Source organism: Nicotiana tabacum, chromosome 16 (assembly GCF_000715075.1).
Source record: "Nicotiana tabacum cultivar K326 chromosome 16, ASM71507v2, whole genome shotgun sequence".
Lineage (NCBI taxonomy): Eukaryota > Viridiplantae > Streptophyta > Magnoliopsida > Solanales > Solanaceae > Nicotiana > Nicotiana tabacum.
Window position 1 is genome coordinate 50,552,558 of NC_134095.1, and position 72,089 is coordinate 50,624,646.

The following is a 72,089-nucleotide window of genomic DNA, read 5'->3' on the forward strand; positions in this document are numbered from 1 at the left end:
TCCAATAGGCCCCATGTTTTCATCCTATGCCCTCCTTAACCCCCTCTTTCTGAATCTCCAAGCTAAATTCCTTAAAAACCCCTCAAAACCCACGAATTTTAGATCTAGGAAACCCTAGCCGCCACCTTTTTGACCAAATTCGTGAAACTCCGGCCACCACTACCCTACAATACCAATATCAACGGATAGGGTTCTTTAAGACCTACCTATTGATGTCAATTTCACCTCGAAAATCCGGCGATGAAGATCCGGCGACCTCCCCACTACCGATCCACCGCCGTCGCTGCCACCCCTCAACCACCACTGCCTCTTGCCTCTCGTTTCTCCTTTCAAACCGGCCTCGAGCAAGGTTGTGTTGTTGATATCATTGAAATAGGACTCAGATTCGCCGGAGTTCTTGGTTTCGATGAATATCAACAATCGAAGCTTGCTCGAACCGAGCAACTGCCAATTCTGTCGTGCTACCGCTACTGCCCGAATGTTTGAAGTTGGGTAATATCGATTCCCTTTCTCACTTTTTTTTCTATATTTTGTGATTGATTTTAGTATTTTAGTATAGGTTTAAGTTCTGTTAATCATTTCTTCTTTGTTAGCTAGTTTGATAATCACTTTCATAGATAATACAGGTTGAAATCCTAATCCTTTTTCATTTTTCTCTCCTCTTTGCTTTATGTTAAATTTATCTTTAGTTTAATTTAGGTTCTATTTTATTTTCTAAATTGCGTTGGTCATATGTTCAGTTTCTTTCATAACTACAGTTTGGTTGTGCTTGTTAACGATTCTCTTAATACTTGTATTAGCTCTATTCGATTTTGATTCATGTGATGAATTTGATTGAAGTTCGAATTAGCTAGTTAGTTTGGTTCTTTGTCGGAGAGATTCAATTGTTTACAATTATACTAGTCTTCTGTTGGCTTTTATCAATTTCAATGTGATGAAATATAGTCCTTTACTCCTTTAGTTGCTAATGTTAAAGTTGAGGGTGTAGAAAGGAATGATTGAGTAGAGTACATAGTTGGTTACTTTTACTATTTGAAGCATGCTAAGAGTATAACTAGTCTTATTGTGTCTAAATTTAGTGAAAAGGATTGTCCTTTCTCTTATTTGGACAGGCCTTGGACAAGTTTTTGGTGAGAAAAAGCAAGTCTTTTAGACAGATTTTTGGTGAACCAAAATCTGTCCAAAGGTGCTTGCTTTTCCTACTTAAAGGGGTCTCCTCTCACTCATTGGAAGGGGGACTCCATCACACATTTGTTGGACAGTTTTTACACCCTAAAAATACAATTTTGGGAGTAAAAAATCATCAACTAAAGCACCCTTTAGTAAGCTGAAATGGTGAGCTTTGTGAGTATATTTTAGAGTGCAAACTTTTAGAAAAGTATGAGTCTTCTTTAGAGTTGGTTCTGGGTTTATTCTCTAAGGTTTTCGGGCTATTTTAAACACGAAACTGCTGTTGTTTTCTGCTGTTTTTTTCGTTGCGGAGCTCCATTTTTTACTGCTGTATTTATTTTCTGCAATCCAGGTATTTCTCAAATTTTGCAATGCAGATTTTTATATCCAATATATGAGAATATGGGTTTCTTTCAGCTCATAGGATATACTCGATGTGGTTTACTAGAATGAATGAATATTTGGCGTATTACTTATGTTTAAAGCATGTACATCTGTAATATTTGGTTAATCTTCCATTTTTTCTTCACATATGTAGCTCAAACATCATTATGTGAAGTTTATCTAGTTAAGGAAAAGAAACATTTTGTTTTTCAGAAATATTTATACATAGATGTTTAGTTTCTTTTGCCATGATTTCATATATCTAATGTTAATCATTTTAACTCCCCTCTTAGTATTGAAAAGGTAACAGATAGTATTATGTCTCTTAGTAATATTTATGTTCATGGCAAGTTGATGAAATTGGGGAAAATATAAGGTTAAGTGTGCTGGTAGGTTTGAAAGAACTAGTGAAAAAATACCTTTGTGTTGTTAATATGTTGTATATCCATTATTTAAGAATGAAACATGTGTTTTCCTAGGTACATGTTTAGGAACTCAAATTTTAATGCATTATTTTATCCTTAGTCTCATGTATTAGCTTTGGCTTCATTTTTAAAAAAAAAAAAAATAGTTTAGGTTGTTGTCACTCTTGTATTAGTTACGTTTATTTCATGTTTTTGTCAACGACAGGACGATGAAAGTTTTTGAAATCGGTGTGTACATAATATTTTTTAATTTTTATTAATAATAATAAGTCGATAGTTTGCTACTTTTTGTCTTTTTCATTACTTTTATCTTTGCATCCGATCATGTTTTTTAATACAACCTCAAAACCTTTTTCGGAACCGCCGAATGACTGTTTTCATAAATTTAGCTAATATTTTACCATTTTCCCCAATGTCGAACCATTTTTGTCGAAATAGCCTTAAAACCTTTTTTGAAAGTGCCAAAGGGCTATTTCCGTACAAAATGATTACTTTGCTCTTTTTTAACATCTTTTACCATTTTGTCTTTTTTTTGTCCGTTTTCCGGGACAGCCTTTCAACGTCCCTCAGAAGTGTCGAAGGGCTATAGTAAATATAATCATTTTGTTTTTGTCATGCCGTCCTTTGTTATTGGCCATTTTCGCCAAGTCAACCTTACAGTTTTTTTTTAAAAAAAATGAGTGTTTTTGTAAAAAAAAGCCTTTACTTATTTTAACTCGCTTATCCATGTGTCCGGATGTTTTACCGGGATAGACTTAGTACTTCTCTTGGAGATACTGAAGAGCCATTTTCATAAAAATAACCATCTTGTCCTCTTCGTTACCTTTTATTATTTCGTCTAGCCGCTTTTGTCATGTATTGTTTCCCCGGGGAGATACCTGAGTAATCCTTCTAGAGTCTAGCCTTCCTCCCCTAAGAAGTTTGTCTGTTGTCTTATCCAATGGTTTGCTTGGTGTCATTTCTTTGAGTTTAGATTAGGAATTGACCTTACATTTTTATTTATCTAGGTAAGATATGAATTCAGTAAGTGGAAGACCCAATAAAAATCCAAAAGATGATGAGCCCTTGCAGATTTGGCTCATACATAAAACACCCCGGTTGCAAAGGCAATGGTGGAAAAATATGGGCATTTGTGAGTAGAAAAAGATAAAGGATCATCTGGGTCACTTTGTGAATATTATGGAGATAAATCCAAAGAGGGACTTAATCGAGGCATTGGTGCATTTCTGGGATCCTATTAACAACGTATTCCATTTTAATGGTTTCAAAATGACTCCCACTTTGGAGGAGTAAGATGGATACACAAGGTTAGGTGATGAGCTTTGGAAGAAGAGACCCTTGGCCCCAAGGGATGTAACTGGCAGTAAGTTCCTTGAGCAGACGACAATCAGCCAAAATAAAATAGCACTGTGGAACGAGGGCACGTTTGATTGGATTTCTTGTACGACAGGTATGGATGTCCAGGTGGATTTCAAAGCATGGAAAGAGCTTGATACTAAAGTTGGATATAAAGCTTGGCAAAACCATGGCGGAAAGCATTCCTAGTGGCATTTCTAGGGACAATGGTTTTCCCGAGGCATGATAAAAATGTTGATATTCGATTATTTGGCATAGTCACCACTTTATTACATGGAAAGGACGTCACTATCATTCCAATGATATTGTGCGATATTTACCGTGCCTTGACCAAGTGTCGGGAAGGAAATGATTTCTTTGAGGGCTGTAACATCATACTCCAAATATGTTTTTAGAGCACCTTCTCAGTCATCCCGCACGGGTAAATTTTAGAGTTCATAGGAGCAACAATGAGCTTGGAGATGGGTTTGAAGATTTGACTGAAAATAGTAGTTTCCCCAGGGGAGTCAAAGCATGGAGAGGGCATCTTCAAAAGTTGACCGCTACTAAAATCACATGGAACTACCACTGGTTCTCACCAAAAGAAGTCATATACAAGTCTTACCACCATTCATTTCTGATTTTGCTGGGTCTTCGGGGTTTTCAACCATATGTGCCTATGAGAGCCCTACGCCAGTTAGGTCGAAAACAGGTAGTGCCCATAGTGAAGCACATGCAAAGATTCACGTGGGAGGTAACATCAGAAGATCATGTTCGTGAGGCATATGCTCAGCAGGTTTGGGATGAAATTAAGGTGCTTGAATTTCACATTATGGTAGAAGATCAGGATCGAGGAGAGTTAGACCCGGCATATTTCGAGTGGTTCTGTGACCAAGATGATTTTGGATCTAGGAAGGAGACAGTTCTGAAGAGCATGACGGAATGGGAGACTGAAATCAGAACAAGAGTAGGGCAGGTTAAGGAAGAAATAACAAGAGACTGTGAATCCATCATCCGGGCTCTACGTAGGGATATAAGTATCACCAATGTGAATAGGGATTTGCAGTGCTTTGAGTTTAAAGAGGAGAAAATCAGATTGACATATGAAGTTCAAATGCTCAAGCACAACTTCAGCAAGCGATAATAAGGGCTGCTGCTCAGCAGCATACAACCATTCCAAAGCACGAAGAAATGCATTACAGCCTTATCATCCATGATCTAAGGGCTCGGGCCAGGGCAGCAGAATCAGGTAAGAACCAGATAGAGAATGAGCTAGAAAAGGTCCAGAACCAGTTGAATCTAGCGTTACAACGTGAGGCGGATATATCTGACATAGCCAATAACCATGAGCGACAGATCCAATTTTTAAGTCATAGCCAGGAGCATGTTACTTGTCAAGGTTTGACTCAAGAGCAATTTGCTATGCATGCGCCCAACTTCGCACGCCACATTGCCACAGACCTGAAGCGCATATACCGTGATATGGGAGGTCAACCGCAGGAATAAGCACCTTGACTACAATGATGCTGCTGGAGTCTCCTACAAAGATCAGAGTCTTCTTTTAGCTGGCAGTCCACTTTGATTGTTCATTTGTAGTCATCGAGTCTGTAAGAGTCTTTTGGTATTTTGAGTTTTTTTGTTTTGCCTTTTATTTTTATTTTATTTAAAAAAGAGGTCTATTTAAGTCGACTTCGGACTTATTTAAATCTTGTCCTTTTAGGTTGTATCTTTATGTAATTTTCCCTTTTTCAAGTCTTATATCAAAAAGAAAAAAAAAGAGAAAAGAAAATCAATGAAAAACATTTTGTTTTAGAAAAATTTGAAAATGAACCAAAAAATGTTTTTTGTACATTAAAAAAACAATTGGTTGTGTCTTTGAACTACGTAATGATCTGATTCATGCGGCGACATGATACGTAGGCAACCACTAAAAAGTTCGATCGAAATATTTTTTAGGGGCTCTAAAATAAGGTTGGCGTGTAAACAAAAAGAGAGGAATAAATAAGAGCGTCAATAAGTAGCAACCTTATAAGCCGGAATGAAACATGAAGCCTTCCAAAAGCATGTTAGAGACGGTGATAATGTTAGGCGCATAGAATATTTACGTGTGATTTGTATTTGTAAAATGCTTAAGCCTAACACGTTTGTTGCCTTTTAATTAGCAAGCTTAAGGTGGTTGGTTTGTGGTGAAACTGGCAACACATCATTACTTTACAAGATCTAAGGGGAAGGTAGCGACGGCTAACAATGATGAAATTGAGTTGGTCAGTGATGACCTTCTGGGTCAATCGGTTGAGCAAGAGTCAGAGGAAGTAAGAAGATTGAAACATCAACTGAGTGATGTGTATCAGGCTTGGGTCTCTGGTCAGCCTCCGCCTCAGTGTCCCTCCGTGGGAACTTCCACCATACCCCAGGCTACTCAACCACCGCTCCCTGCAACGAGCGAACACATTCTACCACCAGGGTATGTGCCAAACTATAGCTTCCATATCATCCTTGGTATCTATAATGTGCAGCCTCCTACCGCACCCGTTAGGAACACACCTCTCGTCATGTCTGGCGCACCAGCGCATACAATCCCCCCACCAAATCCTGTGACGAGGCCAAACATCGAGACACTATTTCATGTTTATGATGGCCAATACTACTCTCTATTTATGGCTTTTAAGGGTTCGAATCCACACAATCAAACCCCACAGTATGAGTTACCTACAGAAAATGAAAAGGCTGTAAAGACAGGAGAGCCAGATGAGATGGTCAGAAAAATGAAAAGTCTTGAGCAAAACATACAAGGACTAGGTGGTCACAAAAGTGTCTCATTCAGTGATCTGTGCATGTTTCCTCACATCCATTTACCCCTAGGGTTCAAGACACCAAAATTCAGAAATATGATGGACACGGTGACCCTATCGCCCACTCGAAAAGGTACTGCAACTAGCTGAGGGGTACAGGAGGAAAAGAAGAGTTGTTGATGGCTTATTTTGGGGAGAGTCTGGTAGGGGTAGCTTCTGAATGGTTAATTGACCAAGATATCTCTCACTGGCATGTTTGGGACGACATGGCCCAGACTTTCGTCAAACAATTTCAGTACAACATTGATATTGCGCCAGATCGCAATTCCCTGTCCAATATGAAGAAAACGCCGACTGAAAGCTTTAGGGAGTATGCCGTTAGGTGGAGAGAGAAAGCATCCAGAGTTAAACCACCCATGGATGACCATGAGTTAATTATTGTCTTCCTTCAGGCTCAGGATCGTAATTATTTTCAAAATATGATGTCCGCAATGGGTAGAACTTTTGCTGATGCAATCAAGATAAGAGAAATGGTCGAGAATGGCCTCAATACTGGCCGAATTATAAGTCTAGCGGCTCTCAAATCATCCACTCAAGAAATACATAATAGGCCAAACAACCTTGTTAACCAAAATAAGAAAGATGAAGAGGTCATGATGACATCACGGGCAAAAAGAGGCCAAAGGGGAGCATCTCACCCCCAGATCCACGATACGCAGTTACTCCACAGTATGTAACATTCAATGCTCAGTCTTATACCAAACCATCCAATCACCAGCGGATGTGGGCCCCATCTTTGACATACCTTCATCCGTGACAACAGAACTCTCAATCACCCTACAAACCTCATCCAAAACAAGAGTACGAAAAGGAACATAAGCAGAGGGACAATTTCACGCCAATCGTAGAATCCTACATAAGTTTGTTTGAAAGGCTAAAATATTGTGGCAAGATTGAGCCGCTTCAAAGGTATGTTACAGATCCATATGCAAAAGGTTTTGACCCTGCTTTATAGTGCATGTACCATTCTAATGTCCAGGGACATAGCATTGAGGATTGTCGGGCTTTGAAAAAGGAAATAGAAATGATGATTCAAGAAGGAATGATCGTGGTCCAAGATAATGGCACCCTAAATGTCATGACTAAGCACGCATTGTTTGGATGATTTACAATGATAAAGAATATGGGGAATGTTTGGTGAAAAATGTCAAGAACCTGTCCACTGAATGCAAGGCAATAAAAATTGTTGAAGATCCTGCTTGATACTGATGTGCAAATTCATAGCTAAGATGTTGAGCTTGATAATTAGAAAGTCACCCCCTTCCTTGCCGGGAAGGAGTCTTGGTAACTTATTTTGTCATAATTTCTATCATCCGGATTATTTTGAGGTTGTGATCCAGATGTTGTTTGTTTGTCCTGTCATCAAATCTCTCTATCCTTTAATCAATAAAATACAACTATTTTCTTTGTGTCATTTTAATCCATTGTGTTTAGTTCTTCTTGTATATATAGTTCTTTTCACGCCAATTTTAGTGACATGACATGCATGCAGAGTTTTCGGCTAGCTTTTAGAAAGCTTGTCCAATCTTGAATTGAATCGAGGAAAAACACTTGGAGGATAAATAAGAGGTTGAAGAACTTTGATGATAAGCCTGTCACATGGAACCAAAATAGTCATATCTGTAGAGGTTAAAGATGTTTATCTCAAACCTATCATGAATACCAGCTTAAGGATAATTGAAAGTTTTGTTGGGCTAATCGATGAAAGGCTTTTTGCCATGGCCTGCATAATCTAATCATATCAGGGAAGATGACCCAAATTCCCAAAGAAGGTGCTTTCCAGGGAATCTAAGATGATTAGCTGGTACTGAATTGCACCCTTCTACATCAGGACAAGGACCAAGAAAAGGTGGCTCTAAATTGTCAAAGGTCATTTGTTGCGAACAAAATATTGACTACGGAACTATACAACTGATAAAACCAAGAAGAGAGTCATGTCCATCAATGCCAAACCTGAGAAGAGATAGAATGTTGGCATTCTTGAGGCTGGAAGGCTCTTTTTCTGCTACCCAAACACTTTATACCCTTCGTTACCCCTTTTGAGCCTGTTTTATTTTTCTTTGACCCCCTCTTTTGGAATCAAGTATAGAATAAAAAAAATCGAAGATCCATGCTACTAGAAAATAGGAGTTGGGGCAATTTGTTATAAAAAGAAGAGAAGAAAAAGAAAGAAAGAAAAATGAAAAGAAAAACAACAAAGGAATCTTTTGTGTTAGTTTGAACTACATTTGACTTGATTCCTTTAAAGGATACGTAGGCAGCTTTACACTAGGGTTCAGTCTAACCAAATTAAAAATAAAAATTCCCCAGTATATGAAACTGGGGCAGATTTTTTTATTTTTTTATGTTTTTATGAAGAGTCGATTCCAAGAGTTGTAAATATACAACCCTATCATCATGAGTCTATTTTGAGCCTTAATGTGACCCTTTCTTTCTAACTCTATCCAAAAGTTCCAAATAAAGACCTTCCAAATAGTCTTAAGAATGCCAAGGGAAACACGTAGTAAGCAACAGTTGTCATACAACGTAGAACAATGTCAAGTTGCTCGCACCAAAAGGCAAAAACAAAGAAGAGATAATGAATGGAAATGAGAGAGTCTTATTGGTGAAAACCCTCATGGGCATTATAAAGGCGATGATAAGTAGAGATAAATAAATGAGAGAGGCCAGTTGGTAAAAAACTTTTGGGGCACTACTGGTCGAAGGTGAACTGCTATTTGATGCAAATAATTGGCATAAAGAGGCCAACTCAAAGACGAAAAGGAACAACAAGAAGAAAGGGTAGATCAGTTGGATAGATTCAGCTGCTTAGTCCAAAATTCATGTCATGATCATTAAAGTTGACTACCACATTCAAAAGACTCCCTTCTTTATTTCTTTTCTCCTAAAGTAACATTTTGAGTTAAATAATATTCCTCCTCACTTTTATATCGCGTTATTGTATCCATTTGTATTATTATTTTTAGTTAGTCTTTGTTAAAATAAACAAGAAATGATTTCAAAATTTGTTACCGGCTTTCTAATTGTCTATCCTAGAACATCAAAGAGGACATACCCAGGGAGCAACATGCACAATAAGTTGTTGAAGCTAAACAATATCCAAGGGTTCATGCAAGCAGAAGTTCCAAAGAGAAAACTTTGCTGGTCTGTTTGCTTAGAAATCCCACAAAGAAAGAGCCACAAAATTGTTCACCATTTCCCAGAAGTGCAAAACAAATTATGTGGGGCATACACGGTATTGACAAAGGCACAAATCCAACTGTGATTTCCTCTGATAAGCCGAACAATGTGTTTCGAAGAAATCGAAAAGATTGCTAAGCAAGACTTGCTTCATGGGCAAAGTTGATAGCTGATCGTTGCCTACTCCGCACTACTAAAAAGTAGGAAGAGAGGGTCACAATATCTTTTACCCAATTTGTGGGTCGGGATCGATTTTCACAGGGAGCTAGGAAGGGAGTCGAGTATCTTTTTAGAGTGGAATTGTGTATTTGTTCCAAATATCACTTCCAATCATTTTTGGGGTTTTCTTTAATAATCTACTATTATCAACTACTAACTATGATTGCAACTAGATTATGCTAAGCGCGAATTGCTACAAGTTGTATCTAATGGATAAAAAAGTCACTAGGGTAGTGACTTTCACCTAGGTGACAAATTGACGGGTAATTGCTTCTAAGGCACGATTGACATGATTGGGGAAATATACTATAACCGTTGCACGATTTTACCCACTCTCATACCTCTCGGTAGAGAGAGTAGTTTTTGCCCGATTGACTTTCTCAAGACCAAATGGGTAGGCAAATTTGCCCAAGCAACTAGGGTTCAAGTCGGGTAATTACTCTCTTAAGGTTTAACTCTTTAATTGGGACTATCAATTCTCTTGAGTCCATCCCAATTCCTTTTTGGATTAATTTCGGGGACTTAGGCTCTCTTTCTCAAGAAGAGCCCAAGTCAACTTAGCACAAACTAGTGTTTTCAACCACTAATTCAGTAATTAAACCATGAAATTGACCCAAATAGCAAACCACCATAGTCAATCTAGCCCTAAATTGCAACACCCATCAATTACCCACACTAAGGTTGAGCCACAACCCTAGCTAATGGGTCTATCTACTCATAATTGAAGAAAAAATCAGATAAATAGATGAAGAGAAAGACATAATATTTAATTACTAAAGTAAATATAATGATTCAATGACTAAAACTACGTTAAAGTGCCCAAAAATAGCTATAAAAGGCCTTCTCACGAGCGCAGCTGAAGTCTGATAACAGTTGATGCCCTAAAAATGGAAAAAGGCTCTATTTATACTAAGTTGAAAAAACTGGACAAAAATGCCCCTGTGGGGTCAGTGCGGACCGCACAAAATGGTGTGCGGCCGCACTAGGCTCTTGACTATGCAATTTCAACTCTCTAAACTCAGGCTTCGCGGACCGCACAGAATGGACCGCGGCCGCGAGACTTCTAGTGTGGTCCGCACAATTACGACCGCGGACCGCACAGGCTTGAACACTGGCACTTAACATCTCTCTAAACATTGCTTCTGCGGACATCACAGAATGGTAGTGCGGCCGTGGTGGCTTCAGTGCGGACCGCGCAATATCTTCTGCGTCCGCACTGCCTTAATACTTAAATTGCCAGTTCTCTGAATCTCCCTAGTGCGAACCGCACAAAGTGTAGTACGGCCGTACTAGGCCTGTTTGTCCTGAGTTTGTCTTGTCTTTGGTACTTGTGCAGGTTTCACTCCTTTTGAGCCGATCTTTGACATCTCGTTACTTTGTTGATCAAACCTGCAATCAAGCACAACTTATGAGCCTTTTGAGACTATTTTGTATGAATTTATAATCAAAGCATAAGTAAGAAGGAGTGTAAAATGCATCAAAATCTCTAGTTATCAACTCCCCCAAAACAAACTAATATCGGGTGCAAAATAATCAAGTTTGATTTTTAAAGGAAAAAACTGCCAAAGTGAAGGCTTGCTTTATAGACAAGGTTCAGCAACACCTTAGACATCCGATTATGAAACAGCCAGAGGCGATAATAAAAAGCCGAAGTTTCTAGAACACAGTACAGAGCCTCCTAGCCTTTTGGTACCATTACTTGCAAATCAGTTCTCTAACAACATGGTGGCCACAGATTCAAACTGCTCAGGGCATTCAAGGCCACAAACCGAACACCATTGTTAAACTCAGAAATCTTTCTTTGTTTGAAACATGAAACAAAGCAGTGTAGAATTGAAGTTCTCAAAGGACGAATGTCACCAAAGGTAAGTTCTTCAAACTCTCTGCTTTTTCTTTCTAGATATGCTTATAATCACATCATCAGCCACTGTATTTTCTAGCATAAGGTATATCAGTCCTTAGTTGAGGTCCCACTTTGATATAGGGCACACCACTCCCTAGTCGCATGTTTAGTATAGGTTACACTAATCCCTAGATGTATTTTCCAACATAAGGCACAACAATCTTTAGTGAGGTTCTATTTTCATACAAGGTATCCTATCCCCTGGTTACTTTCTCTCTAAGTGATACAAGGCGCCATCCCTTGGTTACATTCTCTCAGCGATACATGGTGCCAATCCCTGGTCATATTCTATCTAAGTAATACAGGGTGCCAACCCCAGGTTACATTCCTTCTCAGTGATATTGGGTGCCACCCCTTGATTATATTCCCTCTTAGTGATACAGGGCGCCAACCCCTGGTTATATTCCTTCTTAGTGATACAGGTCACCAAACCCTGATTACATTCTTTCTCAGTAATACAAGGTGCCAACCCCTGGTTATTCCTTTTTAGTGATACAAGGCGCCAACCCCTGGTTACATTCTTTCTCAGTGATACTGGGCGCCAACCCCTGGTTACATTCTTTCTCAGTAATACAAGGCGCCAACTCCTGGTTACCTTCTTTCTCAGTGATACAGGGCGCCAACCTCTGGTTACATTCCCTCCAAGAGTTTCAACCTCACTCGCAGGAGACGCGCTTCCTAGTTTGAGTCATTCCAATAGGAGACAGACTTCCTAATCTATACCATAAATCCTAGGAGACGCACTTTCTAGTCCAAAACTTTCAACCTCACTCGTATGAGACGCACTTACTAGTTCGAGTCATTCCAATAGGAGATGCACTTCCTAATCAGAACCATTGATCCTAGGAGACGCACTTCCTAGTCTAAGAATTCCAACCTCACTCGTAGGAGACGCACTTCCTAGTTTGAACTATTCCATTAGGAGACGCACTTCCTAATCTGAACCATCAATCCTAGGAAACACACTTCCTAGTCCAAGTCCTTCAACCTCACTCGTAGGAGATGCACTTCCTAGTTTGAAACATTCTATTAGGAGACGCACTTCCTAATCTGAAGCACCAGTCCCATGAGATGCACTTCCTAGTCCAAACCTTTCAACCTCAATCGTAGGAGATGCACTTCATAGTTTGAGCTATTCCAATAGGAGACGCACTTCCTAATATAAACCATTAATCCTAGGAGACGCACTTCCTAGTTGGAGTCCTTTAATCTCCCAGTCATTCCAATGCCACCCATGGGAAATGCACCTCTTAGTCTAAGCATTATTAGTTCTACTCCTAAGACAAGCACATTAGATTCGGAGTCTTCTATATCATTTTTGCATCTTTCAAATAAAATAAGGTGATTTGCAGCTTTACCCAATAACTCACAAACTTTTCTCAGCGCCAAACTGGGGCAGAAAATTTTGTTCGTTTTGTTCATCTTTGATGGCTTTGCAGGCCCCGCCCTAGAGCACATGTTGTGACGACCACAGCTTGAAGTTTCAGTTATCATAAGAAGGAAGAAGTCTTTCGATCACAGGATAGTTGGAGTTAACTTTGACAATGTGTCAGTAACCCAGCTTCTCAAGATTCATCTTCTCAATTTTGAATCAGAAAGCAAACAACTGAAATTGAGTCATAATCTTTTCTTCAAAGATCATCAAGATCCAATCTGAGGTCAACACAAGAGACCAGCTCAAGAATCAAGATTTGACTCCATAAGGCATATAGATAGGAATTTTGCAACTCTTAGTTTGCAGACATATGTAATTCTCTTTCTTTTACTTTTGATGTAAGCAGTAAGTAATAGTAACAACAACAACAACAACAACAACAGTCTTAACTCCAGTTCCTGGTAGTCCCAGCTACCAAATTTTCCAGAACTACACTGACCTGATTTCTTTATAGCCAAGGATATATAGGCAACCTCGAAAGCAAGGTTCTGTCACCTTTTTTCAAAAATTGCTTCCATTGGAGTGATATGTGAGCAAATATTAGCTATGGAATTTACTTTTCTTTGCACGAAAACTCTTCAAGTTCTCGAGCAAAGAGGGGCAGCCGTGAATACCTAATTTTTGCACTATTTTAGCACCTCCTAAAGTCATTAGTGTTTTGTTATTTTAATTGTTTTTCTCAATTTTTGTATTTTTAATTGCATAATTCCTATCATAAAATACCAAAAAATAGTTCCTTTTTTGTGTGTGCATTTTAGGAATTAACTAACCGTTCAATTGGTGAATTAATCTAGTTAATCGCCCCTTTCTCTCTTCTCTCTCTCACCCTCTCTCAAAGCCGCCACCGCTCCACCACTGCCACCACCATGCGCCGCCGCCGGTGGTGGTCCAATAGGCCCCATGTTTTCATCCTATGCACTCCTTAACCCCCTCTTTCCGAATCTCCAAGCTAAATTTCTTAAAAACCCCTCAAACCCCACGAATTTTAGATCTAGGAAACCCTAGCCGCCGCCTTTTTGCCCAAATTCATTAAGCTCCGGCCACCACCACCCTGCAATACCAACATCAATGGATAGGGTTCTTTAAGACCTACCTATTGATGTCAATTCCACCCCGAAAATCTGGCGATGAAAATCCGGCGACCTCCCCACTACCGATCCACCGCCGTTGCTGCCACCCCTCAACCACCACTGCCTCTTGCCTCTTGTTTCTCCTTTCAAACCGGCCTTGAGCAAGGTTGTATTGTTGATATCATTGAAATCGAACTCGGATTCGCCGGAGTTCTTGGTTTCGATGAATATCAACAATAGAAGCTTGCTCGAACCGAGCAACCGCCAATTCTGGCGTACTACCGCTACTGCCCGAAAGTTTGAAGTTTGGTAATATCGATTCCCTTTCTCCCCCTTTTTTCTATATTTTGTGGTTGATTTTAGTATTTTAGTATAGGTTTAAGTTCTGTTAATCATTTCTTCTTTGTTAGTTAGTTTGATAATCACTTTCACAGATAATATAGGTTGAAATCCTAATCCTTTTTCATTTTTCTCTCCTCTTTGCTTTATGTTAAATTTAGCTTTAGTTTAATTTAGGTATAATTTTTTTTCTAAATTGTGTTGGTCATATGTTCAGTTTCTTTCATAACTACAGTTTGGTTGTGCTTGTTAACGATTTTCTTAATACTTGTATTAGCTCTATTCGATTTTGATTCATGTGATAAATTTGATTGAAGTTCGAATTAGCTAGTTAGTTTGGTTCTTTGTCGGAGAGATTCAATTGTTTACAATTATACTAGTCTTCTGTTGGCTTTTGTCAATTTTAATGTGATGAAATATAGTCCTTTAGTTGCTAATGTTAAAGTTGAGGGTGTAGAAAGGAATAATTGAGTAGAGTACATAGTTGGTAATTTTTACTATTTGAAGCATGCTAAGAGTATAACTACTCTTCTTATGTCTGAATTTAGTGAAAAGGATTGTCCTTTCTCCTATTTGGACAGTCCTTGGACATGTTTTTGGTGAGAAAAAGTAAGTCTTTTGGACATGTGCTTGATTTTCCTATTTATGGGGTCTCCTCTCACTCACTGGAAGGGGGACTCCATCACACATTTGTTGGACAGTTTTTACACCCTAAAAATACAATTTGAGAGTGAAAAATCAGCAACTAAAGCACCCTTTAGTAAGCTGAAATGGTGAGCTTTGTGAGTAAATTTTAGAGTGCAAACTTTTAGAAAAGTATAAGTCTTCTTTAGAGTTGGTTCTGGGTTTCTTCTCTAAGGTTTTCGGGCTGTTTTAAACACGAAACTGCTGTCATTTTCTGTTGTGTTTGCTGCTATTTTTTTCGTTACGGAGCTCCATTTTTCACTGCTGTATTTATTTTCTGCAATCCAGGTATTTCTCAAATTTTGCAATGCAGCTTTTTATATCCAATGAATGAGTATATGGGTCTCTTTCAGCTCATAGGATATACTCGATGTGCTTTACTGGAATGAATGAATATTTAGCGTGTTACTTATGTTTAAAGCATGTACATCTGTAATATTTGGTTAATATTCCATTTTTTCTTCACATATGTAGCTCAAACAACATTATGTGAAGTTTATCTAGTTAAAGAAAAGAAATATTTTGTTTTCCAGAAATATTTATATGTAGATGTTTAGTTTCTTTTGCCTTGGTTTCATATATTAAATGTTAGTCATTTTAATTCCCCTCTTAGTGTTGAAAAGGTAACATATAGTATTATGTCTCTTAGTAATATTTATGTTCATGGCAAGTTGATGAAATTGGAAAAAATATGTGGTTAAGTGTGCTGGTAGGTTGGAAAGAACTAGTGGAAAAATACCTTTGTGTTGTTAATATGTTGAATATCCATTATTTAAGAGTGAAACATGTGTTTTCCTAGGGACATGTTTAGGAACTCATATTTTTAATTCATTATTTTATCCTTAGTCTCATGTATTAGCTTTGGCTTCATTCTTTTCTTTTTTAAAAACGAAAGAAAATACTTTAGGTTGTTGTCACTCTTGTATTAGTTGCGTTTATTTCATGTTTTTGTTAACGGCTGGACGACAAAAGTTTGAACTAATCAAACCGGAGTAATAGACAAGAGTTTTGCCCAACCTTTAAAATAATACATATGTTATATATTCCATATTTTTAATTAAGATTTTTCTTTGTAAATTGGAATTATTTAATCACCCTTTAATAATTAATTTAAACGCTAGGCAATCAGTAGGCGCTCTTCAACTCACGGAGTCACTTACGTAGCGAGATCCTTAACATTCAATAAATTAATTCAATAATCTCATATCGTATCCATTAGTTTAATAAATTTCTAATTTAATTATAAAATTTGCTAAAATTGCGGATTAGCTTGCGTAGCGCGATACTTAATATTTTAGTAATTTCTTTAAGTGTAGTAAATTTCATTTCAAAAGTAATAATGTACTAATAATCTTTGTCATAACTGCGGATTCGCTTGCGTAGCGCTGTTATGATAAAATTAATAAATTTCGTCTCGATGCATTCGCTTACGTAGTGTGGATATGACATCTTATTATTCAAAATTTTCTCTAATTTTCCTAATAATCTTGATATAAAAGCGGCAGGTAAAAATATAAAAAGCATATAAATATCAATTTGTCCAAAATTAATTCAAGCCAAGTTCAAGTCAATAAAGCGTCCGTGCTAGAACCACGGGACTCGGGGAATGCCTTACACTTTCTCCCCGGTCAACAGAATTCCTTATTCGGACTTTGTTTTCGCAGACCAATAATAAAAGAGTCAAACCTTCCTTTGACTAGGGATTCAAATAAAAGGTGACTTGGAACACCAAAAAATCAATTCCAAGTGGCGACTCTGAATAACAAAAATAATCCCTATTTCAAAATTTGTCACTTTAATTGGAAAAACTCTTTAACCCACAAAATTCATAACACACATATCTTTTTGTGGGGGTAGAAAAGGGGTGTGACACCATGAACTAATGGTCCCGAGCTAAGTGGTCCGATCTCGGGCTAAGTGGGTCTATGTGGGCCCAACAGTTCAATTTTTTTTTAAAGAAATTTTGTTATCTAAGGCAATTCCTTGTAAAAACTATATTATAGAATTTTGAATTCAAATTTAAACACAAAAATATTGTAAAGAGATATTCAAAGCAATGCATTATAATTTTATTATAGCATTAGCAAAACATGGCAATATCTTTCTTAGTCTTCCCCCCCCCCCCCCCCAAGGAATGAGCACAATAAGGTGCTAATACACCATAAAGAAGAAAAAAACTAATCAAGATGTGCCAAAATACAAGTTACATATTAAATTTACATGGTATCTCTTACAAATTTCATAAATCCTTCAAGGTTCGGAGGAATTTCCATTGGTGGTGGCGGAAAAAAAGCTTGTTCATCACTGCTTTCGGGCGAAGATGCATCCTCCGCAAGTTCAGCTAGCATTTCTTCGTAAGATTCATCTACCTCTGGTTGTGATTCAGCAAGTCCGAAATTTCTTCGATCCGAACGGATCCAATCTCTGAAAATGACTGATTTTTCTAAGCTCTCCATCATAGACGCTCTATAATCACTGAGTCGAAGTATTGTTTGACTGAAAGTGCTATCCGATGTCACTATTGAAGCTTGAATGGTTAAAACTATCGAGATTGAGATGCCTGCCTCAAAACCAGTCATCCGAGTGGGGCCTTGCGACATAATGTCTCGTGCCATCCTTGAAGGAATCGGAAAGTATTTTTCTTTGTCCTTCCACCATTCTAAAATATTAAAGGAGCCATCGGGATTCACTTCCTCAATTCCTTGTGACAAATAAACTTCAAGCTCATTTAGTTGTGAACAATCACTAGTACTAGAACCTTGAGAACCCCTGAACCCGGCCCAAGCAGTAAGTGCTCTTACTCCCACAGTTTTTTTAGATGATTGAGAACTAGAAGAAGAAGGAGTTGGAACATTTGGTCTAGCATTATCTATTGCAATTTGATAAGCAATATAACTAGTTTGAGCATTTATTTTAATTGAGGCTTGTGCATCCGAAAGTGTAGACAACTCCTCATCTTCAAGTTCTAAACCATTATAAACAGATTGATATCAATATTGAGTACCTCCTAATTTCATAGCAGGATTTAACAAGGCAGCAACACCATAAATAGGGGGAATAGGGGAAAAAATATTTTTTAAATTTCTTTCTCATATAATCAATAGCTTGTTCATAAATTTCCCCACCCTCTGAAAAATAAGCAAACAGATTTGCAAGTTCTGCAAGATAAACTAAACAGTTAGAAATAGTAGGATAATATTGCCTAGAAAATTCATTTGTAGCAATATGAAATTTTTCTAAAAAATCTACAAGTATTTTAACATTATCCCAATCTGCATTTGTAAGGTGCCCATCATCATCACTTACATGAGCATTAAATATTGAGTTTATGGGGTTTCTATATTCATATGCAACAACTAAACTTTCATACATGTAATTCCATCTAGTTGGACAAAGTTTAGGAACCTTTCTTTCTCGTAGGCCAAATTGATCGCATCTTTTAAAATATTCTCTAAGTCTACTTCTACGATTTGAATAAAAATCTAGTGAAGAGCCATTTTAACCTTTTCAATTTCAATATTTAAAAGTCTCATATCCTCACCCATAATTAAATGGTAAATATGACAAATATATCTAACATGAAAAATATTCCTAAATGCAGGATTTAGTGTAGTGGTAAGCAAGGCTACCGCATTAGTGTTACTAGAAGCATTATCCATTGAAATTGATATTATTTATCGCTAATGCAAAAATATCTACAAATATTTGTAACCGTGCTAGAAATAAATTGCCCTGTGTGAAGTGAATTAATTATTCCATAAACGATAATGCACTTTTGCATTATCCAATCCTCATCAATCCAATTACTGGTAACAGTAAGATAATCACAATCATTACCACTTCTACCAATATCAGTAGTAATAGCAACACGACAATTAATATGAGTAAATAAATAGCGCAATATTGTTCATATTCATGTTTATATTTATAAATATCGCTCTTTATGGTTGTGCGAGGTCATCCTTTATAAGTAGAATTAAAAACTCATCTAATATAATGCACAAAGTGAGGGATAGAAGGAAAACTGTAGGCTAAGCATATAACAGTAACCATTTTTGCCAATTCTTCCCTATCTTTTCTTGGATCATAATATAAAATACCACCGGTAACAGTGTTAATTCGCGGTTGAAATTGATTTGACTAGGTACTAGGGTCAGGCTGACTAGGTACACTTGTCCCCCGACCGAAGCTTTTATATGAAGATATTTAACTTTATCTTGAGGGTGTAACATTATGTGTCTCCTCAAACTTCCCGTCCCCCCGATCAATATATTAAAAGCTAACTCTTTGCCGCAAGTTTTACACTTAGCTTTATTTTTTTCTCTTATTTGAATAAAAAATGGCCAAACAAGAGATGTTTCGGCTTGTTTAGAAGGTTGTCTAGAAAAGGTAGGGGTAGTAAAAGGGGGGGGTTAGACGGGACATCATTTGGATTAGTTGGGTTAACTTCAGCAACAGGACTAGTGGGTGTATCGTTATCTGGTTGCGTTTCATCCAAATCTATTTCCTGCTCATTATCTTCATCAATAGTTGGATTACCATAAGGAGCATTCATATATTCATGGTCTAATTGTTCACCACCTCCATCATTATGCAAATATTGAATCTCAGTAAATTATAATAAAGTATTATCACTATCAAGAATAGGAGCAGGTTTGTGATGCTTTATTCATGTTTGGAGAGCGAGTCTTGCTCCGAGTTTCACCTATGAAGGGTGTGATGAGGTTCGAGAAGAAGGGAAAGTTTATCCCTAGGTATATCAGACCTTTTGAGATCCTTGAGAAGATTGTAGAGGTGGCCTACAAGCTTGCCTTGCCACCTAGTTTATCTGTGGTTCATCCGATGTTTCCATGTCTCTATGTTACAGATGTATTATGGTGATCCATCTCATGTTCTAGACTTTAGCATAGTCTAGTTGGATGAGGATTTGACTTACATTAGCATAGTCTAGTTGGATGAGGATTTGACTTACATTGAGGAGTCCGTGGCTATCTTGGACCGGCAAGTCCGGAAGTTGAGATCAAAGAATATTGCTTCAGTGAAGGTTCAATGGAGTGGTTATCCGGTCGAGGAGGCGAGCTGGAAAACCGAGCACAACATGCGAATTCGTTATCCTCATCTATTCACCACTTCAGGTACGTCCTTATACACGTTCGAGGACGAACATTTATTTTAAGAGGAGGAGAATGTAACGACCCGATCATTTATTTTGTGTAATTTCACCCTATTATCCTTTTTATTTTTTCACATATCTGTGTTTATATCTATATGACTTGCGAGGTTGATTAATTTTGTTCCGAAAAGCTTTCGGGTTGATTTGTCCCTTGATTATAGACTTAGAAGTTTAAATTTGAAAAGTTGACCAAACTTTGACTTTTGTGAAAACAACCCCAAAACTGTGTTTTTCATATCGTGATTTCGGACTTGGGCGTATGTCCAGAATTGATTTTGGAAGTCCGTAGGTTGATTTGTGTTGATTTGCCGAAATTTGGTAATTTTAAGTTGAAAAGTTTGACCGTAGGTTGACTTTTAGCTATTGAGCTCGGAATTCAATTTTGGGACTTGGAATAGGTCTATTATGGCATATAGAACTTGTTTGCAAAATTTGGCATCGTTCGGAGTGGATTTGATAGGATTCATACGCTTAATTGAAATTTTAGAAGTTCTTGAAAATCACTTTGAAAATCATGCGTTTTAGAGTTCAATTCATAGTTTTAGATGTTATTTTTGTATTTTGATTGTGCGAGCGAGTTTGTATGATGTTTTTAGACTTGTGTGAATGTTTGACTAAGAACATAGTGTTAAATATTAGAAATCAAGACATAGTGTTAAAACCAAGGGCCAGAAGTCTTGGTAAAAAGGCACCAGAGGAAACACAAACCGACAAAAGGCAAGGCAACCGGAGCAAGGGGGAAAACAGATAAGATTCTGTAATTTCTAGCTTAGTCTAGCTTCTTATTTTTTTAAGCATGATGTAATAAGGAGGTCAGCAAACAGTAAAAGTAGCATGCAACAACAGTAACATTGCAATCCCATGGTAGTCCCAGCTACCAAGACTTCCCGAACTACATTGACCTGATTCCTGTTTAGCCCAGGATATGTAGGAAACCTTTGAAGCAAAGGTTCGGTCAAATCTTTTTCAAAAAATGCTTCACACGGAGTACTCGGATGGGCAAAAATCGCTCGCTTTATCTTTGCACGAAAACCCTTCGTGTCTTCGGGCAAAGAGGGGCAGCTGTAAGCACGTGATTTTTGCCCAATATGAGAATTACTCCCAAAAAAAATGATTTTTCTTTGATGTGCAATTTTGTGATATTTTGTGATATTTTGAATAATTATTTGTATTTGTCTGTGCATGTTTATTTGCTAAATTAATAAAAAATATAAAAATATGTCGCATTTTGCATGTTGGATTTAATTCTACAATTGATAATAATTAAATTTGTTTTACAAAAATATAAAAATTACAAAAATAGGCATCGTGTGCATTTTTAGCATTTAATGTCCAAATATACAATTTTATGCTTAATTAATACTTAATTGTGCGTTAATTGTTATTGGGAGTTAATTTGCGCTTTTATAACTTAATTTAGTTCTTAATAATAGTTTAAGTATTTTTATAATTTAGTTTTAGAAAAATAAAAGAAGAAAAGAGAGCGAAAATATAAATAAAGTCGGAATTGGGCCTTTTCTTCAATTTCAAGCCACAGGCCCAAAAAATGGCCCAATCTTCCCTACGACCCAGTCCATTTCGAACTGGGTCAACCCGGTCCATAACCCAACACCCTATTATCTTGCATTTCAAAAAATAAAACAAAGAAATACAAAAAAAAAAGAATAGTAAACCCTAAAAATGCCTAAGCATCCCCCCCCCATTTCTCCTTCTTCTTCCTCAAAACTCCAAAGCACAACCATGGCTGCCCTCACCAACATCGACCACCCTCCACCACGAACACCCCCTCACGTCGTCACACTCACACACACATGCACAAACAAACGACACAACAGTCCATCGCCCCAACGTTGTTTCTCCATTGAAGCTCAAGCTCGACCATGGACTACCTGTTGCTTCTGCTTCAGCGTCCTCTTAGTTGCTGCCTCACTTCGTCTTCTTCAGCTCGAATAGCCATAGCCACTGCTTCGTCGTCCTCCACACCGTAGCCGATGCTCCTCCACACCGTCGACACTGTTCCTCCTCCTAGCTCCATAAACTCAGTCACGTCCAAACAACCCCGTCGCGGCCAGCTGCTCCTGTTCTGCGAGCTTCATTTTCTTCGTGCTGCTGCCATGGTTGTCGCTGCTATTGCTTCAACTTTCTTCTACTGCTGCTCGCGTTTCATGGCTGCTGTCGCGACTGCGTCTTCTCTTCGTCGCCGCGGCTATCGCCGCTAATTCCTCCGTCGAGCTGCTGTTGTTTCTGCCTTCATCAAGGCTCGTTGATGCTGTTTCTCCTCCTTCTACTAAGCAGCTGCTCCCAGCCCACACGACCCTATGTGCACGTCGAACAGTTGAAAACAAACCACGCTGCTGCATCGACTATTGCTTCACTTCGGCGTCAACTCCAGTCGAGTTCGCGTACATGGATGAGTTTTGGTCGATGTCGTCGATCACTGTTCGAGTTCGTTGTTGGTTGGTCGTTTGTTCGTCGTTTCAATCCGGTTGGTAGATTTTGAGTTTTATTTTTTGCCCGTAATTTGTTTGATATTTTTCGGATCCAAAATCGATAAATGATTCAATTCTTGTTTTGTTTGTTCATCATTGAAATAATTTTTTTTAGTTTGTTTATATGTTTGGTTGGTTTAATTTTCAGATTCAAATCAAAATTTAATTAATTGATTTTCAGTTTATTTCATGTTAATTTAATTTTTGCAAAAAAAAAAAGGAATTGTTAGTTTAGGTTTAATATTGTTAGATTTAGTTTAAATCGCTTGAATCCGTTGTTTGTTTAATATAGATTTCATTCATGATCATGTATCTTTGTTATATTTTTTTTGTTGGATTTAATTAAGAAAGATTAATTGATTATTTGAAGATTAATGATTTGAATATGTTTATTTGTTTTGTTTAAGTTCAATTCGAAATTTGAATAAAATTTGTTATTGTGGTTGAATCTTTTCATTCATGTTCATACTTTGTTTGATTGATCTTGAATCCGAAATTTGTATAGTTTGATTTTCTTATTTCTTGTTTATCATTTGTGATTATTTCTTGAATTGGTCTCATAATCTTGTTTAAAGTTTAATATAAGAATTGTTTGTTGTAATGTTGTTAGAGTTGATTTTAAGTTCAATATTATTGAATTTAAGAATCTAAATATACTTGTTTGATTGTTGTTGTTTAAATCCGAAAAATAGGTTTGTTGTTGCTAAAAATATTGTTCAATCAAATTTTAGTTGTTCTTGGTTGTTCAATTTGTGTTCATGTGATTTGTTGTTGAAATGTTGTTAAAATCATGTTCATGTGATATTGTTGTTATGATGTTCATCCGTGTTTATATTATTGTTTGAACATTGTTAGAAATTGATCATATTGTCTATATTTTGGTTAAGTTTGATTAATTGATGTGTTATAGCTGATGGGTAGTTTGGTAAATTCGTAGTACGTTCAGGGGTAGTTTGGTAATTTCAGTAAGGTCGGAGGGGGTAGTTTAGGAATTGTACATTTTGTAATTATTTATTTGAAAGCATGGGGGACAAAATGAAATGGGGTGGGTTGTGATATGATTATTTAATATAAAGGGGGACAAGATTTAAATTAAAGGGGAATCTTGCATTATTTTAAATAAAGCATGGGGGACAAAATATAATGGGGTGGTGTGATATATTTATTTAATGTAATGGGGATGAGTGAGAATATAATGGGTTTGGTAGAGAAAGGGATTGATTTTAATTGATTAAAGGGTGGGGATTATATATAGAGAGGTCTGAAAAATCAGAAAAGGGGAAGAAATACAGATAGAAAAAAAAGAGAGATTGAAAAAAGCTGAACATTTATTCCGAAAAAAAAACATTGAAACTCTCAAGAAAAGAAAAACATACAAAGAAAAAAAAAAGTTGAAAATTAGAAGAGAAAGTAGGACACACCTGATAAATATTCTGGTATACAGGTGTAGAAATTAAGGGTTGAAGATTAACTAGCCTTTCAAAAATCTGAAAATTTCCCTTGGTTTCTGTCCATTATTTTCGGCATTCCTGGATTTTATTTTGAATTTTTCAAAGCTGTCACTGGGATTTTCGTTGACTGGTTATTGCTGGTTATTGTTGCTGTTGCTGTGTTACGTATTACGTTGCTGACTTTCTTCTTCTTATATTGACAATATCAGGTACACAACTGTAATTTTGGCATTTTGTAAGCTGAAATGAAGAATGGAGTGTTAAATTTTTAATTTAGTTTAATTTAATTTTTTGTATTGTATTTAGGTTATTCATGTATTATTATTCTGTAAATCACTGTCATCGGCATAACTAGGCATATTATAGCGACATATTAAATAACGCCTTTACCAGATTATTAGGAAATATATTTAAGCCTGATTATTAATTAAAACTGTTTAAATAAAAATTATAGAAGAAATAACGTAAAAATGGCGTTATTGAATCAGTTTGGCAAAAATTAACTAAGTTCCTTATTCATAAGGTTTTTCGTCAACGATAAGTTAATCCGAATCATGTAGTCAATTTCAGTTATAACATGAATTAGTTTGCGAACAAGTATTAGGACATGATGAATTAAAACAAAGTTAGTTAATGTTAAATTGTTTAAATTTTTAGAAATATGATTTAGTACTCAAGTTTTTATTTTTATTTCTTTCAATTTTCAGTATTTGTAAATAATTAGTTTCAATAAGCTTAAGTCTTACTAACAATTTGAATTTTAATCCAACTATGGGATAATTAGTTTTTTTTATTTTTATTTTTTTACTTTTCGATAATTCCATGTTGTATTTATGATTATAATTTTATTACTTTCTGTTAATATTTGTTTTTCTCTTCTATTTAATATGTCATTTTCAAGAATGTAGATATTGATTTTATATTTATAAAAAACTTAGTAATAATAAAAAGGTAGTCATTAAAGGATATTCTTAAAGGATTTCACTAAAAATAAATAGATAGTCTTACTAACAATATGAATTTTAATCCAACTATGGGATAATTAGTTTTTTTTTTTACTTTTCGATAATTCCATGTTGTATTTATGATTATAATTTTATTACTTTCTGTTAATATTTGTTTTTCTCTTCTATTTAATATGTCATTTTCAAGAATGTAGATATTGATTTTATATTTATAAAAAACTTAGTAATAATAAAAAGGTAGTCATTAAAGGATATTCTTAAAGGATTTCGCTAAAAATAAATAGATGTAAATAATACAAATTTACAGGATTCTCCAATCTCATTTATTTATTTAATTACTTAAAAAAAATTACTTAGAATTTGGGATGGATTGTTTAGTGAATTTCACTTCCTTCCCCAAAGATAATGACGCGCTAGACTCTTTAGGCGCGATTTAATTAATTTTACCTTCTTAAACTCGGATGCGCATTTCATGCGACCCAAATCTAAATCCTAAAACATCAAATAAAATATGTTTCGTATTGTGGGTGCATTTCATGTGACACAATCCAAAGATATGTTTTAAGCGATGTTCACATTCCTAAAAAATAATAATTATAATAATAAAGCGGTAAAAGATAAAATTTGCACATGGTTCATAATTGTATTAAAAATCAGATAAATAAGCCGAATATAACAGTTGAGCGACCGTGCTAGAACCACGGAACTCGGGAATGCCTAACACCTTCTCCCGGGTTAACAGAATTCCTTATCCGGATTTCTGGTACGCAGACTGTAATATAGAGTCATTCTTTTCCTCGATTCGGGATTAAAATTGGTGACTTGGGACACCCTAAATCTCCCAAGTGGCGACTCTGAAATAATTAAACCAATCCCGTTTCGACTGTCCTTTAATTGGAAAAAACTCCCTACGCACCTCGCGGTGCCGGAAAAAGGAGGTGTGACAGCTCTGGCGACTCTGCTGGGGACTTTTGTCAACCCAGAACCACTGGTTCAGGGTTAGAAATTCGAGCTTAGATAAATTGTTATATTTGGTTTTATCTGATTTTTACATGTTTGAGCCTAATGTGCTAAATGTTACTTTTACTGCTTTGATATTATTTGAACTGTACATATAAATTGTGACGAACCCTTCTCTTCTTACCTCCGGGGAGAAGCTCGCTGGTCGAGACTCCCTATTCTGTTAGTGTCAATACCTGAAATAAGAAAGAGGTCGGACAAGTTACAAAGTCGGACGATCCCGCGGGTCCCCGGTACGTAGCCCCCTCCTCGACTCGAGTTGTCCACTCGGGTACACAGTCTAGAACAAATACCCAGGTTATGAACTTAGAATAACTCAGCTTCATGCCGGATCCCTAGTAGGAACGTTTGTTTGCATCACGTGCATCTGACTTTGGAGGCTCAACACGGGTGTTGAGTCTGTCTAGGACAGGTGTACCAAAAAAATAAAAATGATCATCCTGATGCATCTTACTTGCTGCTACTTGCGCATTTATTTGATTCGGACTTGTGTGTAGACCGATTTTTGAATATCAGGAATATTGTGAAATTGAAAAAAAAGAAAAAAAAAGAAAGAAATAGCTGTTAGGGAATTGATTGTTTATTTCTGGAAAAAAAAAACAATGCCCAAATACTGTCAAAAACTCTGCCGAAATTTTGAGAAAATGAGAAAAAAAAATGTCTTATTAGTTTGTTTTATTAAAAGCAAAGGAAAAATAGAAAAAAAAGTCGTTGTTCTGTCTTGTTTTTTTTGTAAAAAAAATAATAAAAAAAAAATAGTTTGTCTTGCCAAGAAAATTCAAAGTAAAATTCCAAAAGATATGTCTTGCAAAATATATATATATAAATCTTTATTTTCCATTATTGATTTCTTTAAAAAGTCTTTTAATTGTTTCTTTTAAAAAAAATATATATATATATATATAAAAATAAAAATAAAAATATTTTCTTTGAAAAAAAAAATCGAAAATATTTTGATTCTTCTTTCAAAATTGAAAAGAAAATTCAAAATTCAAAAAAATATTTTTTAGAAGCATTTCTTTTATTAAAGGTAAAATTCCAAAAATATTTTCTTTCTTCTTTAGAATAAGAGAAAACAAATGAAAATTCAGACAAAAAATATTTTCCTTTTACTTTTGAAATTCTCAAAGTTCAAATCAAAAGAAAAGGAATTCTTAGAAGTCTTTCTTTCAAAAAGAAAATCAATCAAAAATCCAAAAAAAAAAATACTTCCTTTCTTCTTTTAAAGCAGTTCTTTCACAAATTCAAAAAAAATAATAATTTAAAATTAGTTTATTTACTTTATTCATGGCAGCCCGAACTACGCGGGTTTGATTCTCACCGGATGTGAGATACGTAGGCAACCCTCATCGGGTCCAACCCCCTTTTTGCTAAAATAGCCAAAAACCAATAAATAAATAAAAAACGTGTCAAAATTTTAATTTTTGTCATAAATAAGTCATGCGGTGTCCAACCTCTCCTTTTGCTAAAAAAATAGCCAAAAAAAAATGTCAAATTTTAATTTTGTCATAAAGAAGTCGGGTGACGCTGTTTTATCAAGACATAGCCGAATGTTCCCGAAAGGGACGCCGGAAGGCTGACTTTGCATAAACAGCCACCTTTGGGTTATTTTTTAAAAATTTGGTCCGGTTGACCCACACAGCCTTAAAAATCTTCGTCCCCGAGGCGTTGAAAGGCCGTGTTTGCAATATTGAGTTTTCTAATTTGAAAAATGATAAAAAGAGTCATAAAGAAGTCGGGTGACGCTATTTTATCAAGACATAGCCGAATGTTCCCTAAAGGGACGCCGGAAGGCTGACTTTGCATAAACAGCCACCTTTTGGGTCATGTTTAGGATTTTTGGTCTAGTTGACCCACACAGCCTTAAAAATCTTCGTCCCCGAGGCGCTGAAGGGCCGTGTTTGCAACACCACGATTTCATTGTAATTTGAAAAGAAAAAAAAACAAAGAGTCAGCGGTCAGGTGAATACCGTTTGGATTTTTGGTCAAAATAAGTCGAGCCAGCTTCGACCGCGTCTTAAACCGTTCTTGCCGAAATAGCCTTAGAGTATCTTTCAGTTGTCGAAAGGCTATTTTCGTAAAAGAATGAACAAGTTTGTAAAGTGTCATAAAATAATCCTCTCCGGCCTCAAAATTTGGAAGGGCCACATTTGCAAAAATAACCGTTCGGTTGCATTTGTCAAACGGAGAAAGGAAGCTGGCCGTTTGTTTTTGGAGTTTGTAAATCTTTTAATTAGAATATGTGGGTTGTTTGATTTTCGAGTTTGTAGGTCATCTTCAAACCTTTGAAACCCAGTTTATTTTAATATGAAAATTGAAAAAAATGATTAGTATTGTTTATCTTTTATTGGTCTGAACTACGCAAGGTCTGATTCATGCGGGGTCATAATACGTAGGCAATCTCCATAAGATTCGGCCACAACAAAAAAAATGAAAAAAAAATCGAAAAAAAAGGAAAAGAAAAAAAAAGAAAAAAAAAGGAAAAGATGTTGTTAATAATGAGGACCGACTGAGTCCATTTTAACTTGTTGTTTTGAACCACAAAGAAAGAAGGTGGTTGGTTTGTGGTAAGCCGGACAATGACACCCAGAATATCGATAACAAAAAATCCGGTCTTTTATTATTTCCATTCATCTTTTTGTTTGATCCTTTTATCATTTTGTTTAGCGCCGATTCTAGTAACATGACATGCGCACACAGTTTGGGCCTAGTCTTTAAAGTTAATCATAAAACTCCGGAAAGGCAATCAGAACATTTAAAGGAAATAAGAACGGTTTGAGATTATTTGAAGCCCGAGTCATGTGGAACTGGGGCAAGTAAAACATAAAGAAAATCATTAAATGCAAGATTCGCCAAATTGGCATGAGGGTCGTTCATAAGAGTGAGAGTGTCGCCCAACGGTGCTTTAGAAATGACAAATGAAAAAGCAAGTGTTTAACATAATTGTCAAGTCCAGCACCATCGGAAGAGGCTATAAATCTATGTTCAATTGTGTTGTTTGCACTTGACATGTTTTGAAGACTGGAATGACGAAGGCATTTTGTTCTGCTACCTAAACACTTTATCCTTCATTACCCCTTTTGAGCCTTATTTATTTTCTTTCATACCCCTTGTTCGGAATCAATAGCAACGACTAGGAAATACGAGCCTGGAAGGTAAAGAAAAAAATAAAAAAAAACGAAAAAAAAAGAAGAAGAGAAAAATGATAACAAAAAAAAAAGTCAAATGAAAACAAAGGAATTAGGAACTACGATCGACCTGATTCCTCAAAGAGGATACGTAGGCGCCTCACGGCTCGGTCATGGTGTTAAATTTTTTTTTTTTTTTAAAATATATATAAATAAATAATCCCCAAGCAAGAAACTGGGGCAAGGGTTGCGTTTGTTGTAAACAAATATGATTCCGAAGGTTGAAATTTTAAAACCCCAAATTTATTTTGTTTTTGAGCCTTAAATACCCTTTCTTTCTAGCCTATCCAAAACCCACATTACAGTCCAAAGAAAGACCTTCTGATCAGTTTTCAAAAGATGCCAAGTCAGACAAATGAGAGTCTTACCGGCGAACATAATATTTTGTTCCACAGCAGAAAGAGTCATACCGGCAACACTCCAAATCCCCAGCAGGAAAGTGATACAAATGAGAGAGTCTTATCGGTGAAAATCTTTACGGACACCGTAAGGCGATGAAAGCTGAGAGAAAAACCAAAATGAGAGAGACTTGATAGTGAAAACCCTTTGGGCACTACAAGTCGAATAAGATTGAGAATCAGATGGGGAATCGCCAAATGAAGATCTTGAAAGATGATTGACGGTAGAGGATAGGCCACATGTGCATGTCATGACCATTAGAGTCGGTATCTGCATTTGATAGGTTTTTATTTATGGTTTCTTTTGTTAAAGAGTCATCTTTTTCCTTTGTCCTTTTATTCTGTTCCCTTTTATCTTTTTCCTTTCATAGAAAAATTCCCCAATAGAGTCTGTTTGGTCAGAACAAGTGTGAATTGACTTCAAAATATGCCATCAGCTTTCCAATTATGCAAGATGAGATCTGACTAGTACATCCAAGTGGTATAGTCAGCAAGGAACAAGCGCGAGGCCAGTGTCAAAAAGATATCCCCAGCAAAAGGGAATTGACAAAAGGATTGACGAGTCTCAAGAGGGATACCCTTGCCGAAATCAAAGGTTATAAACCTCAAGGCCAAGGCCCGTGGACGAACAAGGAGAGCAATGAGCATGATTTGGGAAATTCATGCGAGACTAAAAGGTCGAAAAAATGCAAGTTTCCGAGCCATGCCACGAAAGAAGAGGGATATCCCCAGCAGAAAGGAATTATCCCCAGCAAACAATATCATCCCCACCAAGTTTTGGAACGCAGAGCAAGGAAGGAAAAAGGGAAAACCATCCCAGTAGGAGTATCACAACCAACCACCACGTTTTAAACTAACAAATTTTGTTTGATTTGAAACAGGTAAAGGAAATGGCATTGATGCCAGAAATGCATGCCACAAGGGATATCATCAAACTAGGGCAGAAAATTTTCCTTCCATTTAGAAAATTTTCTGGAAGTCAGGTACCCATTCGAGGAAAAATAAAAATAACACCAGTCTCAAGGGAAGTGGTCTTTGAACCAGTGTTGCCCCCAACATAATAAGTTTCAATGGAGGAAGTTGTTCCCCAGCAGACAGAACAAAGGGATGACACTTGTGCTCAGAAAAGCAAAAGGCCAGTATCATTCCCAACAGCCTTCCAAAGAGTGAAGCACTAGTTCTGAAGGAATCAGAATCCTCCAGCAGTGTTATCCTCGACAGCGTTATCCCCAGCTGATAACATTCCATCCCCCAACAGGTAAGTAAATAATTCCCCAACACTGTTATCCCCAACAGTTTCGAGGAGTCCAACACAAGTTTGGTGAAAATCGGTGTCCTCAGCGGTTCCTTTCGGGGAAAGGCAAAACGAGTTTTAAGGGAGGTAGTCTTCGAAGGAAGAAGCTAGCAAGAGAAAAAAAGAGAAAAAAAAAGAAAAGAAAAATAAGGGAAGTAGTTTGCAGAGGAATGAAGCATCCTACTTAAAAGGAGGTAATTTTGGAAGGAGTAAGATAACATATTTACTCAGCAGAGTTATCCTCAGCAGTGTTAGCCCCAGCAGGGTTACTCAGCAGTTCGCAGTGTTATCCCCAGCTGATCATCGAGATGTAGAAGCATCTTCGACAGAGTTTCGACCAAGTTTCAAGAGGGTCGGACAACCCAGAGTGGGTAAAGAAGAAAAGGAAAATTCATCCCCAGCAAAATAATCCCCAGCAGTTTCGAGGGAAGACAACACAGGTAAGTAAATAATTCAGGAATAAGGAAATGGTTTACCCATAGGAGAGGCATTTCCTCCTAAGTTTGTTTTACCCATAGGAGACGCATTTCCTCCTAAGTTTGTTTTTACCCATAGGAGAGGCATTTCCTCCTAAGTTTAGTTTCACCCATAGGAGAGGCATTTCCTCCTAAGTTTAGTTTTACCCCATAGGAGAGGCATTTCCTCCTAAGTTTATTTTTTTACCCATAGGAAATGCATTTCCTCCTAAAGTTTAGTTTTACCCCTAGGATACGCACTTCCTAAGATTATTTTTACCCATAGGAGAGGCATTTCCTCCTAAGTTTGTTTTTACCCATAGGAGATGCATTTCCTCCTAAGTTTAGTTTTACCCATAGGAGAGGCATTTCCTCCTAAGTTTATTTTTACCCATAGGAGAGGCATTTCCTCTTAAGTTTAGTTTTACTCATAGGAGAGGCATATACTCCTAAGTTTGTTTTACCCATAGGAGAGGCATATCCTCCTAAGTTTAGTTTTACCCATAGGAAAGGCATTTCCTCCTAAGTTTAGTTTTACCCATAGGAAAGGCATTTCCTCCTAAAGTTTGAAATCAGGAGCCCGCCTGAAGAGAAGAGTGGCGTTTTTATTTTTCAAAGTTGTTGTTGAAGTTAGGCGCCCACCTGGATAACAAGGGAATACATTTCTGTTTTCATTTCATGTTCTAGGTTGCCCACCAGTATAATGCGGGAATACATTTTGTCTTTTCATTTCATGTTCTAGGTCGCCCACCAGTATAATGCGGGAATACATTTCTGTTCTAGGTCGCCCACCAGTATAATGCGGGAATACATTTCATGTTCTAGGTCGCCCACCAGTATAATGCGGGAATACATTTCTGTCTTTTCATTTCTGTTCTAGGTCGCCCACCAGTATAATGCGGGAATACATTTCATGTTCTAGGTCGCCCACCAGTATAATGCGGGAATACATTTCAATTCTAGGTCGCCCACCAGTAAAATGCGGGAATACTTTTAAGTTCTAGGTTGCCCACCAGTAAAATGCGGGAATACATTTAAGTTCTAGGTCGCCCACCAGTAAAATGCGGGAATACATTTAAGTTCTAGGTCGCCCACCAGTAAAATGCGGGAATATATTTAAGTTCTAGGTCGCCCACCAGTATAATGCGGGAATACTTTTAAGTTCTAGGTCGCCCACCAGTAAAATGCGGGAATATATTTAAGTTCTAGGTCGCCCACCAGTATAATGCGGGAATACTTTTAAGTTCTAGGTCGCCCACCAGTAAAATGCGGGAATACATTTCAGTTTTCCATTTCCAGGTCGCCCACCAGTATAATGCAGGCATACATTTCACTTTTCCATTTCCAGGTCGCCCACCAGTATAATGCGGGCATACATTTCATTTTTCCATTTCCAGGCACCCACCTGTATAACGAGAGGAATACTTTTCAGTCTTATACTGCAGATTTTGAAGTCAGTAACCCCACCGGAAGGCAGAAGGTTACAACAAGAATCCCCAGCAGGTAAAAATAAAAATCCCAACACCGGAAGGCAGAAGGTGGCAACAAGAAGTCTTAGAGCAAATTCAAGTGCATGAGTCAAAAGAAAGAAAAGACGCGTCTTGATGAATCTGATGAAGATAATCGTGTCCCAAGAGGAACAGCCAAAAAGCTTAATGAAGAAAGCCATGTCCCCAGCGGACCGAACAAAATGACGAAAACTGGTATTAAAAAAAAAACAAGGGCCAGAAGTCTTGGTAAAAAGGCACCAGAGGAAACACAAACCGACAAAAGGCAAGGCAACCGGAGCAAGGGGGAAAACAGATAAGATTCTGTAATTTCTAGCTTAGTCTAGCTTCTTATTTTTTTAAGCATGGTGTAATAAGGAGGTCAGCAAACAGTAAAAGTAGCATGCAACAACAGTAACATTGCAGTCCCATGGTAGTCCCAGCTACCAAGACTTCCCGAACTACATTGACCTGATTCCTGTTTAGCCCAGGATATGTAGGAAACCTTTGAAGCAAAGGTTCGGTCAAATCTTTTTCAAAAAATGCTTCACACGGAGTACTCGGATGGGCAAAAATCGCTCGCTTTATCTTTGCACGAAAACCCTTCGTGTCTTCGGGCAAAGAGGGGCAGCTGTAAGCACGTGATTTTTGCCCAATATGAGAATTACTCCCAAAAAAAATGATTTTTCTTTGATGTGCAATTTTGTGATATTTTGTGATATTTTGAATAATTATTTGTATTTGTCTGTGCATGTTTATTTGCTAAATTAATAAAAAATACAAAAATATGTCGCATTTTGCATGTTGGATTTAATTCTACAATTGATAATAATTAAATTTGTTTTACAAAAATATAAAAATTACAAAAATAGGCATCGTGTGCATTTTTAGCATTTAATGTCCAAATATACAATTTTATGCTTAATTAATACTTAATTGTGCGTTAATTGTTATTGGGAGTTAATTTGCGCTTTTATAACTTAATTTAGTTCTTAATAATAGTTTAAGTATTTTATAATTTAGTTTTAGAAAAATAAAAGAAGAAAAGAGAGCGAAAATATAAATAAAGTCGGAATTGGGCCTTTTCTTCAATTTCAAGCCACATGCCCAAAAAATGGCCCAATCTTCCCTACGACCCAGTCCATTTCGAACTGGGTCAACCCGGTCCATAACCCAACACCCTATTATCTTGCATTTCAAAAAATAAAACAAAGAAAAAAAAAAGAATAGTAATAGTAAACCCTAAAAATGCCTAAGCATCCCCCCCCCATTTCTCCTTCTTCTTCCTCAAAACTCCAAAGCACAACCATGGCTGCCCTCACCAACATCGACCACCCTCCACCACGAACACCCCCTCACGTCGTCACACTCACACACACATGCACAAACAAACGACACAACAGTCCATCGCCCCAACGTTGTTTCTCCATTGAAGCTCAAGCTCGACCATGGACTACCCGTTGCTTCTGCTTCAGCGTCCTCTTAGTTGCTGCCTCACTTCGTCTTCTTCAGCTCGAATAGCCATAGCCACTGCTTCGTCGTCCTCCACACCGTAGCCGCTGCTCCTCCACACCGTCGACACTGTTCCTCCTCCTAGCTCCATAAACTCAGTCACGTCCAAACAACCCCGTCGCGGCCAGCTGCTCCTGTTCTGCGAGCTTCATTTTCTTCGTGCTGCTGCCATGGTTGTCGCTGCTATTGCTTCAACTTTCTTCTACTGCTGCTCGCGTTTCATGGCTGCTGTCGCGACTGCGTCTTCTCTTCGTCGCCGCGGCTATCGCCGCTAATTCCTCCGTCGAGCTGCTGTTGTTTCTGCCTTCATCAAGGCTCGTTGATGCTGTTTCTCCTCCTTCTACTAAGCAGCTGCTCCCAGCCCACACGACCCTATGTGCACGTCGAACAGTTGAAAACAAACCACGCTGCTGCATCGACTATTGCTTCACTTCGGCGTCAACTCCAGTCGAGTTCGCGTACATGGATGAGTTTTGGTCGATGTCGTCGATCACTGTTCGAGTTCGTTGTTGGTTGGTCGTTTGTTCGTCGTTTCAATCCGGTTGGTAGATTTTGAGTTTTATTTTTTGCCCGTAATTTGTTTGATATTTTTCGGATCCAAAATCGATAAATGATTCAATTCTTGTTTTGTTTGTTCATCATTGAAATAATTTTTTTTTAGTTTGTTTATATGTTTGGTTGGTTTAATTTTCAGATTCAAATCAAAATTTAATTAATTGATTTTCAGTTTATTTCATGTTAATTTAATTTTTGCAAAAAAAAAGGAATTGTTAGTTTAGGTTTAATATTGTTAGATTTAGTTTAAATCGCTTGAATCCGTTGTTTGTTTAATATAGATTTCATTCATGATCATGTATCTTTGTTATATTTTTTTTGTTGGATTTAATTAAGAAAGATTAATTGATTATTTGAAGATTAATGATTTGAATATGTTTATTTGTTTTGTTTAAGTTCAATTCGAAATTTGAATAAAATTTGTTATTGTGGTTGAATCTTTTCATTCATGTTCATACTTTGTTTGATTGATCTTGAATCCGAAATTTGTATAGTTTGATTTTCTTATTTCTTGTTTATCATTTGTGATTATTTCTTGAATTGGTCTCATAATCTTGTTTAAAGTTTAATATAAGAATTGTTTGTTGTAATGTTGTTAGAGTTGATTTTAAGTTCAATATTATTGAATTTAAGAATCTAAATATACTTGTTTGATTGTTGTTGTTTAAATCCGAAAAATAGGTTTGTTGTTGCTAAAAATATTGTTCAATCAAATTTTAGTTGTTCTTGGTTGTTCAATTTGTGTTCATGTGATTTGTTGTTGAAATGTTGTTAAAATCATGTTCATGTGATATTGTTGTTATGATGTTCATCCGTGTTTATATTATTGTTTGAACATTGTTAGAAATTGATCATATTGTCTATATTTTGGTTAAGTTTGATTAATTGATGTGTTATAGCTGATGGGTAGTTTGGTAAATTCGTAGTACGTTCAGGGGTAGTTTGGTAATTTCAGTAAGGTCGGAGGGGGTAGTTTAGGAATTGTACATTTTGTAATTATTTATTTGAAAGCATGGGGGACAAAATGAAATGGGGTGGGTTGTGATATGATTATTTAATATAAAGGGGGGACAAGATTTAAATTAAAGGGGAATCTTGCATTATTTTAAATAAAGCATGGGGGACAAAATATAATGGGGTGGTGTGATATATTTATTTAATGTAATGGGGATGAGTGAGAATATAATGGGTTTGGTAGAGAAAGGGATTGATTTTAATTGATTAAAGGGTGGGGATTATATATAGAGAGGTCTGAAAAATCAGAAAAGGGGAAGAAATACAGATAGAAAAAAAAGAGAGATTGAAAAAAGCTGAACATTTATTCCGAAAAAAAAACATTGAAACTCTCAAGAAAAGAAAAACATACAAAGAAAAAAAAAAGTTGAAAATTAGAAGAGAAAGTAGGACACACCTGATAAATATTCTGGTATACAGGTGTAGAAATTAAGGGTTGAAGATTAACTAGCCTTTCAAAAATCTGAAAATTTCCCTTGGTTTCTGTCCATTATTTTCGGCATTCCTGGATTTTATTTTGAATTTTTCAAAGCTGTCACTGGGATTTTCGTTGACTGGTTATTGCTGGTTATTGTTGCTGTTGCTGTGTTACGTATTACGTTGCTGACTTTCTTCTTCTTATATTGACAATATCAGGTACACAACTGTAATTTTGGCATTTTGTAAGCTGAAATGAAGAATGGAGTGTTAAATTTTTAATTTAGTTTAATTTAATTTTTTGTATTGTATTTAGGTTATTCATGTATTATTATTCTGTAAATCACTGTCATCGGCATAACTAGGCATATTATAGCGACATATTAAATAACGCCTTTACCAGATTATTAGGAAATATATTTAAGCCTGATTATTAATTAAAACTGTTTAAATAAAAATTATAGAAGAAATAACGTAAAAATGGCGTTATTGAATCAGTTTGGCAAAAATTAACTAAGTTCCTTATTCATAAGGTTTTTCGTCAACGATAAGTTAATCCGAATCATGTAGTCAATTTCAGTTATAACATGAATTAGTTTGCGAACAAGTATTAGGACATGATGAATTAAAACAAAGTTAGTTAATGTTAAATTGTTTAAATTTTTAGAAATATGATTTAGTACTCAAGTTTTTATTTTTATTTCTTTCAATTTTCAGTATTTGTAAATAATTAGTTTCAATAAGCTTAAGTCTTACTAACAATTTGAATTTTAATCCAACTATGGGATAATTAGTTTTTTTTATTTTTATTTTTTTACTTTTCGATAATTCCATGTTGTATTTATGATTATAATTTTATTACTTTCTGTTAATATTTGTTTTTCTCTTCTATTTAATATGTCATTTTCAAGAATGTAGATATTGATTTTATATTTATAAAAAACTTAGTAATAATAAAAAGGTAGTCATTAAAGGATATTCTTAAAGGATTTCACTAAAAATAAATAGATAGTCTTACTAACAATATGAATTTTAATCCAACTATGGGATAATTAGTTTTTTTTTTTACTTTTCGATAATTCCATGTTGTATTTATGATTATAATTTTATTACTTTCTGTTAATATTTGTTTTTCTCTTCTATTTAATATGTCATTTTCAAGAATGTAGATATTGATTTTATATTTATAAAAAACTTAGTAATAATAAAAAGGTAGTCATTAAAGGATATTCTTAAAGGATTTCGCTAAAAATAAATAGATGTAAATAATACAAATTTACAGGATTCTCCAATCTCATTTATTTATTTAATTACTTAAAAAAATTACTTAGAATTTGGGATGGATTGTTTAGTGAATTTCACTTCCTTCCCCAAAGATAATGACGCGCTAGACTCTTTAGGCGCGATTTAATTAATTTTACCTTCTTAAACTCGGATGCGCATTTCATGCGACCCAAATCTAAATCCTAAAACATCAAATAAAATATGTTTCGTATTGTGGGTGCATTTCATGTGACACAATCCAAAGATATGTTTTAAGCGATGTTCACATTCCTAAAAAATAATAATTATAATAATAAAGCGGTAAAAGATAAAATTTGCACATGGTTCATAATTGTATTAAAAATCAGATAAATAAGCCGAATATAACAGTTGAGCGACCGTGCTAGAACCACGGAACTCGGGAATGCCTAACACCTTCTCCCGGGTTAACAGAATTCCTTATCCGGATTTCTGGTACGCAGACTGTAATATAGAGTCATTCTTTTCCTCGATTCGGGATTAAAATTGGTGACTTGGGACACCCTAAATCTCCCAAGTGGCGACTCTGAAATAATTAAACCAATCCCGTTTCGACTGTCCTTTAATTGGAAAAAACTCCCTACGCACCTCGCGGTGCCGGAAAAAGGAGGTGTGACAGCTCTGGCGACTCTGCTGGGGACTTTTGTCAACCCAGAACCACTGGTTCAGGGTTAGAAATTCGAGCTTAGATAAATTGTTATATTTGGTTTTATCTGATTTTTACATGTTTGAGCCTAATGTGCTAAATGTTACTTTTACTGCTTTGATATTATTTGAACTGTACATATAAATTGTGACGAACCCTTCTCTTCTTACCTCCGGGGAGAAGCTCGCTGGTCGAGACTCCCTATTCTGTTAGTGTCAATACCTGAAATAAGAAAGAGGTCGGACAAGTTACAAAGTCGGACGATCCCGCGGGTCCCCGGTACGTAGCCCCCTCCTCGACTCGAGTTGTCCACTCGGGTACACAGTCTAGAACAAATACCCAGGTTATGAACTTAGAATAACTCAGCTTCATGCCGGATCCCTAGTAGGAACGTTTGTTTGCATCACGTGCATCTGACTTTGGAGGCTCAACACGGGTGTTGAGTCTGTCTAGGACAGGTGTACCAAAAAAATAAAAATGATCATCCTGATGCATCTTACTTGCTGCTACTTGCGCATTTATTTGATTCGGACTTGTGTGTAGACCGATTTTTGAATATCAGGAATATTGTGAAATTGAAAAAAAAGAAAAAAAAAGAAAGAAATAGCTGTTAGGGAATTGATTGTTTATTTCTGAAAAAAAAAACAATGCCCAAATACTGTCAAAAACTCTGCCAAAATTTTGAGAAAATGAGAAAAAAAAATGTCTTATTAGTTTGTTTTATTAAAAGCAAAGGAAAAATAGAAAAAAAAGTCGTTGTTCTGTCTTGTTTTTTTTGTAAAAAAAATAATAAAAAAAAAATAGTTTGTCTTGCCAAGAAAATTCAAAGTAAAATTCCAAAAGATATGTCTTGCAAAATATATATATATAAATCTTTATTTTCCATTATTGATTTCTTTAAAAAGTCTTTTAATTGTTTCTTTTAAAAAAAATATATATATATATATATAAAAATAAAAATAAAAATATTTTCTTTGAAAAAAAAAATCGAAAATATTTTGATTCTTCTTTCAAAATTGAAAAGAAAATTCAAAATTCAAAAAAATATTTTTTAGAAGCATTTCTTTTATTAAAGGTAAAATTCCAAAAATATTTTCTTTCTTCTTTAGAATAAGAGAAAACAAATGAAAATTCAGACAAAAAATATTTTCCTTTTACTTTTGAAATTCTCAAAGTTCAAATCAAAAGAAAAGGAATTCTTAGAAGTCTTTCTTTCAAAAAGAAAATCAATCAAAAATCCAAAAAAAAAATATACTTCCTTTCTTCTTTTAAAGCAGTTCTTTTACAAATTCAAAAAAATAATAATAATTAGTTTATTTACTTTATTCACGACCTGCCCGAACTACGCGGGTTTGATTCTCACCGGATGTGAGATACGTAGGCAACCCTCATCGGGTCCAACCCCCTTTTTTGCTAAAATAGCCAAAAACCAATAAATAAATAAAAAACGTGTCAAAATTTTAATTTTTGTCATAAATAAGTCATGCGGTGTCCAACCTCTCCTTTTGCTAAAAAAATAGCCAAAAAAAAATGTCAAATTTTAATTTTGTCATAAAGAAGTCGGGTGACGCTGTTTTATCAAGACATAGCCGAATGTTCCCGAAAGGGACGCCGGAAGGCTGACTTTGCATAAACAGCCACCTTTGGGTTATTTTTTAAAAATTTGGTCCGGTTGACCCACACAGCCTTAAAAATCTTCGTCCCCGAGGCGTTGAAAGGCCGTGTTTGCAATATTGAGTTTTCTAATTTGAAAAATGATAAAAAGAGTCATAAAGAAGTCGGGTGACGCTATTTTATCAAGACATAGCCGAATGTTCCCTAAAGGGACGCCGGAAGGCTGACTTTGCATAAACAGCCACCTTTTGGGTCATGTTTAGGATTTTTGGTCTAGTTGACCCACACAGCCTTAAAAATCTTCGTCCCCGAGGCGCTGAAGGGCCGTGTTTGCAACACCACGATTTCATTGTAATTTGAAAAGAAAAAAAAACAAAGAGTCAGCGGTCAGGTGAATACCGTTTGGATTTTTGGTCAAAATAAGTCGAGCCAGCTTCGACCGCGTCTTAAACCGTTCTTGCCGAAATAGCCTTAGAGTATCTTTCAGTTGTCGAAAGGCTATTTTCGTAAAAGAATGAACAAGTTTGTAAAGTGTCATAAAATAATCCTCTCCGGCCTCAAAATTTGGAAGGGCCACATTTGCAAAAATAACCGTTCGGTTGCATTTGTCAAACGGAGAAAGGAAGCTGGCCGTTTGTTTTTGGAGTTTGTAAATCTTTTAATTAGAATATGTGGGTTGTTTGATTTTCGAGTTTGTAGGTCATCTTCAAACCTTTGAAACCCAGTTTATTTTAATATGAAAATTGAAAAAAATGATTAGTATTGTTTATCTTTTATTGGTCCGAACTACGCAAGGTCTGATTCATGCGGGGTCATAATACGTAGGCAATCTCCATAAGATTCGGCCACAACAAAAAAAATGAAAAAAAAATCGAAAAAAAAGGAAAAGAAAAAAAAAGAAAAAAAAAGGAAAAGATGTTGTTAATAATGAGGACCGACTGAGTCCATTTTAACTTGTTGTTTTGAACCACAAAGAAAGAAGGTGGTTGGTTTGTGGTAAGCCGGACAATGACACCCAGAATATCGCGCAGAATCCTTTACTTGCACCTCATGATACACACTCTACGGGAATCGGGCCTGATAACAGAAGCACTCGAATCCTATTGGGGACTTGTTGACGGAGGTTGATGATATTAAAGCTGATAATGGTCTTGACAGTATTGATGCGAAGCTCAGTGGCTAAGATGCCAATTTTGATAAAGTGGGAGGACGCTCCGTTCCTTGGTTAGCAAGAGAGAAGCTTGTGGTGGCTTATTTTGTTGTTATTTCTGTTGTCCGGATTATTCTTAGGGTTGTAATCCGAATATTGTCTTGTGTCAAACCTTCTTATTTTTCTATTTTGTCATAGCGGTTTGTTTAAGTTTTGTCCAGGCTATTTTGGGATATTATTTCGGTTGGTTTCGGTTGTTTTGTTATTCAAACCATTTCACCGGTAGTCTAATACAAAATCCGGTCTTTTATTATTTTCATTCATCTTTTTGTTTGATCCTTTTATCATTTTGTTTAGCGCCGATTCTAGTAACATGACATGCGCACACAGTTTGGGCCTAGTCTTTAAAGTTAATCATAAAACTCCGGAAAGGCAATCAGAACATTTAAAGGAAATAAGAACGGTTTGAGATTATTTGAAGCCCGAGTCATGTGGAACTGGGGCAAGTAAAACATAAAGAAAATCATTAAATGCAAGATTCGCCAAATTGGCATGAGGGTCGTTCATAAGAGTGAGAGTGTCGCCCAACGGTGCTTTAGAAATGACAAATGAAAAAGCAAGTGTTTAACATAATTGTCAAGTCCAGCACCATCGGAAGAGGCTATAAATCTATGTTCAATTGTGTTGTTTGCACTTGACATGTTTTGAAGACTGGAATGACGAAGGCATTTTGTTCTGCTAACTAAACACTTTATCCTTCATTACCCCTTTTGAGCCTTATTTATTTTCTTTCATACCCCTCGTTCGGAATCAATAGCAACGACTAGGAAATACGAGCCTGGAAGGTAAAGAAAAAAAATAAAAAAAAAACGAAAAAAAAGAAGAAGAGAAAAATGATAACAAAAAAAAAGTCAAATGAAAACAAAGGAATTGGGAACTACGATCGACCTGATTCCTCAAAGAGGATACGTAGGCGCCTCACGGCTCGGTCATGGTGTTAAAAATTTTTTTTTTTAAAAAAAATATATAAATAAATAATCCCCAAGCAAGAAACTGGGGCAAGGGTTGCGTTTGTTGTAAACAAATATGATTCCGAAGGTTGAAATTTTAAAACCCCAAATTTATTTTGTTTTTGAGCCTTAAATACCCTTTCTTTCTAGCCTATCCAAAACCCACATTACAGTCCAAAGAAAGACCTTCTGATCAGTTTTCAAAAGATGCCAAGTCAGACAAATGAGAGTCTTACCGGCGAACATAATATTTTGTTCCACAGCAGAAAGAGTCATACCGGCAACACTCCTAATCCCCAGTAGGAAAGTGATACAAATGAGAAAGTCTTATCGGTGAAAATCTTTACGGACACCGTAAGACGATGAAAGCTGAGAGAAAAAACAAAATGAGAGAGACTTGATAGTGAAAACCCTTTGGGCACTACAAGTCGAATAAGATTGAGAATCAGATGGGGAATCGCCAAATGAAGATCTTGAAAGATGATTGACGGTAGAGGATAGGCCACATGTGCATGTCATGACCATTAGAGTCGGTATCTGCATTTGATAGGTTTTTATTTATGGTTTCTTTTGTTAAAGAGTCATCTTTTTCCTTTGTCCTTTTATTCTGTTCCCTTTTATCTTTTTCCTTTCATAGAAAAATTCCCCAATAGAGTCTGTTTGGTCAGAACAAGTGTGAATTGACTTCAAAATATGCCATCAGCTTTCCAATTATGCAAGATGAGATCTGACTAGTACATCCAAGTGGTATAGTCAGCAAGGAACAAGCGCGAGGCCAGTGTCAAAAAGATATCCCCAGCAAAAGGGAATTGACAAAAGGATTGACGAGTCTCAAGAGGGATACCCTTGCCGAAATCAAAGGTTATAAACCTCAAGGCCAAGGCCCGTGGACGAACAAGGAGAGCAATGAGCATGATTTGGGAAATTCATGCGAGACTAAAAGGTCGAAAAAATGCAAGTTTCCGAGCCATGCCACGAAAGAAGAGGGATATCCCCAGCAGAAAGGAATTATCCCCAGCAAACAATATCATCCCCACCAAGTTTTGGAACGCAGAGCAAGGAAGGAAAAAGGGAAAACCATCCCAGTAGGAGTATCACAACCAACCACCACGTTTTAAACTAACAAATTTTGTTTGATTTGAAACAGGTAAAGGAAATGGCATTGATGCCAGAAATGCATGCCACAAGGGATATCATCAAACTAGGGCAGAAAATTTTCCTTCCATTTAGAAAATTTTCTGGAAGTCAGGTACCCATTCGAGGAAAAATAAAAATAACACCAGTCTCAAGGGAAGTGGTCTTTGAACCAGTGTTGCCCCCAACATAATAAGTTTCAATGGAGGAAGTTGTTCCCCAGCAGACAGAACAAAGGGATGACACTTGTGCTCAGAAAAGCAAAAGGCCAGTATCATTCCCAACAGCCTTCCAAAGAGTGAAGCACTAGTTCTGAAGGAATCAGAATCCTCCAGCAGTGTTATCCTCGACAGCGTTATCCCCAGCTGATAACATTCCATCCCCCAACAGGTAAGTAAATAATTCCCCAACACTGTTATCCCCAACAGTTTCGAGGAGTCCAACACAAGTTTGGTGAAAATCGGTGTCCTCAGCGGTTCCTTTCGGGGAAAGGCAAAACGAGTCTTAAGGGAGGTAGTCTTCGAAGGAAGAAGCTAGCAAGAAAAAAAAGAGAAGAAAAAAAAAGAAAAGAAAAATAAGGGAAGTAGTTTGCAGAGGAATGAAGCATCCTACTTAAAAGGAGGTAATTTTGGAAGGAGTAAGATAACATATTTACTCAGCAGAGTTATCCTCAGCAGTGTTAGCCCCAGCAGGGTTACTCAGCAGTTCGCAGTGTTATCCCCAGCTGATCATCGAGATGTAGAAGCATCTTCGACAGAGTTTCGACCAAGTTTCAAGAGGGTCGGACAACCCAGAGTGGGTAAAGAAGAAAAGGAAAATTCATCCCCAGCAAAATAATCCCCAGCAGTTTCGAGGGAAGACAACACAGGTAAGTAAATAATTCAGGAATAAGGAAATGGTTTACCCATAGGAGAGGCATTTCCTCCTAAGTTTGTTTTACCCATAGGAGACGCATTTCCTCCTAAGTTTGTTTTTACCCATAGGAGAGGCATTTCCTCCTAAGTTTAGTTTCACCCATAGGAGAGGCATTTCCTCCTAAGTTTAGTTTTACCCCATAGGAGAGGCATTTCCTCCTAAGTTTATTTTTTTACCCATAGGAAATGCATTTCCTCCTAAAGTTTAGTTTTACCCCTAGGATACGCACTTCCTAAGATTATTTTTACCCATAGGAGAGGCATTTCCTCCTAAGTTTGTTTTTACCCATAGGAGATGCATTTCCTCCTAAGTTTAGTTTTACCCATAGGAGAGGCATTTCCTCCTAAGTTTATTTTTACCCATAGGAGAGGCATTTCCTCTTAAGTTTAGTTTTACTCATAGGAGAGGCATTTCCTCCTAAGTTTGTTTTACCCATAGGAGAGACATATCCTCCTAAGTTTAGTTTTACCCATAGGAAAGGCATTTCCTCCTAAGTTTAGTTTTACCCATAGGAAAGGCATTTCCTCCTAAAGTTTGAAATCAGGAGCCCGCCTGAAGAGAAGAGTGGCGTTTTTATTTTTCAAAGTTGTTGTTGAAGTTAGGCGCCCACCTGGATAACAAGGGAATACATTTCTGTTTTCATTTCATGTTCTAGGTTGCCCACCAGTATAATGCGGGAATACATTTTGTCTTTTCATTTCATGTTCTAGGTCGCCCACCAGTATAATGCGGGAATACATTTCTGTTCTAGGTCGCCCACCAGTATAATGCGGGAATACATTTCATGTTCTAGGTCGCCCACCAGTATAATGCGGGAATACATTTCTGTCTTTTCATTTCTGTTCTAGGTCGCCCACCAGTATAATGCGGGAATACATTTCATGTTCTAGGTCGCCCACCAGTATAATGCGGGAATACATTTCAGTTCTAGGTCGCCCACCAGTAAAATGCGGGAATACTTTTAAGTTCTAGGTCGCCCACCAGTAAAATGCGAGAATACATTTAAGTTCTAGGTCGCCCACCAGTAAAATGCGGGAATACATTTAAGTTCTAGGTCGCCCACCAGTAAAATGCGGGAATACATTTAAGTTCTAGGTCGCCCACCAGTAAAATGCGGGAATACATTTAAGTTCTAGGTCGCCCACCAGTAAAATGCGGGAATATATTTAAGTTCTAGGTCGCCCACCAGTAAAATGCGGGAATACATTTAAGTTCTAGGTCGCCCACCAGTAAAATGCGGGAATATATTTAAGTTCTAGGTCGCCCACCAGTATAATGCGGGAATACTTTTAAGTTCTAGGTCGCCCACCAGTAAAATGCGGGAATATATTTAAGTTCTAGGTCGCCCACCAGTATAATGCGGGAATACTTTTAAGTTCTAGGTCGCCCACCAGTAAAATGCGGGAATACATTTCAGTTTTCCATTTCCAGGTCGCCCACCAGTATAATGCAGGCATACATTTCACTTTTCCATTTCCAGGTCGCCCACCAGTATAATGCGGGCATACATTTCATTTTTCCATTTCCAGGCACCCACCTGTATAACGAGAGGAATACTTTTCAGTCTTATACTGCACATTTTGAAGTCAGTAACCCCACCGGAAGGCAGAAGGTTACAACAAGAATCCCCAGCAGGTAAAAATAAAAATCCCAACACCGGAAGGCAGAAGGTGGCAACAAGAAGTCTCAGAGCAAATTCAAGTGCATGAGTCAAAAGAAAGAAAAGACGCATCTTGATGAATCTGATGAAGATAATCGTGTCCCAAGAGGAACAACCAAAAAGCTTAATGAAGAAAGCCATGTCCCCAGCGGACCGAACAAAATGACGAAAACTGGTATTAAAAAAAAAAAAAACCAAGGGCCAGAAGTCTTGGTAAAAAGGCACCAGAGGAAACACAAACCGACAAAAGGCAAGGCAACCGGAGCAAGGGAGAAAACAGATAAGATTCTGTAATTTCTAGCTTAGTCTAGCTTCTTATTTTTTTATGCATGGTGTAATAAGGAGGTCAGCAAACAGTAAAAGTAGCATGCAACAACAGTAACATTGCAGTCCCATGGTAGTCCCAGCTACCAAGACTTCCCGAACTACATTGACCTGATTCCTGTTTAGCCCAGGATATGTAGGAAACCTTTGAAGCAAAGGTTCGGTCAAATCTTTTTCAAAAAATGCTTCACACGGAGTACTCGGATGGGTAAAAATCGCTCGCTTTATCTTTGCACGAAAACCCTTCGTGTCTTCGGGCAAAGAGGGGCAGCTGTAAGCACGTGATTTTTGCCCAATATGAGAATTACTCCCAAAAAAAAATGATTTTTCTTTGATGTGCAATTTTGTGATATTTTGTGATATTTTGAATAATTATTTGTATTTGTCTGTGCATGTTTATTTGCTAAATTAATAAAAAATACAAAAATATGTCGCATTTTGCATGTTGGATTTAATTCTACAATTGATAATAATTAAATTTGTTTTACAAAAATATAAAAATTACAAAAATAGGCATCGTGTGCATTTTTAGCATTTAATGTCCAAATATACAATTTTATGCTTAATTAATACTTAATTGTGCGTTAATTGTTATTGGGAGTTAATTTGCGCTTTTATAACTTAATTTAGTTCTTAATAATAGTTTAAGTATTTTTATAATTTAGTTTTAGAAAAATAAAAGAAGAAAAGAGAGCGAAAATATAAATAAAGTCGGAATTGGGCCTTTTCTTCAATTTCAAGCCACAGGCCCAAAAAATGGCCCAATCTTCCCTACGACCCAGTCCATTTCGAACTGGGTCAACCCGGTCCATAACCCAACACCCTATTATCTTGCATTTCAAAAAATAAAACAAAGAAAAACAAAAAAAAAATAGTAAGAAAACCCTAAAAATGCCTAAGCATCCCCCCCCCATTTCTCCTTCTTCTTCCTCAAAACTCCAAAGCACAACCATGGCTGCCCTCACCAACATCGACCACCCTCCACCACGAACACCCCCTCACGTCGTCACACTCACGTCCAAACAACCCCGTCGCGGCCAGCTGCTCCTGTTCTGCGAGCTTCATTTTCTTCGTGCTGCTGCCATGGTTGTCGCTGCTATTGCTTCAACTTTCTTCTACTGCTGCTCGCGTTTCATGGCTGCTGTCGCGACTGCGTCTTCTCTTCGTCGCCGCGGCTATCGCCGCTAATTCCTCCGTCGAGCTGCTGTTGTTTCTGCCTTCATCAAGGCTCGTTGATGCTGTTTCTCCTCCTTCTACTAAGCAGCTGCTCCCAGCCCACACGACCCTATGTGCACGTCGAACAGTTGAAAACAAACCACGCTGCTGCATCGACTATTGCTTCACTTCGGCGTCAACTCCAGTCGAGTTCGCGTACATGGATGAGTTTTGGTCGATGTCGTCGATCACTGTTCGAGTTCGTTGTTGGTTGGTCGTTTGTTCGTCGTTTCAATCCGGTTGGTAGATTTTGAGTTTTATTTTTTGCCCGTAATTTGTTTGATATTTTTCGGATCCAAAATCGATAAATGATTCAATTCTTGTTTTGTTTGTTCATCATTGAAATAATTTTTTTTTAGTTTGTTTATATGTTTGGTTGGTTTAATTTTCAGATTCAAATCAAAATTTAATTAATTGATTTTCAGTTTATTTCATGTTAATTTAATTTTTGCAAAAAAAAAGGAATTGTTAGTTTAGGTTTAATATTGTTAGATTTAGTTTAAATCGCTTGAATCCGTTGTTTGTTTAATATAGATTTCATTCATGATCATGTATCTTTGTTATATTTTTTTTGTTGGATTTAATTAAGAAAGATTAATTGATTATTTGAAGATTAATGATTTGAATATGTTTATTTGTTTTGTTTAAGTTCAATTCGAAATTTGAATAAAATTTGTTATTGTGGTTGAATCTTTTCATTCATGTTCATACTTTGTTTGATTGATCTTGAATCCGAAATTTGTATAGTTTGATTTTCTTATTTCTTGTTTATCATTTGTGATTATTTCTTGAATTGGTCTCATAATCTTGTTTAAAGTTTAATATAAGAATTGTTTGTTGTAATGTTGTTAGAGTTGATTTTAAGTTCAATATTATTGAATTTAAGAATCTAAATATACTTGTTTGATTGTTGTTGTTTAAATCCGAAAAATAGGTTTGTTGTTGCTAAAAATATTGTTCAATCAAATTTTAGTTGTTCTTGGTTGTTCAATTTGTGTTCATGTGATTTGTTGTTGAAATGTTGTTAAAATCATGTTCATGTGATATTGTTGTTATGATGTTCATCCGTGTTCATATTATTGTTTGAACATTGTTAGAAATTGATCATATTGTCTATATTTTGGTTAAGTTTGATTAATTGATGTGTTATAGCTGATGGGTAGTTTGGTAAATTCGTAGTACGTTCAGGGGTAGTTTGGTAATTTCAGTAAGGTCGGAGGGGGTAGTTTAGGAATTGTACATTTTGTAATTATTTATTTGAAAGCATGGGGGACAAAATGAAATGGGGTGGGTTGTGATATGATTATTTAATATAAAGGGGGGACAAGATTTAAATTAAAGGGGAATCTTGCATTATTTTAAATAAAGCATGGGGGACAAAATATAATGGGGTGGTGTGATATATTTATTTAATGTAATGGGGATGAGTGAGAATATAATGGGTTTGGTAGAGAAAGGGATTGATTTTAATTGATTAAAGGGTGGAGATTATATATAGAGAGGTCTGAAAAATCAGAAAAGGGGAAGAAATACAGATAGAAAAAAAAGAGAGATTGAAAAAAGCTGAACATTTATTCCGAAAAAAAAACATTGAAACTCTCAAGAAAAGAAAAACATACAAAGAAAAAAAAAAGTTGAAAATTAGAAGAGAAAGTAGGACACACCTGATAAATATTCTGGTATACAGGTGTAGAAATTAAGGGTTGAAGATTAACTAGCCTTTCAAAAATCTGAAAATTTCCCTTGGTTTCTGTCCATTATTTTCGGCATTCCTGGATTTTATTTTGAATTTTTCAAAGCTGTCACTGGGATTTTCGTTGACTGGTTATTGCTGGTTATTGTTGCTGTTGCTGTGTTACGTATTACGTTGCTGACTTTCTTCTTCTTATATTGACAATATCAGGTACACAACTGTAATTTTGGCATTTTGTAAGCTGAAATGAAGAATGGAGTGTTAAATTTTTAATTTAGTTTAATTTAATTTTTTGTATTGTATTTAGGTTATTCATGTATTATTATTCTGTAAATCACTGTCATCGGCATAACTAGGCATATTATAGCGACATATTAAATAACGCCTTTACCAGATTATTAGGAAATATATTTAAGCCTGATTATTAATTAAAACTGTTTAAATAAAAATTATAGAAGAAATAACGTAAAAATGGCGTTATTGAATCAGTTTGGCAAAAATTAACTAAGTTCCTTATTCATAAGGTTTTTCGTCAACGATAAGTTAATCCGAATCATGTAGTCAATTTCAGTTATAACATGAATTAGTTTGCGAACAAGTATTAGGACATGATGAATTAAAACAAAGTTAGTTAATGTTAAATTGTTTAAATTTTTAGAAATATGATTTAGTACTCAAGTTTTTATTTTTATTTCTTTCAATTTTCAGTATTTGTAAATAATTAGTTTCAATAAGCTTAAGTCTTACTAACAATTTGAATTTTAATCCAACTATGGGATAATTAGTTTTTTTTTATTTTTATTTTTTTACTTTTCGATAATTCCATGTTGTATTTATGATTATAATTTTATTACTTTCTGTTAATATTTGTTTTTCTCTTCTATTTAATATGTCATTTTCAAGAATGTAGATATTGATTTTATATTTATAAAAAACTTAGTAATAATAAAAAGGTAGTCATTAAAGGATATTCTTAAAGGATTTCACTAAAAATAAATAGATAGTCTTACTAACAATATGAATTTTAATCCAACTATGGGATAATTAGTTTTTTTTTTTTTTTTTACTTTTCGATAATTCCATGTTGTATTTATGATTATAATTTTATTACTTTCTGTTAATATTTGTTTTTCTCTTCTATTTAATATGTCATTTTCAAGAATGTAGATATTGATTTTATATTTATAAAAAACTTAGTAATAATAAAAAGGTAGTCATTAAAGGATATTCTTAAAGGATTTCGCTAAAAATAAATAGATGTAAATAATACAAATTTACAGGATTCTCCAATCTCATTTATTTATTTAATTATTTAAAAAAAATTACTTAGAATTTGGGATGGATTGTTTAGTGAATTTCACTTCCTTCCCCAAAGATAATGACGCGCTAGACTCTTTAGGCGCGATTTAATTAATTTTACCTTCTTAAACTCGGATGCGCATTTCATGCGACCCAAATCTAAATCCTAAAACATCAAATAAAATATGTTTCGTATTGTGGGTGCATTTCATGTGACACAATCCAAAGATATGTTTTAAGCGATGTTCACATTCCTAAAAAATAATAATTATAATAATAAAGCGGTAAAAGATAAAATTTGCACATGGTTCATAATTGTATTAAAAATCAGATAAATAAGCCGAATATAACAGTTGAGCGACCGTGCTAGAACCACGGAACTCGGGAATGCCTAACACCTTCTCCCGGGTTAACAGAATTCCTTATCCGGATTTCTGGTACGCAGACTGTAATATAGAGTCATTCTTTTCCTCGATTCGGGATTAAAATTGGTGACTTGGGACACCCTAAATCTCCCAAGTGGCGACTCTGAAATAATTAAACCAATCCCGTTTCGACTGTCCTTTAATTGGAAAAAACTCCATACGCACCTCGCGGTGCCGGAAAAAGGAGGTGTGACAGCTCTGGCGACTCTGCTGGGGACTTTTGTCAACCCAGAACCACTGGTTCAGGGTTAGAAATTCGAGCTTAGATAAATTGTTATATTTGGTTTTATCTGATTTTTACATGTTTGAGCCTAATGTGCTAAATGTTACTTTTACTGCTTTGATATTATTTGAACTGTACATATAAATTGTGACGAACCCTTCTCTTCTTACCTCCGGGGAGAAGCTCGCTGGTCGAGACTCCCTATTCTGTTAGTGTCAATACCTGAAATAAGAAAGAGGTCGGACAAGTTACAAAGTCGGACGATCCCGCGGGTCCCCGGTACGTAGCCCCCTCCTCGACTCGAGTTGTCCACTCGGGTACACAGTCTAGAACAAATACCCAGGTTATGAACTTAGAATAACTCAGCTTCATGCCGGATCCCTAGTAGGAACGTTTGTTTGCATCACGTGCATCTGACTTTGGAGGCTCAACACGGGTGTTGAGTCTGTCTAGGACAGGTGTACCAAAAAAATAAAAATGATCATCCTGATGCATCTTACTTGCTGCTACTTGCGCATTTATTTGATTCGGACTTGTGTGTAGACCGATTTTTGAATATCAGGAATATTGTGAAATTGAAAAAAAAGAAAAAAAAAGAAAGAAATAGCTGTTAGGGAATTGATTGTTTATTTCTGGAAAAAAAAACCAATGCCCAAATACTGTCAAAAACTCTGCCGAAATTTTGAGAAAATGAGAAAAAAAAATGTCTTATTAGTTTGTTTTATTAAAAGCAAAGGAAAAATAGAAAAAAAAGTCGTTGTTCTGTCTTGTTTTTTTTGTAAAAAAAATAATAAAAAAAAAATAGTTTGTCTTGCCAAGAAAATTCAAAGTAAAATTCCAAAAGATATGTCTTGCAAAATATATATATATAAATCTTTATTTTCCATTATTGATTTCTTTAAAAAGTCTTTTAATTGTTTCTTTTAAAAAAAAATATATATATATATATATAAAAATAAAAATAAAAATATTTTCTTTGAAAAAAAAAATCGAAAATATTTTGATTCTTCTTTCAAAATTGAAAAGAAAATTCAAAATTCAAAAAAATATTTTTTAGAAGCATTTCTTTTATTAAAGGTAAAATTCCAAAAATATTTTCTTTCTTCTTTAGAATAAGAGAAAACAAATGAAAATTCAGACAAAAAATATTTTCCTTTTACTTTTGAAATTCTCAAAGTTCAAATCAAAAGAAAAGGAATTCTTAGAAGTCTTTCTTTCAAAAAGAAAATCAATCAAAAATCCAAAAAAAAAAATATACTTCCTTTCTTCTTTTAAAGCAGTTCTTTCACAAATTCAAAAAAAAAAATTTAAAATTAGTTTATTTACTTTATTCATGGCAGCCCGAACTACGCGGGTTTGATTCTCACCGGATGTGAGATACGTAGGCAACCCTCATCGGGTCCAACCCCCTTTTTTGCTAAAATAGCCAAAAACCAATAAATAAATAAAAAACGTGTCAAAATTTTAATTTTTGTCATAAATAAGTCATGCGGTGTCCAACCTCTCCTTTTGCTAAAAAAATAGCCCAAAAAAAAATGTCAAATTTTAATTTTGTCATAAAGAAGTCGGGTGACGCTGTTTTATCAAGACATAGCCGAATGTTCCCGAAAGGGACGCCGGAAGGCTGACTTTGCATAAACAGCCACCTTTGGGTTATTTTTTAAAAATTTGGTCCGGTTGACCCACACAGCCTTAAAAATCTTCGTCCCCGAGGCGTTGAAAGGCCGTGTTTGCAATATTGAGTTTTCTAATTTGAAAAATGATAAAAAGAGTCATAAAGAAGTCGGGTGACGCTATTTTATCAAGACATAGCCGAATGTTCCCTAAAGGGACGCCGGAAGGCTGACTTTGCATAAACAGCCACCTTTTGGGTCATGTTTAGGATTTTTGGTCTAGTTGACCCACACAGCCTTAAAAATCTTCGTCCCCGAGGCGCTGAAGGGCCGTGTTTGCAACACCACGATTTCATTGTAATTTGAAAAGAAAAAAAAACAAAGAGTCAGCGGTCAGGTGAATACCGTTTGGATTTTTGGTCAAAATAAGTCGAGCCAGCTTCGACCGCGTCTTAAACCGTTCTTGCCGAAATAGCCTTAGAGTATCTTTCAGTTGTCGAAAGGCTATTTTCGTAAAAGAATGAACAAGTTTGTAAAGTGTCATAAAATAATCCTCTCCGGCCTCAAAATTTGGAAGGGCCACATTTGCAAAAATAACCGTTCGGTTGCATTTGTCAAACGGAGAAAGGAAGCTGGCCGTTTGTTTTTGGAGTTTGTAAATCTTTTAATTAGAATATGTGGGTTGTTTGATTTTCGAGTTTGTAGGTCATCTTCAAACCTTTGAAACCCAGTTTATTTTAATATGAAAATTGAAAAAAATGATTAGTATTGTTTATCTTTTATTGGTCTGAACTACGCAAGGTCTGATTCATGCGGGGTCATAATACGTAGGCAATCTCCATAGGATTCGGCCACAACAAAAAAAATGAAAAAAAAATCGAAAAAAAAGGAAAAGAAAAAAAAAAGAAAAAAAAAGGAAAAGATGTTGTTAATAATGAGGACCGACTGAGTCCATTTTAACTTGTTGTTTTGAACCACAAAGAAAGAAGGTGGTTGGTTTGTGGTAAGCCGGACAATGACACCCAGAATATCGATAACAAAAAATCCGGTCTTTTATTATTTCCATTCATCTTTTTGTTTGATCCTTTTATCATTTTGTTTAGCGCCGATTCTAGTAACATGACATGCGCACACAGTTTGGGCCTAGTCTTTAAAGTTAATCATAAAACTCCGGAAAGGCAATCAGAACATTTAAAGGAAATAAGAACGGTTTGAGATTATTTGAAGCCCGAGTCATGTGGAACTGGGGCAAGTAAAACATAAAGAAAATCATTAAATGCAAGATTTGCCAAATTGGCATGAGGGTCGTTCATAAGAGTGAGAGTGTCGCCCAACGGTGCTTTAGAAATGACAAATGAAAAAGCAAGTGTTTAACATAATTGTCAAGTCCAGCACCATCGGAAGAGGCTATAAATCTATGTTCAATTGTGTTGTTTGCACTTGACATGTTTTGAAGACTGGAATGACGAAGGCATTTTGTTCTGCTAACTAAACACTTTATCCTTCATTACCCCTTTTGAGCCTTATTTATTTTCTTTCATACCCCTCGTTCGGAATCAATAGCAACGACTAGGAAATACGAGCCTGGAAGGTAAAGAAAAAAAATAAAAAAAAAACGAAAAAAAAGAAGAAGAGAAAAATGATAACAAAAAAAAAGTCAAATGAAAACAAAGGAATTGGGAACTACGATCGACCTGATTCCTCAAAGAGGATACGTAGGCGCCTCACGGCTCGGTCATGGTGTTAAAATTTTTTTTTTTAAAAAAAATATATAAATAAATAATCCCCAAGCAAGAAACTGGGGCAAGGGTTGCGTTTGTTGTAAACAAATATGATTCCGAAGGTTGAAATTTTAAAACCCCAAATTTATTTTGTTTTTGAGCCTTAAATACCCTTTCTTTCTAGCCTATCCAAAACCCACATTACAGTCCAAAGAAAGACCTTCTGATCAGTTTTCAAAAGATGCCAAGTCAGACAAATGAGAGTCTTACCGGCGAACATAATATTTTGTTCCACAGCAGAAAGAGTCATACCGGCAACACTCCAAATCCCCAGTAGGAAAGTGATACAAATGAGAGAGTCTTATCGGTGAAAATCTTTACGGACACCGTAAGGCGATGAAAGCTGAGAGAAAAAACAAAATGAGAGAGACTTGATAGTGAAAACCCTTTGGGCACTACAAGTCGAATAAGATTGAGAATCAGATGGGGAATCGCCAAATGAAGATCTTGAAAGATGATTGACGGTAGAGGATAGGCCACATGTGCATGTCATGACCATTAGAGTCGGTATCTGCATTTGATAGGTTTTTATTTATGGTTTCTTTTGTTAAAGAGTCATCTTTTTCCTTTGTCCTTTTATTCTGTTCCCTTTTATCTTTTTCCTTTCATAGAAAATTTCCCCAATAGAGTCTGTTTGGTCAGAACAAGTGTGAATTGACTTCAAAATATGCCATCAGCTTTCCAATTATGCAAGATGAGATCTGACTAGTACATCCAAGTGGTATAGTCAGCAAGGAACAAGCGCGAGGCCAGTGTCAAAAAGATATCCCCAGCAAAAGGGAATTGACAAAAGGATTGACGAGTCTCAAGAGGGATACCTTTGCCGAAATCAAAGGTTATAAACCTCAAGGCCAAGGCCCGTGGACGAACAAGGAGAGCAATGAGCATGATTTGGGAAATTCATGCGAGACTAAAAGGTCGAAAAAATGCAAGTTTCCGAGCCATGCCACGAAAGAAGAGGGATATCCCCAGCAGAAAGGAATTATCCCCAGCAAACAATATCATCCCCACCAAGTTTTGGAACGCAGAGCAAGGAAGGAAAAAGGGAAAACCATCCCAGTAGGAGTATCACAACCAACCACCACGTTTTAAACTAACAAATTTTGTTTGATTTGAAACAGGTAAAGGAAATGGCATTGATGCCAGAAATGCATGCCACAAGGGATATCATCAAACTAGGGCAGAAAATTTTCCTTCCATTTAGAAAATTTTCTGGAAGTCAGGTACCCATTCGAGGAAAAATAAAAATAACACCAGTCTCAAGGGAAGTGGTCTTTGAACCAGTGTTGCCCCCAACATAATAAGTTTCAATGGAGGAAGTTGTTCCCCAGCAGACAGAACAAAGGGATGACACTTGTGCTCAGAAAAGCAAAAGGCCAGTATCATTCCCAACAGCCTTCCAAAGAGTGAAGCACTAGTTCTGAAGGAATCAGAATCCTCCAGCAGTGTTATCCTCGACAGCGTTATCCCCAGCTGATAACATTCCATCCCCCAACAGGTAAGTAAATAATTCCCCAACACTGTTATCCCCAACAGTTTCGAGGAGTCCAACACAAGTTTGGTGAAAATCGGTGTCCTCAGCGGTTCCTTTCGGGGAAAGGCAAAATGAGTCTTAAGGGAGGTAGTCTTCGAAGGAAGAAGCTAGCAAGAAAAAAAAAAGAAGAAAAAAAAAAGAAAAGAAAAATAAGGGAAGTAGTTTGCAGAGGAATGAAGCATCCTACTTAAAAGGAGGTAATTTTGGAAGGAGTAAGATAACATATTTACTCAGCAGAGTTATCCTCAGCAGTGTTAGCCCCAGCAGGGTTACTCAGCAGTTCGCAGTGTTATCCCCAGCTGATCATCGAGATGTAGAAGCATCTTCGACAGAGTTTCGACCAAGTTTCAAGAGGGTCGGACAACCCAGAGTGGGTAAAGAAGAAAAGGAAAATTCATCCCCAGCAAAATAATCCCCAGCAGTTTCGAGGGAAGACAACACAGGTAAGTAAATAATTCAGGAATAAGGAAATGGTTTACCCATAGGAGAGGCATTTCCTCCTAAGTTTGTTTTACCCATAGGAGACGCATTTCCTCCTAAGTTTGTTTTTACCCATAGGAGAGGCATTTCCTCCTAAGTTTAGTTTCACCCATAGGAGAGGCATTTCCTCCTAAGTTTAGTTTTACCCCATAGGAGAGGCATTTCCTCCTAAGTTTATTTTTTTACCCATAGTAAATGCATTTCCTCCTAAAGTTTAGTTTTACCCCTAGGATACGCACTTCCTAAGATTATTTTTACCCATAGGAGAGGCATTTCCTCCTAAGTTTGTTTTTACCCATAGGAGATGCATTTCCTCCTAAGTTTAGTTTTACCCATAGGAGAGGCATTTCCTCCTAAGTTTATTTTTACCCATAGGAGAGGCATTTCCTCTTAAGTTTAGTTTTACTCATAGGAGAGGCATTTCCTCCTAAGTTTGTTTTACCCATAGGAGAGGCATATCCTCCTAAGTTTAGTTTTACCCATAGGAAAGGCATTTCCTCCTAAGTTTAGTTTTACCCATAGGAAAGGCATTTCCTCCTAAAGTTTGAAATCAGGAGCCCGCCTGAAGAGAAGAGTGGCGTTTTTATTTTTCAAAGTTGTTGTTGAAGTTAGGCGCCCACCTGGATAACAAGGGAATACATTTCTGTTTTCATTTCATGTTCTAGGTTGCCCACCAGTATAATGCGGGAATACATTTTGTCTTTTCATTTCATGTTCTAGGTCGCCCACCAGTATAATGCGGGAATACATTTCTGTTCTAGGTCGCCCACCAGTATAATGCGGGAATACATTTCATGTTCTAGGTCGCCCACCAGTATAATGCGGGAATACATTTCTGTCTTTTCATTTCTGTTCTAGGTCGCCCACCAGTATAATGCGGGATACATTTCATGTTCTAGGTCGCCCACCAGTATAATGCGGGAATACATTTCAGTTCTAGGTCGCCCACCAGTAAAATGCGGGAATACTTTTAAGTTCTAGGTCGCCCACCAGTAAAATGCGGGAATACATTTAAGTTCTAGGTCGCCCACCAGTAAAATGCGGGAATACATTTAAGTTCTAGGTCGCCCACCAGTAAAATGCGGGAATACATTTAAGTTCTAGGTCGCCCACCAGTAAAATGCGGGAATATATTTAAGTTCTAGGTCGCCCACCAGTATAATGCGGGAATACTTTTAAGTTCTAGGTCGCCCACCAGTAAAATGCGGGAATATATTTAAGTTCTAGGTCGCCCACCAGTATAATGCGGGAATACTTTTAAGTTCTAGGTCGCCCACCAGTAAAATGCGGGAATACATTTCAGTTTTCCATTTCCAGGTCGCCCACCAGTATAATGCAGGCATACATTTCACTTTTCCATTTCCAGGTCGCCCACCAGTATAATGCGGGCATACATTTCATTTTTCCATTTCCAGGCACCCACCTGTATAACGAGAGGAATACTTTTCAGTCTTATACTGCACATTTTGAAGTCAGTAACCCCACCGGAAGGCAGAAGGTTACAACAAGAATCCCCAGCAGGTAAAAATAAAAATCCCAACACCGGAAGGCAGAAGGTGGCAACAAGAAGTCTCAGAGCAAATTCAAGTGCATGAGTCAAAAGAAAGAAAAGACGCGTCTTGATGAATCTGATGAAGATAATCGTGTCCCAAGAGGAACAACCAAAAAGCTTAATGAAGAAAGCCATGTCCCCAGCGGACCGAACAAAATGACGAAAACTGGTATTAAAAAAAAAAAAAAAACCAAGGGCCAGAAGTCTTGGTAAAAAGGCACCAGAGGAAACACAAGCCGACAAAAGGCAAGGCAACCGGAGCAAGGGGGAAAACAGATAAGATTCTGTAATTTCTAGCTTAGTCTAGCTTCTTATTTTTTTATGCATGGTGTAATAAGGAGGTCAGCAAACAGTAAAAGTAGCATGCAACAACAGTAACATTGCAGTCCCATGGTAGTCCCAGCTACCAAGACTTCCCGAACTACATTGACCTGATTCCTGTTTAGCCCAGGATATGTAGGAAACCTTTGAAGCAAAGGTTCGGTCAAATCTTTTTCAAAAAATGCTTCACACGGAGTACTCGGATGGGTAAAAATCGCTCGCTTTATCTTTGCACGAAAACCCTTCGTGTCTTCGGGCAAAGAGGGGCAGCTGTAAGCACGTGATTTTTGCCCAATATGAGAATTACTCCCAAAAAAAAATGATTTTTCTTTGATGTGCAATTTTGTGATATTTTGTGATATTTTGAATAATTATTTGTATTTGTCTGTGCATGTTTATTTGCTAAATTAATAAAAAATACAAAAATATGTCGCATTTTGCATGTTGGATTTAATTCTACAATTGATAATAATTAAATTTGTTTTACAAAAATATAAAAATTACAAAAATAGGCATCGTGTGCATTTTTAGCATTTAATGTCCAAATATACAATTTTATGCTTAATTAATACTTAATTGTGCGTTAATTGTTATTGGGAGTTAATTTGCGCTTTTATAACTTAATTTAGTTCTTAATAATAGTTTAAGTATTTTTATAATTTAGTTTTAGAAAAATAAAAGAAGAAAAGAGAGCGAAAATATAAATAAAGTCGGAATTGGGCCTTTTCTTCAATTTCAAGCCACAGGCCCAAAAAATGGCCCAATCTTCCCTACGACCCAGTCCATTTCGAACTGGGTCAACCCGGTCCATAACCCAACACCCTATTATCTTGCATTTCAAAAAATAAAACAAAGAAAAACAAAAAAAAAATAGTAAGAAAACCCTAAAAATGCCTAAGCATCCCCCCCCCCCCCCATTTCTCCTTCTTCTTCCTCAAAACTCCAAAGCACAACCATGGCTGCCCTCACCAACATCGACCACCCTCCACCACGAACACCCCCTCACGTCGTCACACTCACGTCCAAACAACCCCGTCGCGGCCAGCTGCTCCTGTTCTGCGAGCTTCATTTTCTTCGTGCTGCTGCCATGGTTGTCGCTGCTATTGCTTCAACTTTCTTCTACTGCTGCTCGCGTTTCATGGCTGCTGTCGCGACTGCGTCTTCTCTTCGTCGCCGCGGCTATCGCCACTAATTCCTCCGTCGAGCTGCTGTTGTTTCTGCCTTCATCAAGGCTCGTTGATGCTGTTTCTCCTCCTTCTACTAAGCAGCTGCTCCCAGCCCACACGACCCTATGTGCACGTCGAACAGTTGAAAACAAACCACGCTGCTGCATCGACTATTGCTTCACTTCGGCGTCAACTCCAGTCGAGTTCGCGTACATGGATGAGTTTTGGTCGATGTCGTCGATCACTGTTCGAGTTCGTTGTTGGTTGGTCGTTTGTTCGTCGTTTCAATCCGGTTGGTAGATTTTGAGTTTTATTTTTTTCCCGTAATTTGTTTGATATTTTTCGGATCCAAAATCGATAAATGATTCAATTCTTGTTTTGTTTGTTCATCATTGAAATAATTTTTTTTTAGTTTGTTTATATGTTTGGTTGGTTTAATTTTCAGATTCAAATCAAAATTTAATTAATTGATTTTCAGTTTATTTCATGTTAATTTAATTTTTGCAAAAAAAAAGGAATTGTTAGTTTAGGTTTAATATTGTTAGATTTAGTTTAAATCGCTTGAATCCGTTGTTTGTTTAATATAGATTTCATTCATGATCATGTATCTTTGTTATATTTTTTTTGTTGGATTTAATTAAGAAAGATTAATTGATTATTTGAAGATTAATGATTTGAATATGTTTATTTGTTTTGTTTAAGTTCAATTCGAAATTTGAATAAAATTTGTTATTGTGGTTGAATCTTTTCATTCATGTTCATACTTTGTTTGATTGATCTTGAATCCGAAATTTGTATAGTTTGATTTTCTTATTTCTTGTTTATCATTTGTGATTATTTCTTGAATTGGTCTCATAATCTTGTTTAAAGTTTAATATAAGAATTGTTTGTTGTAATGTTGTTAGAGTTGATTTTAAGTTCAATATTATTGAATTTAAGAATCTAAATATACTTGTTTGATTGTTGTTGTTTAAATCCGAAAAATAGGTTTGTTGTTGCTAAAAATATTGTTCAATCAAATTTTAGTTGTTCTTGGTTGTTCAATTTGTGTTCATGTGATTTGTTGTTGAAATGTTGTTAAAATCATGTTCATGTGATATTGTTGTTATGATGTTCATCCGTGTTCATATTATTGTTTGAACATTGTTAGAAATTGATCATATTGTCTATATTTTGGTTAAGTTTGATTAATTGATGTGTTATAGCTGATGGGTAGTTTGGTAAATTCGTAGTACGTTCAGGGGTAGTTTGGTAATTTCAGTAAGGTCGGAGGGGGTAGTTTAGGAATTGTACATTTTGTAATTATTTATTTGAAAGCATGGGGGACAAAATGAAATGGGGTGGGTTGTGATATGATTATTTAATATAAAGGGGGGACAAGATTTAAATTAAAGGGGAATCTTGCATTATTTTAAATAAAGCATGGGGGACAAAATATAATGGGGTGGTGTGATATATTTATTTAATGTAATGGGGATGAGTGAGAATATAATGGGTTTGGTAGAGAAAGGGATTGATTTTAATTGATTAAAGGGTGGGGATTATATATAGAGAGGTCTGAAAAATCAGAAAAGGGGAAGAAATACAGATAGAAAAAAAAGAGAGATTGAAAAAAGCTGAACATTTATTCCGAAAAAAAAACATTGAAACTCTCAAGAAAAGAAAAACATACAAAGAAAAAAAAAGTTGAAAATTAGAAGAGAAAGTAGTACACACCTGATAAATATTCTGGTATACAGGTGTAGAAATTAAGGGTTGAAGATTAACTAGCCTTTCAAAAATCTGAAAATTTCTCTTGGTTTCTGTCCATTATTTTCGGCATTCCTGGATTTTATTTTGAATTTTTCAAAGCTGTCACTGGGATTTTCGTTGACTGGTTATTGCTGGTTATTGTTGCTGTTGCTGTGTTACGTATTACGTTGCTGACTTTCTTCTTCTTATATTGACAATATCAGGTACACAACTGTAATTTTGGCATTTTGTAAGCTGAAATGAAGAATGAAGTGTTAAACTTTAATTTAGTTTAATTTAATTTTTTGTATTGTATTTAGGTTATTCATGTATTATTATTCTGTAAATCACTGTCATCGGCATAACTAGGCATATTATAGCGACATATTAAATAACGCCTTTACCAGATTATTAGGAAATATATTTAAGCCTGATTATTAATTAAAACTGTTTAAATAAAAAAAATAGAAGAAATAACGTAAAAATGGCGTTATTGAATCAGTTTGGCAAAAATTAACTAAGTTCCTTATTCATAAGGTTTTTCGTCAACGATAAGTTAATCCGAATCATGTAGTCAATTTCAGTTATAACATGAATTAGTTTGCGAACAAGTATTAGGACATGATGAATTAAAACAAAGTTAGTTAATGTTAAATTGTTTAAATTTTTAGAAATATGATTTAGTACTAAAGTTTTTATTTTTATTTCTTTCAATTTTCAGTATTTGTAAATAATTAGTTTCAATAAGCTTAAGTCTTACTAACAATTTGAATTTTAATCCAACTATGGGATAATTAGTTTTTTTTTATTTTTATTTTTTTACTTTTCGATAATTCCATGTTGTATTTATGATTATAATTTTATTACTTTCTGTTAATATTTGTTTTTCTCTTCTATTTAATATGTCATTTTCAAGAATGTAGATATTGATTTTATATTTATAAAAAACTTAGTAATAATAAAAAGGTAGTCATTAAAGGATATTCTTAGAGGATTTCGCTAAAAATAAATAGATAGTCTTACTAACAATTTGAATTTTAATCCAACTATGGGATAATTAGTTTTTTTTTTTTTACTTTTCGATAATTCCATGTTGTATTTATGATTATAATTTTATTACTTTCTGTTAATATTTGTTTTTCTCTTCTATTTAATATGTCATTTTCAAGAATGTAGATATTGATTTTATATTTATAAAAAACTTAGTAATAATAAAAAGGTAGTCATTAAAGGATATTCTTAAAGGATTTCGCTAAAAATAAATAGATGTAAATAATACAAATTTACAGGATTCTCCAATCTCATTTATTTATTTAATTATTTAAAAAAAATTACTTAGAATTTGGGATGGATTGTTTAGTGAATTTCACTTCCTTCCCCAAAGATAATGACGCGCTAGACTCTTTAGGCGCGATTTAATTAATTTTACCTTCTTAAACTCGGATGCGCATTTCATGCGACCCAAATCTAAATCCTAAAACATCAAATAAAATATGTTTCGTATTGTGGGTGCATTTCATGTGACACAATCCAAAGATATGTTTTAAGCGATGTTCACATTCCTAAAAAATAATAATTATAATAATAAAGCGGTAAAAGATAAAATTTGCACATGGTTCATAATTGTATTAAAAATCAGATAAATAAGCCGAATATAACAGTTGAGCGACCGTGCTAGAACCACGGAACTCGGGAATGCCTAACACCCTCTCCCGGGTTAACAGAATTCCTTATCCGGATTTCTGGTACGCAGACTGTAATATAGAGTCATTCTTTTCCTCGATTCGGGATTAAAATTGGTGACTTGGGACACCCTAAATCTCCCAAGTGGCGACTCTGAAATAATTAAACCAATCCCGTTTCGATTGTCCTTTAATTGGAAAAAACTCCCTACGCACCTCGCGGTGCCGGAAAAAGGAGGTGTGACAGTTAGGATGAGGGACATGCATTATGATGTGATATTTGTTTTCTGTGTATACGTTCATGCCTTTACCTTGAACTATTATTGTCGTACTTATAGATCTTGTGTGACTTGTTGTTATTGTCTTGTCCTTAATCTCTATCTCAATTGTTGTTGTGTTGCCCATGTCTTCTACTTGTTTAACTTGCAAATACCATGCCTACTTCCTGCTGTTATAATTACACCCATGTCGTATCTATTCTGTTGCACTTTAGTACAAGCTCTTTTTCTATGTTAGTCATTCATGCCTCTACTTGTTAACTTGGAAAGATCATGTATTTTCTTTTTATTTGTTACACATGTATCTAGGCCTCCACCATGCTAGTTATTTGAAGTTGATATTCTTTGTCCTCCAATTATTGTCATTACTCACATGCCTTCCGCCTAGTCTGTTACTGTTGACCACATGTATATCCTCGTTCCTTATTGCTACTTGCGTATTTCCGACTTTGTAATTTTTGTTATCGGTATTTTTGTCATCTGGTTAGTTCTGTTATACGTATATTGAGTGAGGATGAGATAAAAGCACGAAGGGTGTTTCCGTGTAATTGACTTGATATCTGAGAACATTCCTAATGCTATGAAAGTTATGAAGTGACTGTCGTGAATAATTTGTTTTGTTCTAAGGAAAGGATTGGTCGAGGTATTGGAAGATGCTAAATTGTGATCTCTGCTAGCACTCGGTTATTGGTTTGCGCATTCATTTCATGTATTCTTCTCTGTTATATCGTGGTATAGTTCTATTGCTAGTTTACGGTACAGGTTTTATCAGTAAGTATCTTTTAACTAAAAAGCCTCATCACTACTTCGACGAGGTTAGACAAGATACTTACTGGGTACATGGGATCGGTTGTACTCATACTACACTTCTGCACCTTGCGTGCAAATTTTCTTTTGGAGCGGAGCTGCTAGTGATGTTGGGAGCTGACTCTAAAGATGTTCGTGCATTTCGGATATAGCTGCTACTTGTCCTTGGTAGCTTAGGTTTTGCTAATATGTTATGTAAATTTCAAATAGACCGTGTAATTATTTGTACCAGCTTTGTAAATTCCAAGTCTTAGAAGCTCATGATTCGTACTACTAGTTCTTGGCTCAATTTGTAAATATTCAGATAATTCTTCACTATTTTCCTATAATCTCATTTGGATTGTATTTTCTGTTAGTTGGCTTACCTACCGGATCGAGTTAGGTGTCATCACAACCAGTAATTTTTGGGTCGTGAGATAAATAATAACAAGTAAATCTCTATAACAAGAAATAATTAGTTACTCGATAATTAAACATGGTAACTAATTTGCTATAACAAGTAAAACTACTATGATAGAGTAATTTTTTATACTATTCATATGTATATATTTTAAATCCATTAACTAACGAAGGATAAATACGCTTACTCGCATCCAATATTTACACCAAACTAAACAATTGATTTATCGTCGAGAGGCTAGCAGACCTACTTTAAGGTTCTTTTTAAACCATATATTGAAGGCGTAATGAGGTTTCTTAGGAATATCTTACTTTCTACATATATATATTTCACGTAGGGGTGTACATAGATCGGGCTGGTTCGGTTTTTATCAAAACCAAATCAAACCAATTATATCGATTTGGATTGGTCCGGTTTGTCGGGTTTTCGGATTTTTTTATTACATGAATATTATTTCAATCTTACTTTGTTAAAATTATAGATAAAGCTTTGATAAGTGAATATATGTTTAGTAAATATGAAAAAAATTGACAAACATATGATCTATTAAAATATTCTAATGGGAGATTTTTTTAGTAACACATGATAGTTATTTTCTTAGTCCTCTAACAATAATTTTTCGTTAATTTATGCTTTCAGTGTTAATACATGAGAGGATCCCAAATATTTCTACATTTTCTAAAGAAAAATCACTATAAAGTCTTAAAAATATAAATAAAATTTATATATTTATATGTAGGTTTAGTTCGATTTTTTTACTCAATTCCAAACTTAATTGGTGTTTTTAATCGGTTTGGTTTGATTTTTCAGTTTGGTGCGATTTTCCGGTTCGGTTCGAACACCCTTAATTTCACGTATCTAAACCTAAGTTGTGAAAAAGCCAGAAAGAGAAAATCCCTCCTACCCTAATACAAGAAGTACGTATCTTTTACCAACTTTCTCCAAAAAGATTGGTTGCTTTTCATCTTGGCGTTTACAAGCCGAGCAAGTTAACTATTTGCTCTTCCTTCCTCATGTTATCTTCTAACCGAAATCTTGTTAGCGTTGAATGTGGGAAGTTCAGTTAAAGTGAAAGCAAGATTACATGAAAAAAGGAATATGCTCCACATAAAGATATACTCTCACCGTTTTAATTTATACAGCGGTGTTTGACTTGTTACAAGATGATGAAAGAAAGTTGAAAATTTTTTGTCTAGAAAAAACTATAAATATTTATGTAGTTATAAATCATCTCATTAAAAGTAAAATAGAAAGCGTAAGATAAAATTATTTCTAAATAAGGAGGTATGACTTTTTGGTACAGATTTAAAGAAAAGTATGACACATAAATAGAGAAAGAAGAAGTATAAATTAAGTTCTATGCATTGAAGGTATATTTTTTTCCCTTGCACCATCAGATTAAATTAATGTATAATATGTAATTATTTCTCGAATAAGCATAATAAAGTAATAATCTACCATAACTAATTAAATTGCATTGATAATATACTTTTGCACTTAAATTAAAGGAATATATAAATAATAAGTAAAGAAATTAAAAAATTAAAAAGATAACGATTTCCTTCATCCTTTTTTATATGTTCTTTAGTAATTAAATGCTTTATTTTTCAGTAGAGACAAGCTTATGCAGATGCAAAGATTCTAAAAAGAGAAAATGTGTATATACAAACATCTGGGGGAACACTAAATCTAGTTGATGGAATGTGATGGCAACTAAAACTTTTGTTTATTTCGAAAACTTTCCACCATTATATGTGGCTGTAGTTATTGATTAATCTTCCATAGTCTTTTGCTATTATTCAAACTGTTTTGGACTCAACTAGTTGTACTATATATATGTTATATACATAGTCCATTTTGCTCTTACAAGATATTTCACTGAACAGTCAGTTCTCTTCTATCCTCTATTATCAACACATATTGGCCAACTCTTTTGAGTGGAGATCATGCAGCCCAGAAAAGCAATTTGATATTGTAAAACCGAAAAAGAAAAATAAAGATAATGCATTACTCAATGATATTAAGCACTGTGTATTTTATTCAGACATGACAATTCTTGGCATTTCTTCTTTTTCTCCTTTTAACCCTTATCTTTGCTATCTTTCTTTCCCTTTTCTTTTGACATGTTGCTAATCTGATGCAAAAAACTTTACATCAAAGCTCCTTTTGACAATGCTATTACGCCAAAAGAGCCCAGAATTAATTTTAAAACTTATATTTTTAGGGTATAGAGGGCTATGTAAAGAATAACAGAAGAAGAGTATTATTCGGAGACCTTCTGCTAGCCCAAGATCGTTAACTAAGATTGGAAGATTCAACTAAAGAAGAGGAAGCTTGAAAAGAGAAGAGAGATTTTTGAAAGGAGAACTTTGTTATTGAAGAAGACTTTCTTGAATTTGGCTTCGCTACAAATGCCTAAGGCTACTCCTATTTATACTTATCTAGGGATAATTCTAGATACAAAAATAATCTAGACAATTCTATCACCTTCTACTAATATCTTCCTTATCCAAGACTCTTGAATATCTAGATTTTTCTTATCTTCCCATTCTAGAACATCTAGATATGTCTACTAGATAAATATCAAGAATACTACACTAGGATATTCTAGAGAATTCTATGTTTCTCCAAAAAATCAACTTTACTTTATTTTTCGCACACTCCCCCTTAAAGTGATTTTTTGGAAGCTATCTCAAGCTTGTTGCGGAAGAACTCAATCGATGCTTTAGGACATGTCCTGATGAAGATCTCAGCACTATTTTTCTGGCTCGTCTTGCTTCCTTCAAGACTGAAAGTTCTTCAATTAATCCTGCAAAGGAACATGAGTATGTGCTGACGAAATTTTCATCTCTGAAACGAGCTGGCTTAACAATAGTTCTTTTTGGCCTTCCTGAATCACATGAATCCTTTTCTTGTTGAGTTTCATGTTGTTGAGTTCTCGGGCTCCCCCCTTCTCTTAGCTCTTCGACAACTGTATTAACTAAAGAAGTACTCGTAATGGGCAGATTTGATGCTTCAGGGTTCAAGGGTTTATAACCTACCCCTTCTTGTTTAACTCCATAATACAAAGAGACTTCATTGAATATGACATCCGTTGAAACAACAAAGAGATGAGTTTTCGGATCCATGCACTTCCATCCCTTTTTTCTTTCATCATATCCGACAAAGATACATTTCCTTGCCTTGGCATCCAACTTGCTCCGTTGAGAATCCGGAATGTGAACATAACAAATAGAGCCAAAAACCCTTAGGTGTTTCACGCTAGGCTTTTCTCCAAATATTAATTCATAGGGAGACTTCATATTATTTGGAGAAAGTAGCATCCTGTTAATCACGTACGCTGCACATTTCATGCCTTCAACCCACAAGGCTCTAGGTAAATTCTTGGCATAAAGTCAGCTCTTACATGTCTCAGTTAAGTGTCGGATCTTCCTTTCAGCCACTCCATTTTGTTGTGGCGTATCAGCGCATGTCAGCTCTCTTTTAATGCCATGCTGACGACAAAAGGAAAGAAACTCATATGATGTGAACTCACCGCCATTATTAGTTCGCAGCCGCCTTATTCTGAAATCGAGTTCACCTTCAACTGTTTCTTTGAACCCCACAAACTTACTGAAAACTTCTGACTTGTGCTTCACAAAATAAACCCAAGTGAATTTAGTAAAATCATCAACGAAAATTAGCATATAAGAATAGCCTGAAAATGAAGGAGTTCTCGTTGGCCCCATCAAGTCACTGTGAATAAGTTCTAGTGGGGCATTGCACCTTGACAAGGATCTGTCGAATGGAAGACAATGTGCCTTTCCATATTGACATCCTTCACAAACCTCTCCTCCACCAAAATTTTTTAAGTTAGGCAAACCTTTTAGTAGATTCAACTTTACCATGGCTTTTAATCTATCAATGCTTAGATGTCCAAGTCTAGTACCAAAGATGTGTATTATCATTGCTACTCATCTTCTCAATATATGAATTAGAGGTAGATAAGACATATAAATCGTTAACTCTCTTACCTGAGTGAACGATATCTGCCTTGAGCACCTTGATATTTCGAAGGAACTTTACATTACGTGGGCCAAATAGCAAATAGTTTCCAGCATCTACAGCATTTGCAACCGAAAACAGATTTTTCTTCATTCCTAGAACATGAAAGACATTGTTGAGGGTGATAGTGTCTTTTTGCTTCTCGTTGATCACAACAGTGCCTTCCTTCTCAAAATTATGGACTGTATTATCTGCTGTAACAATGGCATCACGTCTGTTGTATTCGCAAAAGGTGGAGAATTTGGATTGATCTCCAGTAAGATGGTGCCCACATCCTGAATCTACTATCCAGTCTTTTTCAAAATTTATGGAAGCCATGACATTTATTGCTCGAGTCTCCGCTGCGAAGCACTTTCCCCAGTCTTCTTCTTTTTCTTCTTCTTCAGCAACTTCCTTGGTTTGAGCCCTATTGCTCTCTTTGGCTCGACAATATCTTTTTATATGCCCGACTTTGCCACAACGGTAACATTTTAAAAGTCTTTTACCGTTACTGGAAGACTCCCCCTTCTTTCCTGGCGAGCTTGAACCACTTGAGGATTGAAAGTTCATGTTATCTCTTAATTTTCCTTTAAAATTCCTCTTATCGGTGACAAGAGCATTTCCTTCCCCTTCTTTGATAGATACACCAGCCATCTGTTTGGCTAGTAGCTCTTGTGACGACAGCAAATTCTCAAATTCTTCCAAAGATGGTTGTTGAACCCATCCTTGAATTGATGTAACAAAGGGAATATATTTTGGCTTTAAACCACGAATAATAATTCTTCTTATTCGTGCTTCAAAGATAGCCTCATCCGGATTCAATAGAGAAATTTCGGAACACAGATTTTTAACCTTCAAAAAATACTCGGCGATTGAGAGATTACCTTGAGTGGTGTTAGCTAACTCATTCTCCAAAATCTGTAGCCGAGCTTCATCCTTCTCGTTGAACAGCGGATCGAAGGTCCTCCATATTTCATGAGCTGATTTACACCTTATAATATGATCAAATAAATTAGGAGAGATAGACTTTTTTAGGATAAACTCTGCCTTAATATTAATATGCTTCCACTTCTTACGCGCATTGCTATTTTCCGGTGCGTCAGCATGAGGATTTGTGTTACTCCCATTGACAACTTCCCACGAATCCTCGCCAATAAGGTATGACTCCATACAACTCTTCCATACCTTGTAGTTGGACTGGTTCAATAACTCAATCCCCAGTCTATGAGCACGACCACCCAAATCCATTTAGAGAAACCAGTTGAATCAACCATTAACCCGACCTTGAAATCCAGAAGCCGACTTAAGGCTCTGATGCCATGTAAAGAAATAGCAGAAGAATATTATTCGGAGACCTTCTGCTAGCCCAAGATCGTTAACTAAGATTGGAGGATTCAACTAAAGAAGAGGAAGCTTGAAAAGAGAAGAGAGATTTTTGAAAGGAGAACTTTGTTATTGAAGAAGACTTTCTTGAATTTGGCTTCGCTACAAATGCCTAAGGCTACTCCTATTTATACTTATCTAGGGATAATTCTAGATACAAAAATAATCTAGACAATTCTATCACCTTATACTAATATCTTCCTTATCCAAGACTCTAGAATATCTAGATTTTTCTTATCTTCCCATTCTAGAACATCTAGATATGTCTACTAGATAAATATCAAGAATACTACACTAGGACATTCTAGAAAATTCTATATTTCTCTAAAAAATCAACTTTACTTTATTTTTCTCACCGGCTATACGTAAAGGCGGATTCAGGATTTAAACTCTATGGGTTCAACTTTTAAAATTTTTAATATTGAACCCATTATATTTTTAAAGTTATGGGTTCAAATCTATTATTTTTGCAATTTTAATGAATTTTTACACATAAATTTCTACTCTGCATCGAAAGTTATGGGTTCAATTGAACCCATAACTAACACACTACATCCGCCTCTGGGCCTATACGTGCCATATCTTGAAGTATAATGAGTAGCATCACTACTTCTATTAATTATCATACAACACGTTGAGTGCTTCTAATTAAACAAATAGATTTCTCATATTAGTTTTGTCTAATTGGGCAACTCGAATGGGATCCTTAGATCGTTAAAGCAAAATAACTGCTAGTATAATAACTTTGATACTCCCTCTTAATTTATATATATTTCCATATTTCTTTTTGATACATTTGGGAAAGCACTATTTTCTAGATTTCCTTTCAACATTATCAACGTGCATGACCATCTTTTTTTTTTTTCCCTTGCTCTTTTTGATGGTTGAAAAATCTGTTTGGAACTGACCCTTTAGCCAATTGCAACCTTCAAAATTCGGAGATTATAGACCAGTATTTTTACCTTTTTTCATTTAAATATTACAATTATTTCTCTTGGCGCAGAGTAAAATGTTAAAACGGGATAGATTAATATTTTTCTCGAATAATTGAGTCTATCTCTGAGAGGAGCGTGGATACCAAGCCTTAAACACAAAAATGTGTGTCGGCGATGCTAGCTGAAATTCAATAGTACCCGTTTTGAAGTGAAATCTAACAAGTTGAGATCAGCTACATAAAATCTCAATCATGACCATATTTTCCAACATATAAAAAAATGTAATCTTAACTAGATTTACCGGGTCCTTTTAAAAAAGAAAGGAAAACTAAAACTACAATTATACACACAAATAAATTCACGAATTTAATTTATAATGATTGGTGGAGGATCATTATCAGTGACTTTTTGGACCATGAAAAGAAACAATATTGATCATATGTGCTTTCATCGTTCATATATAGTCTTTCCAAAAGCTTGGATAACTAGCTTTAAAAGCTAGCTAATGGATCCACACTTAATTACGTGACCTTCTCGCATAGGAAGAGTCACCATTGTCAAGGGACAAAATAAAACTGTTCGTAGTCACATTTTGGCCTACATTACCAATCATGGGGTCTTCTTAAGTCCATATCAAAGTTAAAAAGAAGCATGTCATTTTCCAACTTAAAGTTCCATTTCGCATTCCCATTTTAAAGTTTTATATTAACACGAGCAAGAAACAAGGAAACTTCACTCGTACTCCATGAAATATCCCGCTTTATTCTATTTTATATGACATGCTTTTATCTTTAATAAGAAAAAAATTAACCTAAATGGTCGTCTACCCTACTGCTTAAAGTAAAAATACTTGATAGATGTATAATATATGCATAATCCATATATAGTATATGTATAATCATACATAATCGGTATATAATTTATGTATATCGATTAGGAAAAGTAAACAGTGAATGCCGACTATCAGCATAAAGATTTCTTTAATCAATCCCTACAAGAATAACACATTTCTATTTGTATAACAACAATTTTAACTTCTTAACTTTTCAATATGTAATGAGATGATTTTATAGTTTTTTTTAGAGAAATATTATGACATGTCTAAGATTACGATGTAAATTTTATTTTCTTAAACATTGTGTCCAGTCAAACGTCTTTATATAAAATGACACAAAGAGAGTAGCACTTTTGAACTTTTAATTTTATTTTTTTCTTTTTGTGGTGGGGATGGGAGGAAGTAGCCACCGGAGTGAATGAAATGCCCATGCAAGAAGTGGTGCCTGCAAAACCAATTAATTGAAGTAAAGTATGTAAAGAGGACGTTTCACAATAATTCAAATAATTATAGTGCCTTATAGGAGAAGGAAAATGACAAAGAA

The 72,089-nt window shown here is 35.8% G+C and overlaps 4 long non-coding RNA genes across 4 annotated transcripts in view; all 4 read left to right on the forward strand.

The window, feature by feature from the left end:
• LOC107790480 (uncharacterized) overlaps positions 1–1,806 on the forward strand; it is a 1,912-nt gene extending 106 nt beyond the window's left edge. Inside the window, exons 1-2 of the long non-coding RNA XR_001649046.2 lie at positions 1–492; positions 1,113–1,806. The exon at positions 1–492 is cut by the window's left edge and continues 106 nt beyond it. This is a non-coding gene — a long non-coding RNA (uncharacterized LOC107790480). The remainder of the gene's footprint in view (positions 493–1,112) is intronic.
• Positions 1,807–22,188: 20,382 nt separating this feature from the next.
• LOC142170543 (uncharacterized) lies at positions 22,189–24,381 on the forward strand. Its single transcript, XR_012699777.1, has 2 exons — positions 22,189–22,654; positions 24,319–24,381. It is a non-coding gene; the product is annotated as an uncharacterized LOC142170543 (long non-coding RNA).
• A 10,106-nt stretch (positions 24,382–34,487) lies between these two features.
• Positions 34,488–36,696, forward strand: LOC142170544 (uncharacterized). The gene is made up of 2 exons (XR_012699778.1): positions 34,488–34,969; positions 36,634–36,696. It is a non-coding gene; the product is annotated as an uncharacterized LOC142170544 (long non-coding RNA).
• Positions 36,697–47,218: 10,522 nt separating this feature from the next.
• On the forward strand, positions 47,219–49,350 carry LOC142170545 (uncharacterized). Its single transcript, XR_012699779.1, has 2 exons — positions 47,219–47,623; positions 49,288–49,350. It is a non-coding gene; the product is annotated as an uncharacterized LOC142170545 (long non-coding RNA).
• The last annotated feature ends 22,739 nt before the right edge of the window (positions 49,351–72,089 follow it).